The sequence below is a fragment of the Carcharodon carcharias genome, chromosome 17 (assembly GCF_017639515.1).
Source record: "Carcharodon carcharias isolate sCarCar2 chromosome 17, sCarCar2.pri, whole genome shotgun sequence".
NCBI classification, from domain to species: Eukaryota; Metazoa; Chordata; class Chondrichthyes; order Lamniformes; family Lamnidae; genus Carcharodon; species Carcharodon carcharias.
The window spans coordinates 25,354,384-25,426,177 of NC_054483.1; the positions used below are offsets into that span (position 1 = coordinate 25,354,384).

At 44.5% G+C, this 71,794-nt stretch overlaps 2 protein-coding genes across 3 annotated transcripts; one reads left to right on the top strand and one right to left on the bottom strand.

The window, feature by feature from the left end:
- Positions 1-30,005: 30,005 nt before the first annotated feature.
- nefma (neurofilament medium chain a) lies at positions 30,006-34,609 on the top strand. Its single transcript, XM_041210422.1, has 3 exons — positions 30,006-31,072; positions 31,555-31,679; positions 32,861-34,609. Exons 1-3 carry the CDS (start codon positions 30,020-30,022, stop codon positions 34,074-34,076), a joined length of 2,394 nt encoding a protein of 797 aa, XP_041066356.1. The 5' UTR covers positions 30,006-30,019; the 3' UTR covers positions 34,077-34,609.
- An 18,231-nt stretch (positions 34,610-52,840) lies between these two features.
- Positions 52,841-57,472, bottom strand: LOC121289824 (neurofilament light polypeptide-like). 2 transcript variants are annotated; one of them, XM_041209702.1, is made up of 4 exons: positions 56,429-57,472; positions 55,941-56,065; positions 54,344-54,603; positions 52,841-53,523 (listed from the first exon to the last, which is right to left on the bottom strand). In XM_041209702.1, the coding sequence occupies exons 1-4, from the start codon at positions 57,470-57,472 to the stop codon at positions 53,240-53,242; spliced, it is 1,713 nt and encodes a 570-aa protein (XP_041065636.1). In that variant the 3' UTR covers positions 52,841-53,239. The 2 variants fall into 2 exon arrangements, with proteins under 2 accessions (XP_041065636.1, XP_041065635.1); XM_041209701.1 differs by having other exon boundaries at positions 52,841-53,529.
- Positions 57,473-71,794: the final 14,322 nt, after the last annotated feature.

Sequence of the window (71,794 nt, forward strand, 5' to 3'; positions counted from 1 at the left end):
TCCTTTGACAGCACATTCCAAACCCACGACTGCTCCCATCTAGAAAAACAAGGGCAGCAAATAGATGGGAACACCACCACCTGCAAGTTCCCCTCCAAGTCACTTACCATCCTGGGTCAAAATACTGGAACTCCCTCCCTAACAGTACTGTGGGTGCACCCACACCACATGGACTGCAGCGGTTCAAGAAGATAGCTCACCACCACCTTCTCAAGGACAATTAGCGATGGGCAATAAATGCTGGCCCAGCCAGCGAAGACCATATCCCGCGGATGAATAAAAAAAAGAGATGTTAATCCATGACACTGTTTGTCCTCTAAAATGGATGGGAAAGATCCCATGGAGCTACTTTGAGGGAGAGCTGGGCGATCTCCCCTGGCGATATTTATTCCACGATCAACAAAACCAAATTACCTGGTTACTTTCACTTGGCTGAGTGTGGGATCTTGCTGTGCACAAATTGGTTGCTGAGTTTGCTACATTACAACAGCAAGCACACTTCAGAAGTAATTCATCGACTGTAAAGCATTTTGGGATGTCCTGAGATCAGAAATGCAAGTTATTCTTTCTCGTTAGGAAGGCAAGTGTGATGCTGCCTCTACCCGATGGCAAGCTGGGTAGTTTGGATAGCAGAAAGGCAGGCACAAGGGCCACCAGTAAGGAGTGGCATTGTCAAGGAACAAGTGAGTAATATAAGGGGATCCTGATACATACTGGTGTCATCCACATGTATTTTTCTTAACGTTTGTCAAATTAACAAATTAACATTTGTCCGGCAGACAGGAACAGAAGCAGGCCATTCAGCCCCTTGAGTCTGTTGAGACTTTCAATTAGATCATGGCTGATCTGTAGTTCAAGCCCATCTACCCAGACAATGTTTTGAAGTGATTTAGGACCATGCTGCTTCTGTTTGAAAGTCAGGATTGATGGTGCTGGAATTGAAATTGACTGACAGTGACACTTAAGAGAGGGATGATGGTACAGGCGTGGGAGAGGGATGATAGTATAGGTGTGAGAGGGATAATGGTATAAGCGTAGAGAGGGATGATGGTATAGGCGTGGGAGAGGGATGATAGTACAGGCGTGAGAGAGGGATAATGGTATAAGCGTAGAGAGGGATGATGGTATAGGCGTGAGAGAGAGATGATGATACAGACTTGAGAGAGGGATAATGGTACAGTCATTATATTGACTCATTGCAAACACACACACATGTAGCAAAAGATAGATGCATCTACCTAAACTGCAGACATTTCTCTGCTTTGTTCCTTTGGCCCCTCCCATCTTGCTGCCTGATGTGTCCTTGAGCATTTATTGGATTTAGAGATGAGTTTGAAATGCTGACTCAGCATTTCTGCTGGTACCAGACTGTCTGCTTTCATGCTTCACAGTCACTGTGTGCAGCGAGCGGAGTCCTGATTTCTCCCCACCCCCACCTCAATTTGTACACAGATCAGCCCTAAGAGAGGCAGACAGGGGTGATGATGGGGGAGGGGCCCATGCAGAGAGGGCAAGATTAACTGACAGAGAACAGGAACAAAGAGATTGAATTCCCCTGATTAATGACTCCAGCATAACTGGACTGGCTGTCTGAGCAGAAGTCTGCAATAATATACAGACATACCAGCCCTACTAGCTCATAAATCAAGAGACAAACTCTTAAAAATCAGGAGATTTAGTATGAAAATAATGAGTTGTTCATTTTTTCAAGCAGTAACCAATATAGATTGACAGTTCGTTTATAAACTTCATTGATAGTATCTTGAACAGGTCAGAGGTCTTTACAAGAAATTATATCAATGTAACTGAAAATGCTTCACAAAAATCTTTCTTTTAAAAATCACACCTGTTATCAACACCTCACCATGCATCCGGTTAAGGTGATGAAGACAGTGATTGGGAGTAAGGGTGAAGAGCTTGTTTTTAAGTGGTGAGGTTGGTCCTGTTTAATGGTTCACTTCTTGAGCTACTTATCTGTTTTTTTTTTAAAAAGTACACCTTTGTTTTACAGGGAGACACTGTGCCACCTTTCTTGTTGGTTTGAGAAAGCAACCAAAACAGTTTTATGAAATAAAAACAGAAAATGCTGGAAAACCTCAGCTGGTCTGGCAGCATCTGTAGAGAGAGAAGCAGATTCACATTTCTAGTCTGTATGACTCTTCTTCAGAGCTGAAGAGAGGTCGAAATGTGATGGATTTTATATTGTTGAAGAGGGCATGGAGCAGATAGAGCAAAAATAGGAGGTCAGGTAGGTGGGAGCTCGGGAGAGATTTGAAAAAGGTATCATGGATATAAGACATAGGGAGTGGTAATGATAACATTAAAGGCTAAAGAAGGTGCTAATAGTGGCATAAAGGTTGGATAGCAGAATGTGTTAATAGCAGAACAAGGGTCAGTGCTCAGGCCCCTTGTAACTTGTTCCAGGTTACTATTAGCACTGTTAGGAGGAATACAGTAAAAATTTATTGAGAGGGAATTTCTTAGGATCTCCAGGCAGACAGTGCCATCAAGTACATTAAAAGCTAAGGGTTACCAAATGAACTTTTCACACCCTTAGAGGCTTCAATCAGTATAAAGACCATGGGAACTAGACTGGAGATGGAGGATGGAAATAAGATAGATTAAGTGTGCTCATCAACAGATAAGGAAAGATAAGAATGGTCCCAGCTTAGATAGGGGGAGAAGGCTCTGCCTGGGTGAAGGCTGAATGTTCTTGTCAGTGAAATATAAATAAGCTGTACGCTTGTAATTTGGTAGAGTTCCACCTCAAGCTGTTTTGCAGTGGCTCTCTCCTCGCAATTGTTCGAATAAATGATCAGAACCTGTACCTGAGCCTCCTGTGGTTCGTTTGTCGAAGATAGCACAACAGAACCTTTAACACGACCATTAACACTTTGTCTTGTGTCCATGTCTCTCTCTCATGAGAAATTCATGTTTAAGTGCAAGCAGCTGGCATTTTAACCCCAAAAAATAAATGCAGCCAGAACATGCCTTGTCGGGACAGCGTACACCAGTTCTCCTTGATGAGAAGGGAGACTTCCGCTGTGGTGTTCCATTGTTCTGGTGTTCGATTATATGAGCCTTTTAACTGATCTATGCTAACTGTGCTTGATTGTTTAAGCCTGGATATGGATTCAGAGCAAAGTGAACAGACAGCACATATACATACTTAGAGTTGGGATAAGCATGGATGCAGACATTTTGTGATTTCAGAGCTATTTTAAAGCACTGTAAATAAACCTGTTGTAGACTTATAAACTAGTGTCATCTTTGCATTGCTCTGAAGCAAATTAAACATAAAAAATAAATGGCAAACCACCGAATACACAACATTCCCCTTTTATTCCCTCCCCCCCGGTGTCTGCTGTGTCTTGCCACAGCATGAAAGATGGTGGATCTCAGCATGTCATGTCAGGGGTCATGGGATGGAGTCAGTTTATCACAGAGACAATCCTCGCAGTGCACTCTGAGAGATAGACTCATTAACTGATGAGTTGGTGTTTTTGTTTCAGGAAATTAAATGTTGTTCTCACCTTTTCTGGAGGGCAGGTTTTCTAATGTCCTGTTATCCGAGGTCTGAGCTCACCCTGGTCAATGCGTTCCTGTGTGTTTTGGACATTTGGGTTGGGGTGGGGTAGGGGCGCTCGCAACTCTGGGGTCTCCGGTTTTTTCGGTCTAGAAAAGGAGCAAATTTTGGATCTGTCTCCATGGCAACTGAGCAGTCCATATTTTCCATCCACATTTCATTGCATTTTACCATCCTCTGGGTTAAGTGTCACTGTGACTGATGTGTGGCCCTGCACAATCTAACCCTTGTGACCTAGGATCCTGCAGGATTTAACCCTTGTGACCTGTGACCTTTCACAATCTAACCCTTACGATCTCGGATTCTGCAGCGTCTGACTCCTGTGATCTTGCATCATCTAATCTTTGTGACCCATGATTCTGTGCAATCTAGCAACAATGACCTGTGACCCTGAAGGATCAGAAAATCATGACCTGCGACCCTGCAGGTTCTAATTATCATGACCTGTGAGCCCTGTGTGATATAAGGCTGATAAGTTTTATTAGGCGATTATAAGTGAGACATTTGCTTTCCTCCACATTGTCAGGACTCAGTGCCCTCCAGCCAGGATTCTGCCCAAAAATCCTGAACCTATTTGGGTTTCACAATGGGGCCTGGGGTAATTCCCAGATAAAAGATTGCTCATGAAAGGAACTCATGTTGCTGGTAGTGGCTAATAGGGCTGTAATCTCAGTCTCTGACCAACCTTCCTTCATGAATACATTTCCAAGCTGGTGCTGGAGTTAATATTCATCAATAATTGGCCAGTCACTTCTCCTGTCACAAAATTAGACCAATCTCAGGTGTCAATGCAAAAGCAAATGTATGTTGTTATGATATGGCAGGTGTTGTTATGACTTAGCCATGCGATCACAAAGATTTTGCAATTTGGATTTATTACGAGGAGGTTTGTGCACTGAAGTCAGAAGTAATGAGTCCACTACCACTTTTTGAGATTTTGAAGATTAAATTAAAACATTTATTAACAAAATAAAACTTAAACACACAAAACTACGGTTATATTTAGTTTTATAACAGTTATCATAGCATCTATATTTAACTAGAATCCCAAATACACAACGCTTTCAAGCAACAGTCCAAATAGATGCTTAATCAAAAAAACATCCAGCAATATTACCACAAGTACCCACTACTGCTATAAGGGAGGTATTTCACGGCTTCTTTCTCCCTCTCGCTCAACAATGGAACTCCAAAGCCTTCAAACCAAACCTTGGTTACTGGAACAGCAATCTTCTCCAGGGTGGCTTGAGGCTGTTTTCCACAGGTCTGTTTCATACAGGGCACCTTTCAAGATCTCAAATGGCCACTCCCCACATAGCCTTCCATTTTTCTTTAAATATATTTCCTCCCCTTTGATCTGTAAATCTCATTGTTTCAACCTGTCATTTGAAGTTACTTTTTCCAAAACATAAAAATCTTTCAAGTTGTCATTATGGCCAGCATTTTGGGGAAAAATAAATTTAATAACTTTGCCTTATTTATCTTGCCAGATGTAAACATCTTATCATGACCCTTTGAAAATCAAACAACCTCTCAATGTATCTAAAAATGCAAATCCCATTCACACTATTTCTACTGAGACTCCATCCTATCTTACCCATTTCCATTTTAAATGCCTGTTTTACATCTAATCCCTTTTGAGGATTCAAACCTTGCAGTCCGACTGTCTACAATTTAATTAAACAATGTGCGCGCACACACACACAGGCACGTACACACAGTCACAGACATGTACATGCACACACACACACACACAAATATACACACACATACATACAGTCCCCATAAGCCTGCTTTAAAGTATTCCACAGTAATATTAGGGGAAAAAAATCTTTCCTTCACAATGTCTCCACACTCAAAGTACAGACTGAGAAAGTTCTGTGACTGATAATTTTTTAACTATCAAGCCTCAACAAAGAACACTGTAACAAAATTCTATCCTTTTGTTTATTATTGTAGAGTATTTATGCAGTTAAATTCATTCACACTCACTGAATTTACTGAATCTCCTCACATTTCATTTCTCCATCTCTGAAAATCTATTGAAATGGCATCTGTCACACATCAAGTGTCAGGAAATATATAAAGGAAAAGAAAAAATAAGACAATCATTTCATTCTAACCCAGAATTGTAAATCTGTGAGTGCCTGTAGATTTGTAAAATGTCCTGGCCAATAGCATTTAACCTCAGATCGGCAGTAACTAGAATAGGCTCCTGCAAAACCTAACACTTGTGGCCTGGGATCCTGCAGGGTCTCACACTTGTGACCTTGACATCTTAAAGGGGAAGCCACCTTAAGCACAGCTCTGCCTCTGTAAAGATTATGCTGGGGTAAAAGGGAAAGAGCGAGTTTGAACCATTTGTTCTCTTGGTGTCTCTATTGAAAATGTACCTGTTAGTTATCGAGTGTAATATAATTAATGTTTCTTGGTGAATAAATGTTTTATCCTTTTGTTAAAAAATCAACAGCAGACTCCTGTGAATCTGTTCAGTAAATACTCTCCAAGGTAAAAAAAACAATAAAATTCTGATTCATCAAGCCAGGCTCTGTTCTGGGACAAAAATAAAAATACCTGGAAAAACTCAGCAGGTCTGGCAGCATCTGCGGAGAGGAACACAGTTAACGTTTTGAATTTGAATGACTCTTCAGCAGGACTAAGTAAAAATAGAAAAGTGGTGAAATATAAGCTGGTTTAAGGGGGGTGGGGGGGGGGAGGTGGTAGAGCTGGATAGAGGTCCAGTGATAGGTGGAGATAGCCAAAAGATGTCATAGACAAAAGGACAAAGAGGTGTTGAAGGTGGTGATATTATCTAAGGAATGTGCTAATTAAGGGTAGAAAGCAGGACCAGCGAGGTACAGATAGCCCTCGTGGGGGTGGGGTGGGGTGAAGGGAAGGGATTGAAATAGGCTAAAAGGGAGAGATAAAACAATGGATGGAAATACATTTAAAAATAATGGAAATAGGTGGGAAAAGAAAAATCTATATAAATTATTGGGAAAAAAAGGGGGGGGGGATCGGAAAGGGGGTGGGGATGGAAGAGAGAGTTCATGATCTAAAATTGTTGATCTCCATTCTGGGATCTGACTTGTCCAGTAATAACACCAGCTGGAATTGTAATATTCATGAGTTTACCTTGTAGAATACTCCAGCTGATCGTCCAACTGCTTGCAAATAATGCCTCAAGACCTTAGTGTTTGTATGTGTGTTTATGTGTTTATAAGTTTAAAATACATTTTAGATACATGCGTGAATTAAGATTTTGAGAGGAACAGGTCACACTTTGAATGTGTTGGTAGCAGAAAGAAAAACCTACCAATCTTTAATGATTGGCTGAATGGTTCCTTGGAACAAATCAAAAATCACATCCCTGTGTCTGAGCTTAATCAAATCCTACGTACCTTTACTTATAAGCTGTTTGCATCTTGCATGGAACCTATCTCTGTCTCACACCTAGGAGCTGTGCATGTGAGGTTACTGCGATTGATTTCCCAGCCCTTCCAATAGTTTTCTGGCAATCTGAAATCTCATCTCGTGAACTCAATGTTCCAGCCAAGTGTGTGAATTTATTCAACATTTCCCCATACAGTGTTTAGCTAATCCTGGACCCCGTGTCACCTGACAGAAAATAGAGAGTTGGTGCAGCAGATATTAGATTAATTGTGAATTGTCTTTTGGGTTGTATCCAGGGTCAAACTGAAAGATACCACGGTCAAGCAGAATCATACTGGAGTTAGAAGGATTAAATTATGAGAACATGGACAAGGCTTGAATTCCCTTGGACTAGGCTTGAAGAAGATCTGATTGAAGTGCTTAAGGTGATTAAAGAGAGAGAGAGAGGGAGTAAATTTCCTCTGATGAGGAAGTCAAGAACAAGGGGTATAACTTGAAAATTAGATCTCAGCCATTCATAATGACATCAGGAAGCATTTCTTCACAAACAGCAGAGAGGAAATCTGGAACTGTCTCTCCTGCAAAAAGCTGTTAAAGCTGGAGGGGGGGGGTCTATTGTAAATTTCAGAACTGAGGTTGATCAGAGTTTTGGTGCGAAAGACTATGTACCCAAGGCAGGTTGTTGGAATGAGGATGTAGATCAGCCATGTTCTAATTAAATGGCAATAAAAGCTTGAGGGGCTGAATAGCCTCCTCTTGCTCCCAAGCCCCTGTTAGATAGCAAATTCATGAAATGCAATTTCTCAGAAACACCATGTTGTGTGTGGATTGTGTAGAACTAGATCACCTTGGTGCACTTTCAAACATGTAAACAAAACTCACGGAACAAGCCCTTAATCCTCTGAATTCAGCAAGTGTTTGACAGTGAAGCAGGAGAGCATGTCTCTCAAATAAATTTTCCTCTCTTTAACTAATGGCATGCTGCCAGATTTGCATGGCTTCGTAACGTGCTATTCTGGAGGACATCACTTTAATTACTAATTACAGCGAAGTTGTTCTTTTTCTGGCTGAGAGAGGAATTTCAATCTCATTGCCTCAAAATCCAACCTTATTTCTCATGGGAATTGAGTCATTCAGCACTATAGAGTTCAACTCTGGCGTTTGGCAGTCCGACCATGCTACTGTGCAAGTGTTGCCAATCATCCAGCAATGTCCTGGTGCCTCCAGGAATGGAAAGTCAATTTCCAGGACACTGCACGTGGGAGGTCAGGGGTCAGCCTTCCACTCCTCTTGGACTCCCCCGGTGGCCAGCTTCAGAACAGCACTGACAGATGAGGCCCAAGCTCAGGCTTCTGTTACTGCCCTTTTGGCCCAGACCATAGGCCACACAGGCAGGAGGTTTAAATAAAAAAAAAAACAACTCTGGGAGAAAAATAATAGGGCCTTCAAATAAAATAATGATGTGTTTTAGCAATTTTCTTAGAACAACTGCCTTTGTTGATTCTGAAAGTTTTGGGAAACGGCAAAAAAATTGTTTGACTTGGCAAGATAGTTAGAAGGAGGGTGTGAGATGAAGCCCTCAGAAATATATCCAATCAGCGTTCATGACCCTGCACTCTCTGCACGTGGGAGGCCAGGGGTCAGCCTTCCGCTCCTCTTGGACTCCCCCGGTGGCCAGCTTCAGAACAGCACTGACAGATGAGGCCCAGGCTCAGGCTTCTGTTACTGCCTTTTTGGCCCAGACCATAGGCCACACAGGCAGGAGGTTTAAATAAAAAAAAACAAATTGGGCAGAGTGTAATGTATCCAAATTTGCTGATGATACAAAAATAGGTGGGAGGGCATGTTGTAATGAGGACATAAGGAATCTGCAAGGGGATATAGGCAGGTTGAATGAGTGGGCAAAAACTTGGCAGATGGAGTTTAATGTAGGAAAGTCTGAGGCCATGAACTTTGGTAGGAAGAGTCAAATGGTGGCTATTATTTAAATGGAGAAAGACTCCAAAAAAGTGCACCACAGAGGAGTCTGGGTGTTCTTGTGCATGAACCACAACAAGTTAGCATGCAGGTGCTGCAAGTTATAAAGAAGGCAAGTGGAATTTTGGCCTGTATTGTTAGGGTGTTGTATTTTAAAAATAGTGAAGTCTTGTTACAACTGTACAGGGTGTTGGTGAGGGAAGATTTCAATGCAGATACCACAAAATGATACAAGCTCATGCTATTTCCTTTCTCCCAGCAACCCTGACTTACACAAAACCCCAGTGAAGATTTACCCCTTTCTCAACACCAAGCTTTCTTGCTTGGGTTAGCTCAGTTTCTCTTTCCACAGATGCTGCCAGGCCTGCTGAGTTTTTCCAGCATTTTCTGTTTTTATCACCCAGGGGTTAGTAGTTTTGTGAAGTTAAAAAAAACAAAGTAGAACATAGTTAACATTTCAAGTCCATATGACTCTTCTTCAGTGATGAAGAGAGGTAGAAGTGTGATAGATTTTATACTGTTGAAGAGAAAGGGGGATGGAGCAGGTGGACTAAAATGGAAGGTCAGGGATAGGTGCGAGCTCAGGAGATAGTTGACAAAAATGTCATGGACACAAGACAAAGGGATTGCTAAAGCTCATGTTAAAGACTCAAGAAGATGTTAACAATGCCAAAAGGTAAGATAGCAGAATGTGTTAAAAGCAGAACAAAGTCAGTGCTCTGTGAAAACAAAACATAAGAAAAAGTGACAGATGGACTGTGGGGGGAGACGGTTAGGAAAATAAATTTTAAAAAGATCAAAATGGAGGGCAGAGTTCATGGTCTGAAGTTGTTGAACATGGATGTTAAGTCCAGAAGGCTGTAAAGCGCCTAATCGGAAGATGCGGTGTTGTTACTCCAGTTTGCAAAGGGCTTCACTGGAACAGTGCAGCAGGCCAAGGATGGACATGATGGGTGTGAGAACTAGATGGTGTGTTGAAATGGTAAGCGACAGGAAGGTCTGGGTCATGCTTGCAGACAGACCAAAGGTGGTCCAGAAAGCAGTCAGCCAGTCTGTGTTTGATCTCCCCAATGTATAAGAGACCGCATTGGGAGCAGCGAATATGGTAAACTAAACTGAATGAGGTGCAAGTGGAGTGCTGCTTCACCTGAAAGGAGTGTTTGGGGCCTTGGACAGTGAGGAGGGAGGAGGTAAAGGGGCAAGTGTTACACCTTCTGCGATTGCAATGGGAATTGCCATGGGAAGGGGATGAGACATTGGGGGCGATGGAAGAGTGGACCAGGATGTTACAGAGGAAATGGTTCATACAGAATGCTGACAGGGGGGATCTTGAGGGGAAGATGTGTTTGGTGGTGGCATCATGCTGGAGTTGGCAGAAGTGGTGGAGAATGATCCTTTGAACGCAGAGGTTGGTCGGGTGAAAAGTGAAGACAAGGGGGCCCTATCATGGTTCTGGAAGGGTGGTGAAGGGGTGAGGGCAGAGGTGCGGCAGATGGGTCAGACATAGTTCAGGGCCTTGTCAACCACAGTCAGCCGATGGGAAACATCGGCTCAGATAAAGGAAGACATGTCAGAAGCGCCTTTTGGAAGGTAGCATGATCAGAACAGATGCAATGGAGATGGAGAAACTGTGAGAGTGGGGTGGAGTCCTTACAGGGAGCAGGGTGTGTGGAGCTGTCGGCGAGGTAGCTGTGGGAGTCGGTAGCCTTGTAATGAATATTGGTGGACATTTTATCACCAAGGAAGGGAAGGGAAGTGTCAGAGATGGACCATTTGAAAATGATGGAGGGGTGGGAATTGGAAGCAAAATTAATAAATTTTTCCAGATCCAGACAAGAGCATGAAACGGCACCAAAGCAGTCATCGATGTAACAGAGAAAAGAGTTGTAGGAGGGGCCTAAGTAGGACTGGAACAAGGAATTTTCCACATATCCAACAAAAAGACAGGCATGGCTGGGGTCCATGTGGATATCCATAGCCACACTTTTTTTGGAGGAGTTGAGACAAGTTAAAGGAAAATTTGTCCAGTGAGAGAACAAGTTCAGCCAGATGGAGGAGAGTGGTGGATGGGGATTGTTTGGGCCTCTGTTCGAGGAAGAATTGGAGAGCCCACAGACCATCCTGGCAGGGGATGGAGGTGTAGAGAGATTGGAGGTCCAGCGTGAAGAGGAGGCACTTAGCGCCAGGAAACTGGAAATTGGTGATATGACATAGGGCATCAGAGGAATCACGAATGTAGGTGGGAAGGGACTGGACAAGGGGAGACAGAATAAAGTCAAGATAGGAAGGAATGAGTTTCATGGGGCAGGAACAGGCTGATACATTGGGTCTACCAGGACAATCCTGTGTGTGGATTTTGGGAAGGAGGTAGAAGTGGGCTGTGCGGGGTTGGAAGCTGTGGAGGGAATATCTCCAGAGGAGGTGAGGTCAGTGACAGTCCTGGAAACAATGGATTGATGTTCAGTGGTAGGGTCATGGTCCAGAGGAAGGTAGGAAGAAGTGTCCGAGAGTTGGCGCTCAGCCTCTGCGAGGAAGAGGTCAATACGCTAAACAACAGCACCAACCTTGCTGGCAAGTTTGATAACAAAGTCAGGGCTAGACCTAAGAGAATGGAGTACAGTAAGTTCTGAAGGAGACAGGTTGGAGCGGGTGAGGGGAGCAGAGAAATTAAGGCAGCCGATGAAAACTGTTGGGTGTGAAAATGAAAAGATGGAGAATGGGTAAGAGATCAGAGGGAGGGTCCAAGTAAAGGGAGAAAATCTGGAGGCGGATGAAAGGATCCATTGAATGGGGGAGGTCTCCTGCCCAAAGAAGTGAGCACAGAGACGAAGGGGGCAGAAGAAGAGTTCAGCATTGTGCCGAGCCCCAGAATTCATTCAGCTGAGGGTGTAAGGGTATGGAACTGAGTCTTTTGCTGAGCACAGACCATTCAGCATCAGAGAGGGGAAGGTAAGAGGATATAGGACATGGCAAGACCCGAATTAGAAGAAGGGATGGGGGTCAGAGGAATGGGGTGAAGGGTCGTGGATGGGCATTGGTATCAATAAGTTGTTGGAGCTTGTGTTCTTTAACACCTGAAAGGAAGAGAAAAAGTTTCTTCTTAAAGCGTCAGATGATACGAGGAATGAAATGGAACTGGGGACAAGGACAGCTTTGAGATTGGGTGAGTCGGTGCTGCTGGAGAGAGAAGTTGAGTGCGTACTTACAGCGGTGCATGGCACTGGGTGTGGATCTCAGGATGCGGTGAGAACAGCAGTCCGAGGAACATTGTATGTCCTGGAGAATGTCTGTAGCCCTGGGTGGATTCGAAACATGAAGCATGGAATTTCAGTTGGAATCCACATGGGACAAGTCAGAGATTGAGACCATCACTAAGGAAGCAAATATAGTTGTGAAATCGAGTAACCCCCTGGTAATTCATCTCTTCATTTCAAGAATTGTAAAACCTCATTAAAAATGTATGTGTACTATCAGGGCCCCAGACTTCCCAGCACCCAGCTCACAAAAGCCAGGTTTCACCTTCCTTAACACCTAACTTGAAGAATATAAATTCAACTTAAAGCTCTACATTGTTCCTAACAGTAGGAGTATGAATATAGTGGAAAAAGACTTGGGGAGAGATGTCGAGTAAATTATTAATATCAGGAGCACCTTACAGTGATGTAACTATGATGTCATGTCACATCACTAAGAGATTGATCTGGTGAGAAGCAGAAGTACATCCTTGTGTCGAGTACTGAGATGTATATAAATCTGTAAATAAACAAAAATGCTTTTTACGAATAACAGTCTGTGGCAGTATTCTTAGGGTAACAGGCAAACCCTAAAGAAACCCCATCTAGACCCCGAACTCAAGACAAAAGAGCGGTGACATCTGAAAAATGGCACCTCTGACAGTGCAGCCCTCCCTCAGTTCTGAAATGTCCAGAGGTGTGCTCAAGTCCCTGCAGTGGGAGTTCAACTCACAACCTTCCAACTTGAAGGCACTCGAACACCTGTAAAGTGATGCAGCAGGTTCTCCACAGCATTGCCAACTCACCATGATCATCACGAGCTCCCACATGAGCGGCATTTACAGGCACATGGCAGGTGTAGTTTCCCCCACCCAACATCCCACCTCACCATAATCCCAATCCCCCACCCACCAGAACAGACACTCACCATCAGGCAACTCCATGACGAGCTGAAAGAGAAAGGAAGGTTAATGTCTCCTCCGTACACATTTATGTTGCATTCAAGGTGTTGATCACTGTTGAAGAGCAAAAAGATTTGAAAAACCATCTCAACAAATGGCTAAAATGTCGTGCTCAGGCCAATCTGTCAATCAAAAAGGCTATTGGGACATTGGCCTTTACCTCCTGTGAACTGGAGGACAAAGGGGTGTAGTTCAGCTGTGTGGAGTTTTGGTCAAATTCCATCCGGGCACTGCATTGTATCAAGGACATACTGGCCTTGGCAAGGGTGGGCAAGCCAGGTTGATCCCAAAACAAGAAAGATTAAATGATGAGGGCAAGTTGCAGGAATTTGCCTTACATTCCTTTGACTTCAGATGATTACGAGGTGACTTGATGGAGGTGTCAACAATAATGAAAGGAATTGATAGAGTACGTGAAGAGAAAGAATTTCCTCTGGCCCAGGAATCCAGAGTGAAGGGGCACAATTTGAAAGAAGATTAATGTTTTCTCTGGGACAATCCTATTACACAGGTACACTGACTTCTCCTATATTGAAGGAGTAATCATCAGTTTAAGACCAGGAGCTTAATTTGGGTGACAACCCAGGTCTTACTTCCTTTACACCTAGAAGGATGAGGGCAGCAGACATATGGGGACACTGCCACCTGTAAGCCCCCTTAAAGCCACACACCATCCTGACTTGCAACTATATCACTATTCCTCACTGTCGCTGGGTCAAAATCCAGGAACTAACAGCACTGTGGGAATAGCTACACCACATGGACCACAGGAGTTGAAGAATATGGCTCACTACCACCTTCTCCAGGGTAATTAGGGATGAGCAATAAATGCTGGCCTTGTCAGTGATGAAAGAATAACAAAACTAAAAACACTGGAACTGCACTTGTCCACAGAGGGGTGTTCTGAGAGACACCCGAGAACCTCTGATGCAAAGACAAAGGTACAATAAATAGTCTGACATGAAAAATGATTTCCACCTTAACTGCATTCCATTAAGTGCAGTCATTCAATATTTAAAGAAAAGAATTAGTCCAGTTAATTTGGTTGGTGCTTTGTTTTATCAGAATGATATAGAGACAGGTGTCAAGTTTACAAATGGGCTGAGTCACCTTGCCAGCTGATCTAAACCTTTCAAGGAAGGACTATCAGTCAGCATTCTCTGTCAAACTATCCCAATCTCTGACCAGTCATTTCAGACAAAGGGCCAATCAATATTTTATGATTTATTGTGGCCCATACAAATATTTCAACATGAATTTTCCTCTCCTGGTGCCTGTAATTTCCAAAGTGATTTAGCCAGGCTGAAATGTCAAGCAATTATTTTTAAAAGCTTTAGTCAGATTGCACAATCTGTGGGCTGGGACATCAATCTAAAATATCAGCTTCATTAAAGGATCCAAAGCTGATGCGGCTGTGAAATTCATTGCCAAGATTTAGCAATCAAATTTGGACTCTCATGACAGTGATCAAAAGTGAATCAGCAAGCAATGCTTTTACAAGTTTCACTTCCTTCGATTTAGGAACTTGATTTTGAGGAATAAAAGATCTTTCTGGTTGGTCCAATTTCAAAAGCTCCTTTGGAACACAAAATTCCTGCTTGCAAAATTTATTATAGCCAAAAAATTATCAGCTGGGTTGGGGGGGTTGGTGGTGCTGGTGATGGTGGTCAGAACCTGCTGAAATCCTAATCTGATCAGTTCTGGAATAAGAAACTCTGTATATTCTTCCAATCTCTGTCATCTTGCACGAGAAGACTAGAAACGTGTCCAAGTCAGACATCCAAGGTTAACTCTTCGCTGGGGACTTGTGTCCAATTCCGAGCTTCCAAAACGGACCTTGAAGAGGGTGCAGAGGAGATGAAGCAGAACATTACTGTACCACCGATGAGGGACTTTGGTTCTGCAGATGGTCTCGAGAAACTGGGATTGTTCTTCTTAGAGCAGAGGTTAGCGGGGGGGATTTTAATAGAGGCATCCAACTTCATGAAAGGGTTTTGATCGAGTCAATAGGGAGAAACGGTTTGCACTAACAGGAAGGTCAGTCACAAAAGGACACAGGTTTGAGATAATTACAAAAGAAAAAGCTGGGGGAAATGAGAACTTTTTAACAGAGTTATTATGATCTGGAATGTGCTGTCTGATAGGGTGGTGGAAGCAGATTAAATACTGATTTTCAAAAGAGAATTAGATATGCTTCAGAAGAAACCATTTGCAGGGCTGTAGGGAGAAAAGCGGCAGTGTGAGACTTAATTGGAGAACTCTTTCAATAAACTGACACAGGCATGATGGGCTGAATGGCCTCCTTCAGTTTTGAGAGATTTGACAAAAGTCCATCAAGGATTAGTCTTTCACCTGAACCCTCTTGGGTGTTGAAAACTGTGCTTTGCTGAGTGTGATCTCTGATTAAATGTGCCTGTTAGCAAGAGCTGATCTCCTGGGTTCAGAGACATATCATTGACCTGAATCCTGAGTTACATTGCTGCTTTCACACTGATGGCAATCCAAAGGCAGCTTGCATCAACACAGAAGTTGTCACTGATAACCTGAACCGGAGATCAATATAGATGGTGATTCCCAAGAAACTGCACCCGACAGTTTTTATCCTCACCAGTGTTGCATACCGGCCTCTTCAACTGCTGCCATATTGCATAGCAACCAACAGGTCCTGGAAATAATAGCACATTTTGGGGGAGGGGTGATGCTTTACAACCCACCTTCTGTAGCCCTCAGAATAGCAGAATTGTTACAGCACAGAAGGAGGCCATTCAGCCCATTGTGCCTGCACCAGCTCTCTGGATGAGCAATTCACCTTGTGCCGTTCCCCCACCTTCTCCCTGTAACCCTGCACATTCTTCCTTTTCAGATAACAGTCTAATTCCCTTTTGAATGCTTCGAATGAACCTGCCTCCACCAAACTCTCAGGCACAGACCTTAACCACTTGCTGTGTGAGAATGTTTTTTCTCACATTGCTTTTGCTTCTTTTGCCAATTACTTTAAATCAGTGCCCTCACGTTCTCAATCCTTTCACAAGTCGGAACATTTTCCCCTGTCTACTCTGTCCAGACCTCTCATGATTTTGAATACCTCTATCAAATCTCCTCTCAGAACTTCAGTTCTCCAAGGAAAACAGTCCCAACTTCTCCAGTCGATCTTCATAACTGAAGTTCCTCATCCCTGGGAACATTCTGGTGAATCTTTCTTGCACTCTCTCTGGCTTCCCTTTAACTGCATCAGTATGATTCTCTTCAACCACTCTCTGTGGTAGTGAGTTCCATATTCTCACCATTCTCTGGGGATAGCATCTTTCACAAGCTCAATCTGTGCCAAAGTGCTTCACAGCTGATGAAGTGCTTTCGAAGCCTTGCCACTGTTGTAACGTCAGGAACTATTTTGCATGATTAAAAGCACTCAGCAAGATATTTAAAAGCATGCCAATTCAGTTCAAGCTCTCTTAGCTGTGGGTCAGACTGTGAAGGAGGTTGAAGCCCAGTGTGTTTGAGTACTTGGGCCCAATTCCTTGCTCACCAGGCACATACACAGGACTTCACATTTGACCGAGATCCTGCATTCGAGACTCTGGTGAGCCCTGCATTGTCAGAGGTGCAAGCTTCTGAGTGACACACTGTCTATCCATTGGTGCCATGGTGGCATTTGAAGCAGAGTAGGGTGGGGTCTCCAAATAGCTGGGTCCCTGCACTGTGAAGCCTTTCATTGGGCAACTGGATGGGCTAATTGGCTGGCAGGGAAGAGTTGCATTGTTGTACTGTTAATTCTTTCCTTTATACACAAAATAGCCCTTCTCATCATTTATGATTCCTACTCTAATATTCAACTTTCACTTTCCCCCCTGTCCTGTTGAGAGCAGACAGCATTTGAATAACACCTCAGAGAGACACGAACTCAGGCGTGCACTGGGGGAATGGTCAACTCGGAGGTTCAATGAGACAGGGAAACTCGTAGCAAAGTCATCTTGATCAGCTAGATGGGCCGAGTGCTTATTTTCCCCGATTTCTGTTCTCTCACAAGCCTTTCAGCCTTACTTATCAAATGGACATGTTGATGTAATATTGCCAATGCACCATTTTAATCAATAGTTCTGAAGTAAATCTCTTATTGCAAATTGCTGATGTTCTATCAATTTGAAAAGTTTAAAGTAAACATATAACATTCATAGAGTGGAGACTGGTTGATGTGCAGAATTACCTCTGGAACTGGGGTTTAAACCTAATCCAGACTGCTGGATTGAAGTCTCCACAACTGAAAAATGGAAGGATTCTTGACTGACTGAGCATACAGCAGGTCTGTCAAGCTAATTTCTCCAAAGTGCAGCCCACAGTGCAAACTGCACATAATATGGCGTGAAACGCAATCGAAAGGTACCTTTTGCATCTATATCTCAAGGGCGCTGGGACACAAGGGGGTCTGGTGATATCACTTTAAGAGAATATGCAAATTATTAAGGACCCAGGATGTAAAGCAGCATGTGACCAGCAGCCAGTTTGGAGTGTGGGAGTGATAGCTGTTGCTAAATGCCAGGAGCGGACCTGTCTGCTGAGCTTTCCTGTCATGTGTGTACATATCAGTTGGACTCTTCAAATAAATCAGAGCCACTTCTCGTTTACCAATCCAGTGGGTATGTGACTGCTGAGTTTGTGTAAAGGACCCAAGGAATGAAATGAGAAGCAGGAGCTAATATTTCAGTTGCAGAGAGCCTTGGTCTGATCTAGTCTGCAATATTGCATTCTGTTTTGGGCACTCCATCTCGGCAAGGATGTATTAGTCTAGCAGGGGGTGCACAGATTATTTTTTAAGTGTAGCCACTTGTTAGGTGGGAGAATTCAGCGGCCAATCCATGCACAGCAAGATTCCACCAACAGCAGACAAGATGAATGGTGAGGGGCCCAAATGAGTTTCAGCGACCAAACTGAACTCATATGTTCTGTGGTGTGATTTAAAGGGTTAAATCACAATGATAAGTTGCATGGACTTGGTTTGTATTCCCTTGAGTTTAAGTGATTGAGGTGCGATCTAATTAAGTTCTTTAAAATAATAAATGGATCTGACAGGCTAGTTCAAAACTTATCTTAAAATTAATCTTAAAATTAGAACCAGGCCTTTTGGTGAAACCATTAAATCCTTCTTCACACAAAGTAAAGTTTAAATCTGGAATTCTCTCTTCCTCTGAAGACTGTGGATTGAAATTTTCAAGGCCTGAGTTTGATAGTTTTTTTGTGAGGAAAGGATATGAATGGATACAAAACTATGGCGGGGAAACGGAGTGAAGATACAAATCCACCTTGAACTAACTGAATGGATGCACAGGCTCGATGCGTTGAATGGCTTCCTTCTTCTGTTCGTAGATGTTAGACCTGAATTGAGAGATTGATGCTCACACAAGGAACAGGGATTGCAATCTGGTTATTTCTCCAAGCATTGGCATCCCTCACCCTGCTATTCTGATGAAGGATACACTGCAGAAACAGCACAATCTGTCTTACTTTTTGGATGCTGACTGGCCTGCTGTGTATTTGCAGAATTTTTGATTTTCACAATTGTTAGTGATGCTACCTCATTGATTGCAAGGTCAAGTCATGTGCTTATCTGGCTTCCCCTGAACTGCATCAAAACAATGGGAGTGAGTTCCACATTCTCACCATTCTCTGGGGAAGGAAGTTTCTCCTGAATTCCCGATTGGTTTCCAGGTATAGCGCTCTTCACAAACTCATCAGGTACCAAAGTGCTTCATAGTTGATTAAGTGCTTTCAAAGCCTTACCACTGTTGTAATGTAAGGAATTGTTTTGCAATGATTAAAACACTGAGCAAGATATTTAAAAGCATGCCAATTTGGCTCAGTTCTCTTAGATCTGGGTCATAATGTGAAGGAGGTTGAAGCCCCATTTGTGCACATTGGGAAATTTCCCTACTCACTGGGCACAGTTACACAAGGATCATTGCATTCAAGGAAGGCTAAATAGTCAGTGGTGTGTGCATGTGTGTCTATGTTGTCATCTTTTGATTGAACGTGTCGGAAATTTTTCTGCAAAGTGTAATCAATGACAGGTTTACTCCTGGCCAAAATCACTGCAATTGTCATGAAGTATTTACTGTGCCAAAATATAATTAAATGAGAGATCGTTGGACTTTGATCCTGCAGGCATAACCAATAAACCAGGTTGTAAAATGGAGAAGGTACTTCTTGACTGGGATCCAACTTGTCCACATTCTTATTACAAGCAATTGGCTGAAGATCTGTGCTGTTACAATATTGGTAAGTGTGAGGCGTAACATTTTAGTAGGCGGAATAAGCAGATCACATACTCCTTAATATAAGAAAAGAGAAGGTGGAGGGGTAACCTGACAGAGGTCTCAAAGATTATGAAAGTCTTTGATAGGGCAGACAAAGATGTTTCCACTTTGGAACGAGACCAGAACTGATGGCCATAAATGTATAATAAATGATGATATCCAAGCATCTCAAGAGACAATGGATTGCGCCCAGGAAGGACAGGAGGATGTGTGGAGCATAAACATCAGCATGGAGCTGTTGGGATGATTGGCCTGTTCTGGTGCTGGAAATGCGATGAAATATTTTTATCATGTAATGTGAGTAATTGAAATCTCCTATAATTATGATTTAAGTTTGTCAATCAAAATAAAATAATTGGTGACTGAAACAAAAGATTTATATCTCCCATAATTCATAACCTATTCCATCATTCATAGTAAGGCTCAACTTAGGTTGCAAATAAATTATTACTTCTATCGTATAATTGACATCACAATTAGTTGGTGATTATAGTTACTGTCCCTTTTGATTGTTTGGCATCATTTCTGAAGAATAAATTCTTATTTTCTTAGCCTGCAATTATTTTGTCCACTGAATAAGTACTTTCTAATTCTCTTGTTGTATCTTTCCCTTGAGTCAGTTTGCCTTGGAGAAAAGTAGATGAAGAGGAGATTTAATACAAGTGTTTAAAATCATGAAGGATTTTGGTCGAGTAACTCAGGGGAAACTGGCAGGGGAATTGATCACCAGAACATACAGCCAAGCCCATGGAGAAAGAGAGGAGAAATTTTGACATAGCCAGTTATTATGATCTGAAATGCACTGCCTGAATGGGTGGTGGAAGCAGATTCAATATTAACTTTGAAAGGGGAATTGGATATTCACTAAAAGTGGAAAAAAATTGGAGCTACAGGGAAAGAGCAGGAGGAGTGGGAGGAATTGGATAGCACAGGGACAATAAGCCAAATGGCCCCCTTCTATGCTGTACCATTCTATGATTTCCTTTGCTAGCTCCCTCCCCAGTTAAATCCATTCCAGCCCTGCTCTCCCACATTCCCTTCTTTCTATCCTTTTCCTCATCCCTCTGGAAACCTTCCGAAAGTCAGCGTTCCAATTCACAATCCCACTATTCCAGGTTTTCCAGCTGACTGACTTTTAGCCAATGGTGACCGATAAGCACAATGCTTTATAAGGTCCAGACAGCAGTGATCCAAGGAATCATTTCCCTAAAGCAGCCAGCACTTTCTGCAGCTGGATGTGACCATGGGCTGATTCGAGCTGAGGCAAGCCCCTCACAGTGTTCCTCAGCAAGGATCATTTAATCTGCAATGCAGCAATAATCTGCACTGTGCCGTGACCTGGAAAAGCTGGTCAATTTTAAGCAACTCATTAAAAAATATATAAGGAACAGAGGGAAAGATGGGAATTAGAAGAGTGGGATTGAACAGTGGGCTAAGCACATCACTGATTCTTAATATTATCATTTTTAAATAGAATTCAGGTATCTGTTGTTGGTTCCTAAACTGCAGATAGTTTTCCTCATGCATATAACCATTTGTCTTGCTAAACCCAGCAACAGCTTGCATTCTGTAGCACCCTGAGGGTGCTTTGAGACAATGAAACATTAGAGCATTTCAGGAGTGCTCTCAGACACGATGCAGCACTGAGCCAGCCAGAAGGGCACTGAGACATAAGGGCAGTTGGCCAAAAGCCTGATCAAAGAGGTTGATTTTCAGGGAGCATCTTAAACAGGCAGAGGTTTTGGGAGGGAATTTCACAGTTTAGGACTGAGGCAATTGTCGGACGAAGAAGGTCAGGGATGCAAAAGAGGCCACAATTTGAAGACCTTGGCGTGACCTTGGAAACTTGTCAAGCTGAAGAAGATGACAGATATGGAGAGGGGGGAGAGGGGATCAGGTGATGAAGATATTGAATAGGATAGCCAACCTTACCTTGACTCTGCTTGTGAGGTAGACAAGTCCCCTGCTAGGAGGGAAGGGGCTCCTTTTGCCATTTTCAGTTGAGCAGTGCCCATTGGAAGCCACTTCCTTCTGCAAAAAACAGTCAAGTGCTTTGTGAGGGGTGGAATCATAGAAATCATAGCAAGATTACAGCACAGAAAGAGGCCACTTGGCCCATCGCGTCTGAAAAAATGAGTCACCCAGCCTAATCCCACAGTCCAGCATTTGGTCCATGGCCCTGCAGGTTACAGCACTTGAGGTGCAGATCCAGACACCTTTTAAATGAGTTGAGGGTTTCTGTCTCTACCCTTTCAGACAGTGAGTCCCAGACCCCTACCACCCTATAGGTGAAAAAGTTGTTCTCATCTCCCCTCTCACCCTTTTACCTGTCACTTTAAACCTGTGCCCCTGTGTTACTGAGCTCTCTGCTAAAGTAAATAGGCCCTTCCCATCCACTCTGTCCAGGCCCCTCAATTTTGTACATCTCAATCGAATCTCCCCTCAGCCTCCACTGTTCCTAGGAAAACAACCCCAGCCCATCCAATCTTTCCCCATAGCTGCAGCTTTTCAGTCCTGACAACATCCTCATGAATCTCCTCTGTACCCTCTCTAGTGCAGTTACATCCTTTCTGTAATGAGGTGACCAGAACAGCACACAGTATACAAGTTGTGGCCTAACTAATGTTTTATATTGTTCCAGCATTGCCTCCCCTGCTCTTATATTCTGTTTCTCAGCTAATAAATGAAAGGATTCCATCCACCTTCTTACCCACCTTATCAACCTGTCTTGCAGCCTTCAGGGATCTGTGGACATTAACCCCAACGTCCCTCACTTCCTCTTCACTTCTCACTATCCTCCCAATTACTGTGTGTTCCTTTACTTTGTTTGACCTCCCCAAATGCATCACCTCACATTTCTCTGGGTTGAATTCCATTTGCTGCTTTTCTGGCCACCTGACCAGTCCATTGATATTTTCCTGCAGTCTACAGCAATCCTTCTCACGATCAACTGCGTGGCCAATTTTTGAGTCATCTGCAAACTTCTTGATCATGCCCCCAACACTTCTTTCCAAATCGTTAATACATCCCCACAAAAAGCAGGGGATCTTAGTACTAAGGCCTGCGGAACCCCACTGGAAACAGTCTTACAGTCACAAAAACACGCATCAACAATTACCCTCTGTTTTCTGCTACTGAGCCAATTTTGTATCCAACTTGTTACATTCCCCTGGATCCCATGGGCTTTTATTTTTTTAACCAGTCTGCCATGTGGGACCTTGTCAAAACCCTTGCTAAAATCCATGTAGACAACATCAACTACACTACCCTCATCAATCCTCTTTGTTACTTCCTCAAAAGATTAAATTACACAATCTTCCCCTTAACAAAACCATGCTGACTATTGGTGATTAATCCCTGCTTTTCTAAGTGACAGTTTATCCTGTCTCTCAGAATTAATTCCAATAATTTGCCCGTTCCTGAAGTTAGACTGACTGGCCTGTAATAATTTGGTCTATCCCTTGCTCCCTTTTTAAACAAAGGTGCAACATTAGCAGTCCCCCTCCCCTTTGGCACAAAACCTGTATCGAGTGAGGATTGGAAAATGAAGGTCAGACCTTCTGCTATTTCCTCCTGGGTTTAATATTGTGCAATAAATTTCATCCAGCCCCGCTGATTTATCCAGTTACAACGATGCTCATCCCATTCATAGTTGCCCTCTCCTTATGTTTATCACATCCAATACTTCACACTGCTCCTCCTGTGCTACAATATCTGCATCACCTGACTCTTTTGTGAAGACAGGCACAAAATATCCATTAAGAACTATATCAACTTCTTCCACCTCCACACCTAGGTTGTCTTTTAGGGGCCCTGCTCTTGCCTCAGTTATCCTCTTTTTTATAATTCATTCACGGGATGTGGGCTTCGCTGGCTGGGTCAGCATTTATTGCCCATCCCTAGTTGCCCTTGAGAAGGTGGTGGTGAGCTGCCTTCTTGAACCGCTGCAGTCCATGTGGTGTAGGTACACCCACAGTGCTGTTAGGGAGGGAGTTCCAGGATTTTGACCCAGTGACAGTGCAGAAACGGCCAATATATTTCCAAGTCAGGATGGTGACTTGGAGGGGAACTTCCAAGTGGTGGTATTCCCATAAATCTGCTGCCCTTGTCCTCTAGATGGTAGTAGTCATGGGTTTGGAAGGTGCTGTCGAAGGGGCCTTGGTGAGTTCCTGCAGTGCCTCTTGTAGATGGTACACACTGCTGCTACTGTGCATCAGTGGTGGACAGAGTGAATGTTTGTGGATGTGGTGCCAATCAAGTGGGCTGCTTTGTCCTGGATGGTATCCAGCTTCTTCAGTGTTGTGGGAGCCGCACTCACCCAGGCAAGTGCAGAGTATTCCATCAAACTCTGACTTGTGCCTTGTGGATGGTGGACAGGCTTTGGGGAGTCAGGAGGTGAGTTACTCGGCATAGGATTCCTAGCCTCTGACCTGCTCTTGTAGCCATAGTATTTATATGGCTAGTCCAGTTCAGTTTCTGGTCAATGGTGACCCCCAGGAAGTTGATTGTGGGGGATTCAGTGATGGTAATGCCATTGAACATCAAGGGGTGATGGTTGGCTTCTCTCTTGTTGGAGATGGTCATTGCCTGGCACTTGTGTGGTGCAAATGTTACTTGCCACTTGTCAGCCCAAACCTGGATATTGTCTGGGTTTTGCTGCATTTGGACATGGATTGCTTCACTATCTGAGTTACGAATGGAGCTGAACATTGTGCAATCATCAGCGAACATCCCCACTTCTGACCTTGAGATGGAAGGAAGGTCATTGATGAAGCAGCTGAAGATGGTTGGCTGAGGACACTACCCTGAGCAACTCCTGCAATGATATCCTGGAACTGAGATGATTGACCTCCAACAGCCACAATCATCTTCCTTTGTGCTAATTATGACTCTAACTAGCGGAGAGTTTTCCCCCTGATTTCCATTGACTCCAGTTTTGCTAGGGCCCCTTGATGCCACACTCAGTCAAATGCTGCCTTGATGTCAAGGGCAGTCACTCTCACCTCACATCAGGAGTTCAGCTCTTTTGTCCACGTTTGAACCAAGGCTGTAATGAGGTCAGGAGCTGAGTGATCCTGGCAGAACCCAATCTAAGCATCAGTGAGCAGGTTATTGCTAAGCAAGTGCCACTTTTTAGCACTGTTGATGACCCCTTCCATCACTTTACTCATGATCAAGAGTAGAATGAAGGGGCGGTAATTGACTGGGTTGGATTTGTCCTGCTTTTTGTGGACAGAATAAACCTGGTAAATTTTCCACATAGCCAGATAGATGCCAGTGATGTAGGTGTACTGGAACAGCTTGGGTAGGGGTACAGCAAGTTCTGGAGCACAAGGCTTCAGTATTATTGCCGGAATACTGTCAGGGCCCATAGCCTTTGTAGTATCCATTGCCTTCAGCTGTTTCTTGATATCACGTGGAGTGAATCAAATTGGCTGAACGTTGGCATCCATGATGCTGGAGACCTCTGGAGGAGGCTGAGATGGATCATCCATTTGGTACTTCTGGCTGAAAATTGTAGCAAATGCTTCAGCCTTACCTGTTTGGCACTGAAGTAGTCCTGTGTGGTAGCTTCACCAGTTTGACACCTCATTTTTGGGTATGCCTGGTGCTGCTCCTGGCATGCCCTCCTCCACTCTTCATTGAACCAGGGCTGATCCCCTGGCTTGATGGTAATGGTAGAGTGGGGCATATGCCGGGCCATGAGGTTACAGATTGTGTTCGAGCACAGTTCTGCTGCTGCTGATGGCCCACAGCGCCTCATGGATGTCCAGTCTTGACTTGCTAGATCTGTTCAAAATCTATCCCGCTTATCACGGTGGTAGTACCACACAACACGATGGAGGGTATCTTCAATGTGAAGACAGGACATCGTCTCCACAATGATTGTGCAGTGGTCACTCCTACCAATACTGTCATGGACAGATGCATCTGTGGCAAACTGGTTGGTGAGGAAACGGTAAAGTATGTTTTTCCCTCTTGTTGGTTCCCTCACCACCTGCCGCAGACCCAGTCTAGCAACTCTGTCTTTTAGGACTCAGTCAGCTCGGTCACTAGTGGTGCTACCGAGCCACTCTTGGTGATGGACATTGAAGTCCCCAACCCAGAGTATGTTCCGCACTCTTGCCACCCTCATTGCTTCCTCCAAGTGGTGTTCAACATGGAGGAGCACGAATTGATCTGTCCTTTGGGGAAATATTTCCAGTAAGATGTGAATCACACTGAGTTACATCTGCAATTGCAATTAATTCAAGCCAATGAATGTTTTGTTGCTGTTTCAAGATCATTCCTCTGCAGGTGTCTTCTGGGTTCATTATTAAAACAAAAATTATAGTTCACAGCCAAGAGAGGTTCAAAAGAAAAAGTGAAATTGTTCTTGTTAAAATTAATGATTTAGGTTAAAATCTTGCCTGATATTCCTGGTCAAATAGATGGTATTATTGCGCTTTCACTAATCTCTAAGAAACAAATCATTCATTGTGTCAGGTTTTCTTCCATTTTCACTCTGCTGCCTGACACCTTGTTGATGTTAGGCACTCACAAGTGTGCCAAGGCATCTATAAATGTCAGCTGTAGCTCAGTCCTATCACTCTGGCCTGTTGGAGTTGGATTTACCCCAAAGAGCCTTCTGACTCGGGGACTTGAGCAGTTAGTGCCTTTCATGATCTCGGGGTGTCCCAAAGCACTTCACAAGCCAGTGAAGTAGTTTGGAACTGTTGTCACTGTTGTTATGTAGGAAATGGAGCAGCCAGTTTGTGCACAGCAAGCTCCCACAAACAGCAATGTGACAATGACCAGATCTTCTGTTTTAGTGATTTTGATTGTGGGGTAACTATTGGCCCAGGGCACAGGGGAAATCTCCCCTGCTCTTCTTCAAAATAGGGCCATGGGATTTTTTTACATCGACACCAGATGCCAGTTTCGCACCTCTTCTGATTAACACGTCAGCTGACACTCGAGGGCAGTACTGAGGGAGTGCTGAACTGTCAGACGTGCTTTTACTTTTGTTAGATGAGATGTTAATCGAGGCCCTGTCTGCTCCCTCGGGCAGATGTTAAAGATCCCAAGTCTTTATTTTGGCACAGCTCAGGTTAGTCCAGGAGACACGAGCAGAGGAAGCCAGTGGGCTGTTTCATGTGCTTGCTACTATTGTGTCTTGCCTGCTCTACCACCAGCTGGGGTCTCAGTGGAGCTGGCCAGCTACACATGCCACTCACCTTCCCTCCCATACAGGGGGCATTAGAAAGTCCTAGCAAAGACTGACGGGCAATAGGGAAGGTTGCTTGTTCTCAGCATATTAAATAATTACAAGTTATTCCTAATGGCCCGTTAATGATTTTGACTGCTGTTCATCTGCTGAAATTTAAATAGCAATTGCTGGGAGATGGAGTGGCGAGGGGGTTACTTTCTCAAACTCTCAGCAAGCTGCTGCAGTGACACAAAGAAAGAAAGGGGGATTGTAGGTGAAAGCTTCTCCCCAAAGTCACCCCGCACTCTGCTATCTAAGGATGAATGGAAATGGGAGCTAGACGACCAGCAGTCTCTACCTTGTGATTATGTTAACAGTGATGAGGTGTAGAGGGGGTGAGAGGAGGCTCATGTGGGCTATAAACACCGGTATGGAGCAGCAGGATCAAATGTAAATTCTGGGTGACTCATAAACTGGCCCACCCTCAATTAAATATACTCTGAAACCAGCCAATCGGTACTAAAAATATTGAGGGGAATTTCAAAACCCTTTTCTCCTCTGCTTGGAAAGTGGGTTTTGTGGGGGTGATGGTTGATCATTAAAGGAGTCTTACAAAAGTTACAAATGGCATTCCTCTCAGCTGTGAGTTGATCTTATGATTAAATCATTGATTTATTTTTTTCTTTCGTATTCATTCTTTTGAAGAGAGATAATAACATTTCACGAGTGAGAGATGTCTCTCCAATAAGTTCAAATTCAGGCCCACAGGCCTGACTCAGCAAAATGCTGGAGAACAAGTCACAAACACAAAAGGAGAGTGGCCAGGAATTCAGCATGAATTTCTCCTGTTCCAACACACTGTATCAGTCACATTCTTGCCAGTTTCTTAACAAACCTGCAGTCTTTTAAGCAGGGAAAAAAATGGACTGGCATGTTCCCTTTAAGTGGATGCCTCCTGCTGTAGGTGAGCTCCGATTAGTTCTTTTGTGCCTTGTTGCTGGGCATCGGGGTGATTTCTGCTCTTGTAACTTAAAGGAGGGGTTTGTTTGACTGCAGTGTGTGTGCAGCGAGGTTTTTTGTCCCTCTCCCCCTCCAGCCCCTGCATTGCATCATGAATCGCTTTCCTCCCCTTCACCACACCCTGGAATAGGAACAAATGCTTAAGTTAAGTAACCCAGGGCAGCCGGGAGAAAACGCACTGAAGTGGAAAAGAGAAATCTTTGTCAGATTGTCAGACCAGCTCTCACTATCAGCTGAGCAGGCAGGGAAGTAGTACATACACACACATGCTTATCAATGAGAAAGATTGGCAATGCTGTACACCACTTAGTATACCTTTCAACCTGGTCCTTAGTGGTTCAGAGACAAAGATGAAGAAAAATCTTGCATGTCTGAACCATTTCTTTTCATAGGAACAGATCGCACAAACACACACAAACACATAGACCCAGAAACAAACACACACACACATGGACACAGAAACACACAGACACACACACACACACACACAGACCCAGAAACACACACGCATAGACCCAGAAACACACACACACACACATGGACACAGAAACACACACACACACACAGACACACAAACACACACAGACATTGACACAGAAACACACACACACACACATACACACAGACTGACACACACAGACAGAGACACAGACACACACATAGACAGACAGACACATAGACACAGACAGACACACACAGAGACACACACAGACAGGCAGACACAGACACAGATAAACAAACAGAGACAAACACATAGACAGACAGACACAGACACAGACAGATACACACACGACACACACAGACAGGCAGACACATAGACACAGATAAACACAGAGAGCGACAAACACACAGACAGAGAGACACAGACACACACAGACACACACACACAGACAGACAGACATACATAGGCACACACACAGACAGACAGACACAAACCCAGTGATAGTAAAACACAGGCTGATCCCGATTTAAAATGAGACCAGAAGCTTAATTGATTTGAATTTTACAGTACCTCATTGCTGATGTCCTAGACAATTTGACTCTCTCTTTCCCTGTTAATTGATCTAAATATTCCATGCACACTCTCAGACACACATACAGACACACTCTCTCTTTCGCACACACACAGACATACAAACACACACACACACACACACACAGATAGACTCCTCCGCACAGTCTGCAGTCCAGGCCCTCCTTTCCTTTGACCTTTCGGCCCTGTTTGAAGCAATGGCGCGCTACCTGGCGCAGAGGGGTGGGGACTGCTTTCTGTTCTGTGCAGCCCGCTTTCCTCCACTCAGACAGGGTCTGTTCACGGACCCTGCCGCCCAGGGACAGCCGCCTGCTCTGGAAGACACGGTCAGGGGGCGCCACTGGGGTCCTCGGCCGCTTTTTCATTCTCTTTCCCAACAAAAACCCAATGTGGCATTTTTCCAAAAGCAGATCCCTGATACCTGTTCAATAAAGGGAATGTGGCCGAGTCAATCCTGCTCCAAATAATCCGACCAGCACTCCCACCCACCCCACAGCTTTTTAAACATCGGTACCCCGAAACCCCCTTAACTCAGCAGCAAAGATTGTAATGAGGCGAGCTCCGGATCATCTCTCACCTGAAATGTCCCTGAAGACAGGGTGGGGATATCAGCCTACTAACCCAACTACCACTGCAGCTTTCAGCAGCCATGTGTCCTGACATTATTCCTGCTCGGGCCGAATAGATTCTCTTTAACCGTGAGATACACAGCCATGTGACCCCCGCCCCCCCCCATGTCCCCTTGAATTTACAGCACAGAATTCAATCCGGCTAATGACCAGCCTCCACCCCCCTCTACATTATCTGACCCTATCTGCACACCAAATGACATGAATATAAATGACATGAATCCCGCTCCACCACCTGGATATCAGTGCCCCCTTGCGATCTGCGGGTTTTGAGGTGGGGTCTCTGATCCCCCAGGTGATGGTTTCACTGCTTACCGTCCACAAGAGATCTCTTGATGCAGTCAAACTGAAGGGAAAGCTCCTCTGTCCAGGTGAATGGTGATTTTTTTTCCCCCCAATGTTACACCTCTCTCTCTCTCTCTGCCCCTCCCTTCTGAAGTGTGCTTGGTGGGCTGGGGTGGGGTGGGGGATGTTGTCACCTGCTGTACTGGAGAACTGGAACCCTTTGGCGCACGCCCAAAGCATCAGCCGCCGTAGAGGAGCCTGCCCCTCCTCCTGGAGCTGAACAGATCAATGAGGAAGCGAGCAAGGCTATTCTTGCCATGTTAGCGAATCTGCAGCGGCTATATAAAGGAGGAGCCGCCGACTGAAAGCCTTCACTGTGAACATCTCCCACAGTCTCCGCCAAGATGAGCTACATCCTGGAAACAGTGAGTAACCCTTCCCCGTACAGGAGGGTCGAGACTAGGAGCTACAGCAGCCGAGCAAGTGCCTCTCCTTCCAGCGGCTTCCGGTCTCAGTCTTGGTCCCGGGGAGGTCCGGGCACCATCGCAACCTCTTCGTCCTCCTCCTACCGCCGCCTGGCCAGTGTCCAGGCTCCCCGAGCTTACAGCTCATCCGACAGCCTGGACTTCAGTCAGTCCAGTGCCCTGAACGGAGATTACAAAGTGATCCGCAGCAATGAGAAGGAGTTATTGCAGGGATTGAATGATCGCTTCGCTGGTTACATCGACAAGGTGCATTACCTGGAACAGCACAACAAGGAGCTGGAAGCCGAGATCCAGGCACATCGACAGAAGCAGGTAAGCCACGGGCAGCTGGGCGATGCCTATGACCAAGAGCTGAGAGAGTTGAGGTCTCTGATCGAGCAAGTGAACCATGAGAAAGCTCAGATCCAGCTGGACACTGACCACCTGGACGAGGACATCCAGCGCCTGAAGGATCGCTTTGAGGAAGAGGCTCGCCTTCGGGACGAGACGGAGGCCACCATCAGGGGCTTGAAGAAGGAGATGGACGATGCCGGTTTGCTGAAGGTGGAGATGGAGAAGAAGGCTCAGTCCCTGCAGGATGAGGTGGCGTTCCTCAGGAACAACCACGAGGAAGAGGTGACCGACCTGTTCGCCCAGATCCAAGCCTCTCAGATCACCGTGGAAAGGAAGGACTTCCTCAAGACCGACCTCACCTCTGCCCTGAAGGAGATCCGCTCCCAGCTCGAAGGTCACTCGGCGAAGAATCTGCAGCAGACCGAAGAGTGGTTCAAATGCCGCTATGCCAAGCTCAACGAGGCGGCCGAGATGAACAAGGACGCCATCCGCTCGGCCAGGGAGGAGATCAACGAGTACAGGCGCCAGCTGCAGTCCAAGAGCATCGAGCTGGAGTCGGTGAGGGGAACCAAGGAGTCCCTGGAAAGACAGCTCAATGACATCGAGGACCGGCACAACGCCGATGTGTCAAACTACCAGGTAGGAATGCGGGCCAACCTGCGAGACTCTCTCACCCGTTCTCATTCCACCCCTGTCCACACCAATCCCCTGCTTTCAGTTCATATCTCACCTGGATTGTGTTCCACATGGTGGAAGATGTGCCCCCTTTCTCTCTCTCCCTCTCCCTGGCTAACCCCCAACTCTCTGCTCTTTCGGTCGGTGCCGGGAAGGGGGGAGTTAAAGTGCAGAGATCCGCAGTCCCAGCTGCAGAGGGTCAACGCTGAAATGTCGCCCCTGGTTCACCCACCAAACTTCCGAATGGGCAGATCCCGGCACCAGGTTATCGGGGGCAAGCGCTTGGCTGAGTTGTTGGGCTCTGCCCTGCCCTCCAGGTTGCACAGCCCCAATCGGCTTGCCCTCTTTAAGGGGGGTATTGCCCTTTTAATGCTCTGCGGCGCTTCCCATCGAGCGCGTGTGGGGGAACGAGTTTGAGTGTTTGTGTTTCTTTTTTGAACATTCAGGAAACAGTCCAGCAACTGGAGAATGAGCTCCGCAGTACAAAATGGGAAATGGCCCGTCACTTGAGGGAATATCAGGATCTGCTGAATGTGAAAATGGCCCTGGATATCGAGATTGCTGCCTACAGGTAAATGGAGGACACAGCAGGGCGTTCCCTGGCGCAGTGAAGGGCGGAGGCTGGGGCGGGCTGAATGTGGGACAAAAGGAAAGTCGCTTAATGGGATAAAGGAGACTGAATCTTGCCGTGTGGGTCCCAATTCCAATTGAATACGTAAAGTGAGAACAGGGAAGCTCCCGGTGTGCAGTCTTTAACTGGGTTGAAGGGGAGGGGGGGTGGTGGGGGGTGGGGGTCACAATTATGACAGTTAGTCTTGAGATACGAAAAGGAAGCACTTGCAGCAGAAGCTTGCAGCGGTGGGGGAAAGGGGGGAGGGGAGGGGGAGACGGGTAAGGGACACAGTGAAAGAGTCAAATTCATATCAACTCCAGAGAGACCGTGTGCTCCTTCCTGAGCTGCTCTCACATTTATAAACGTGTTCAATGGATCTTCAGATCAGACCCAATCTCATTATATCAGTGGGAAGCAGTGAAAATGGGCTGGTTTCAGTCTCCACCTGACCGGGGGGCGGGGGAGAGGGGGGTGAAAAGATTCCAAAAGCTCACCCCTCTTTTGCACCTTTGGCAGCTGAGGGTGCAGTGAGCTCACTGTGGGATTAAACCCCAGTTTGCGTTTCAGAGACAAATGACTGCGTTGTTTTTGAAGTTTGGGCCAGCAGCCTGAAATAGTTAATTCTGCTCACTCAACATCTGCGAGTGGAACCTTCAGGAGGAGGTGGACTAACAAAGGGAGCCCCACACCAGCGGGTGAACTGACCTACTCTCTCTTAAAATGCTGAAGCGTCCACTCGGTGTTTTCCAGCTTTTTCAGGTGTTTTCTGTTTTTGCTGCAATTGCCTCTTTATTTTGATCACTGCAAAGGTTTGTATGTCGCTAGAATACTGCACGCTCCTAAAGGTTCCGCGGTGGAACCCAGTCCATTGCGTGACCATTCAGTCTGTTTCATATGAAGAGAAGCAGTTATTGCCTAACAACAAGCCGTGGTGTCATAGAATTGCATAGACTTTAACAGCAGGAACAGGCCATTCGGCCCAACTGCCCTGTGGTGGTACTTCACAGGAATGATTTCATGAGCAGCGTGTTTGTTGAAATGAGTTGTCCTCTCAGAGAACTCTCAGTTGGTCACAGTTTGTGCTGCCAGTGTGTCTTCCCCACCTGATTCTAACACATCTTCTACCTCTCTCTCTGCAGAAAACTCCTTGAAGGTGAAGAATCAAGGTACACCTTCTCTGGAAGTATCACTGGCCCTTCCTTCCCGTATAGACCTCCAAGCACACCCACTGCCCCTACCAAAGTACAGAAAACTAAAGAAGCACCAAAGCTAAAAGTCCAGCACAAATTCGTCGAAGAGATAATTGAAGAAACGAAAGTGGAGAATGAGAAAGCAGAGCTGGATGAGCTTGACCTGGCTGTGGCAGTGGAAGAGATTGCAGCTGAACGCAGTGCAGAAGAACAGGAGGAAGAGGAGGGGGAGGAGGTGGTTGAAGAAGTGATTGTGGCTGAAGTCAAGGCTGGAGTTCAGGCAGAGCCAGAGGAAAAGGGCAAGGAAGAGGAGGAGGAAAAGGAAGAAGGTAAGAAGGAGGAAGAGGAGGAAGGCGAACAAGAAGGTGATGGTGAACAGCAAGAAGAGGAGAAGGGTGAGGAGGAAGAGGAAGGTAAGGCTGAGGGAGTAGAAGAAAGTGAAGAAGTAGAGGAGAAGATTGAAAGTGTGAAGGTGGAGAAAGCAAAAGCTCAGCCAGATGAAGCAAAGGATCAGGGTAAGGAAGAAAGCGAGGAGGAGGAGGAGGATAGAGCCAGCAAGGAGGAAGAGGCTGGCAAAGAGTCTGGAAAGGAAAGTGCAGAAGATGGAGAGGATGAAGCTCAGGAAGAGATGAAGAAGGATGAGGAAGTGGTAGAAGAGAAGGTGGTTTTTGAGAAAAAGGTCGAGACAGTTGGAGAAGGAAAAGAATCAGCAACTGAAGTCAAATCACCAGAGAAAGAGGAAGTCAAAGCTGAAACTGAAGACAAAACAAAGAAAGAAGAGAAAGCAGAAGCTGAGGATAAGAAAGACGAAGCAAAGGCCAAAGATGAAGGCACGGCCATCAATGGAGAGATTGAAGAGAAAGCAGAAGACACCGAGAAAAAGGAGGAAGAGACACAACTCCTTTCCAATGGTGTAGATCAAAGCCCCACAAAGGAGGAAGAGTCTGACATTATTTCCCACACAAAGACCGCAACAAAGACAATCCACAAAGTGGTGGATGAAGATGAGGGGACCACAAAACACATCAAAGAGATAACCAAATCTGTTACGGTAACTCAGACAGTCGAAGAGATGGAAGAGGTGGTCCAGGAGACGATAGTGTCTACTAAGACAATTGAGAAGACCTCACACTCGGTGCTAAAGAAAGAGGAGGATAATGAGTGAACCAAACCTCATGAAGCAACGGGGATGGCACTTGACAGCAAAAGATGCATGGGTGTGACAGCTTTACGGCCTTGAGCAGAATGGGTTCTGCCTTGAGGAGCTCCAGACTTCCCGTCTTTTCCTTTTGTGCAATAGAAGAAACTGCATGCAAGTTAACAATGTGCCCTCCACAGTGCTGAAATTACAAGGAACCACTGAAAGAATAAAATCCAATACAACTGAAAGCCAAAATGCATGGAAGAATATGCACTGAGTCGTGACAAACAACAAAATGTCCAAGAGAAGATCTCTCAACTGTTGGAGGGGCACTTTTGAGAAAGTCAAAAGATGTATTATGCAAAGAATAAACTGAGCCAAAAAGTTTAAAAAAAACTAAAAAAAAATCCTTAGCCTTAAACAGCTCATTGATTAATCTATGTTTACCTCACGAGTGCTATTACAATGGACTTCCATTGGTGGGAGGGAGGGTCTACTGATCATTCACCAACATGCCACAGTTTATCACCCCATGTGAAACTTCACTGCAGTACTTGCTGAATAAAAGTCATATTCCAAATCTCATTGTCTGGTTTATTGGCTCAAATAATTGTGGAGGGTGTGGTTGGGGGTGGTGGGGCCTTATTGACTTATAAAAATGTATTTCCCTTCAGTTGTGTTTCAATGACACACGGCCAGTGAAGAGAGAGGGAGGAATTAAATTGTGCAGGCAATCTGAACAATCTTGTTCCCTGGAATACCCTGAACCTCCAATGTTGTCAATGGAGGAAACACTTTAACAGGTCTAAACACGGACAGTGCTATTGCTGACTTTTAAGAAAGGCCAGGCAAGATTCAGGTCATTGGGGAAAATAACAAAACATGGTGGTTTTCAAGTATTTCAAAACAGTTGCCAGATAAAATGAAATTGCTGTTGTTTGAAATGAGTTGATTGCAAGGCCAGAATTTCTATCTCTAATACTTGATTAAATTCAGACTTTTGGACCCAGTTCTGGTTGCATGGCCTGTATGTATGTGCTTTGAGCATGTGCTTTCTTAACCATGGGTTAAAGAGAACCAATCTAATGCCACTGAATATAGCAATACAGTGCCCAGGCCAGGAGATAAGATTGGAATCTCATTCCAGCTCCAAATTCTAGTCCCTTACCTCAGATTTAGCCATGACCATTGTTCAGCTATAGTTCTTGGTACCATAAACCAAATTTCACACAGTCAACTCAATTTATTAAAATTACATCCCCACCGCCACCCACCCCCTGTCTGGGTTTTCATTGTTCTTCTCAATGTTGTCAACCACTTGAGTACCAGTGAGTGTCATCACTTTGCCAACCTTATTTTTTATTGGAATTGTAATCATTAAATTAGATTTAAGTGTCTTTTTGAGCACCAAACACTACCCCAAACACAATTCCTTCTTGCTGGACTGGGCTGCTGATCCAATTACATTTAATGTGAAACTAGTCGTATTTTCTAAAAGGGATCAAAAAAGGTTTTTTTTTTAATTAATTAACGGGATATAGGCGTCGCTGGCTGGGCCAGCATTTATTGCCCATCCCTAGTTGCCCTTGAGAAGGTGGTGGTGAGCTGCCTTCTTCAACCGCTGAATGCTGAAGTCCTGATCCCCTTGTAGTGGAATTGGATATTTTGGATGTCGATATAAATACATCAGACCGGATTCTACTTAAAAATCCTGTCCTGTTCGGTTTCAAATACAATGCAGCAAAAAAATGAAACATCCCAGAATTAACTGTTTCGGGGTCACAGAGCTTGAAGCGGTGAGGGTGGGGGAATTGGGCATTTAGTCATTATTTGCCCCAGGAAATCGGAAATCTTGCAGACTCGTTATCCCATCTCGTATAAGTCTGAAAGCAAAGTGTCAGAGGGTTAAATTTGACTGCGGGACCAGCGCATTAGTGTTGCAAATACACAGACAAAATGCGTCATTCTCTGATAGAGAGAAATTAAAACTTTCGGTTTGGGCCGTTCCCGAGTTGTCAGGAGGATCGCCCACTCATATCCACCGATTTGTCAGGAGGTTCGCCCACTCACATCCAACCAAAAGCGCCTGAGAGAGACAGAGAGAGAGAGAGAGAGAGACTTCAGTTTCAGCACTGCCCGCCACGGACAGCGCAGCGGTAAAGTTTCAGCACCGCGCTCCTGTGGACAGCTCCTCGTCAAACGACCTTCAAAACTTCTGGCAGCGTCTGTGGACAGAGTAACTGAGTGAACGTTTCCAGTCCGATATGACTTCTTCAGAACTGCTGGGAGGAATGGTGGGGGCAGGGAGAGGGGATGGGGGGTGGGTGTGTGGGATGGGGGGGGGAGAGCGGAGTAACAATGGGGTCGCTTTACTGTCCTCGTCATCCATTAAAACCACACGCAACGGTGCAGCAGGGTTAGAGAACCGCAGTGTAGGCGCATTGCTCAGCTGGTCCCAAAACAGATCAGTGCGGGGGAAAAAAATTCAACCATTTGAGTTAATACCCAGAGGAAAACCTACTGTACAGGAAAAGCTAGGAGAACCCTCTCAGTCATATCTTAACATGCTGCATAAAAGCAATCCGGCAATGCACCAGGATTAGCGGCTGCAGTGCTAACAGGGACAAGGAGTCCCCAATGACGAAGCCTGAAAGCTAATGGAGAGAGCTGAGAGCTTTGCAGTCGCTTTTAGTTAATATTACATACTGATGCTGTCGGAGGCACTCTGCTACCTTCGGGACCGAAGCTCCAAGAATGATTTTTCACCCACCCAGCCCCTCCCATCCCCCGCGTCTTTGAAACATTCTCCGAAAGTTAATATGCAGCCCTCGATACGCGCCTTCAGGCACTCAGGCCTCCCGCCGGTCAACGCCCACCATATAAAAAAGCGCACGGCACATCATACATCAAACACCCCAGCGGGTCCGCCTATTGGTTTCGGTTTCGTTTCATCCAACTGCGGGTCGAAGAGGAACCAGTCTGGGATTAAAGCACTATGCGCTCTTGAAATTTAATAAAAGTCTGCACAAATGAGAGATAAACTCGAATTGTTCAGAACTGTAACAAAACACACAAACACACACACACACACACAATTAGACACATTGTCATTCTGCGAAAACTCCCGAAGATAAATGCTTTCAAACTCGTAGTTTGGTCTGAACTGGCCGATTTCAGCTCTCTGCTCTCTTCTTAATGCAAGATTTAGAATCTGGTCTGAAATATTAAGTTAATTGATTTTTTATTGCTGTGATTAAACTTGCTTTCCCTCTCTTCCCCATTCTGCACATCAGTCCGCCGAAATCCCTAAAGTGCAAGATTAAAGGCTGAGTCAGACCTTTAAGGAGATGGAGCTGCTGCTGTGGATTTTTACAGCATTGCAGGCTTTTAATAATTAAGCAGTCGAAAGTTGCACAAGTGAAAGTTTGTTTCCCTTCTCTCCTGCATTTTAAACCGGGTTTCAGAGGTTACTAGGAGCCACCAGCAAGCTCCTGTGTTTTATGTTCCACCGGTTTATATTTTAATGGATCCCTGAATTTATTAAAACTGTTATTGCAGCATATCTCTGGATCACCCCACAAGCAAAGGGAGCTCGCCCATTGGCTGGCGGGGGTCGAGGAAATTGCCGTGAAATTGACAAGGCGAATGCAAATGGCGCCACAGCAAATCCTGCAAGCGCATGTCCTTCGTGTCTCCCTGTGCCTGCGGCTCAGTTTTCCAGCCACAGCGTTGGAAACTGGTGCAAGGTGTAAATAATAAAGTTCAGGCTTGTGATTGATATTTGTTTGCAGTTGGGGAAGTAGGCTGCCTCTCACTTATCTCGGCTCGGGCGGGGTGATGTGATGATCAGGGTCTGGTGAAGTTTTAAACAATAGATATGGAACGTGAGGACAAATAACCAGAGTTCTGCTGTGCTTGAACTGGCTATCTTTTTTTATTTGCTTATTTCAGTAAAAGACTTAATCGTTGTCCTGCAACTTTCAATCGTTTCTGGCGGCCTGGCGAGTTTTTTTTTCAGAAGCGGCAATGCGGAACGTTGGTCTCGAAAGGCAAGAACAGAGTGAGATCATCAGAGTGCCTGGAGAATTTCCCCACCCCCACTTTACCCTCCCCCCCTTCTCAAAAACAAATCAAACCACAGAGGGGTTGGACACGTGGGGAGGGGGAGGGTGAGAGCAGCCTGGCTCCAGCGGCCTGTCGATGTTGGCGGATTCCGCTGTGTGCTGGAGAGGGAGAAAGCTGAATCATTTCAATGCAGGGTTGCAGCAGAGTGCTGCAGTCCTGATGTGTGACGCCATGGGGTATCCCGGGGATCCGCAGCATTTCAAGGGGCCGCGCCCTCTTTTTGATGCGCAGGCTGGCACCCCGAACTCCAAATTGTAGCCAGAACATTTCTTCCTTGAAGGGGTTTAGATACGTTCTGAACAGGCTTGCTGCGCCCAGCCACTACTTCCTGTCTCTGTTTCTCTAATTTCGAAGGGCGAATCAGCCCAAGAGCACTTCACTTTTAAACTTGGGAGAACAATAGTTGTCCCGTACATTAACGAGCTGAAAGCAGTTGGGGAGGGCGTGGAGGGGAAAGAAGGCGCAGCCAACGAGGCAAGTTATGGAGGGGACTTAAAGGGTGCGAATGAAAAGAGGTTTAAAAAAAACAATTCCAGCTTGCATGTGTTTAAGAATAACATGGTCTTATATAGCGAATTTAACCCCATAACACTTCCGGAGGCATTTCGCAGGGCACACAACTGGACAGCAAGCCACCTCGGTTGACAGTGGGACAGGTAACCGAAAACTTAGTTGAAGCGGTCGCCTTTAAGGAGCATCTTAAAGGGAGGGAGGGTGAGTGGTTTAGAGAGGCAATTCCAGCGTTTGGGACGCAGACCATGGTGCGAGGGAGGGAGGGAGGAGGAGATGAGCTCCTGCCCAGAACTGGGAGAATGCAGAGACAGTGAAGGAGTTAAACGTCTACAAAACCAGCATCCGCAGTTTTTTTGCTTTTAGCTTCAAATCAGACCGGGAGCCAATGTAGCTGAGGGATCACAGGAATGATGGGTGAGCAGAGTTTGGTTCGAGTTCTAATGTGGGCAGCAGAGTTTTGCAGTTGATGCAGGGTGAGGAGAACAAAGTAAGTGAGGGCTTTCCAGAGTGATGGGCGTGTGCTTAGAGGGCAGAGCTGGAGAAGATTACAAAGGCCAAGCAATATGACACCACGAAGGCCCACTTTACCGTCAGCAGCTCCCCATGTCATCCCATCAATGCCATAAATATTCTGAAGGTCTGATGCTTACGTGGGGTGGGGGGGGTTACCCGCTGCAGTAAAGCATGAGTGATTTCCTGGACAGGATATGCCAAAGCAGCCGCTTTCATTCATGTTTAGTTAGAGCTTATTTTCAATCTATTTTATCGACATCCGCACCCCCACCACCCCACCCACTCCCCATCCCCCCTCATCAGAGCAAGGGCTCCCAATATTAGAAATTAGACTCCTTTAAACCGCTGCGGTGCTGTATTGAAACCAGAATAACGAAAGGGTTAATCCGTCCTACATTTAACATTGAAGCTTGTTCAGCGTTTTGATGCAATTCCATTTGAACATGTTCAAGTAAACCAGATTAAGCACGAGGGTAAAAGCATTGCAAGATTGTTTTTTTTTAAAAAGCGGCTTGCACATTTATTGATCTTCCCGGCCAATGCAATAATTACAGTCCCATTCAACCCGAGCATCAGAAAAGAAAATCAATTGATACATTGGATCACTGCGCACACCGCAATATGAAAGCGGTGAGAATTGCTATTTTATCCTAAAAGTTTATGAAGCCCCTGCATTTTTTCATCAAGTTTACAAGGTTCTGTGGGAATTGTAAATTGCCTAACTTTGAAAATCTGCGGCAGGCTCAGCACCCTACGCTTCAAAGGGGCGTGTTGTTTTGTAGAAAACTGCAGCAATGTCAAAATGTGCCCTTTGTATAATTAATGTATGGCCTTATCATCGTTTCATTTAATTGTTGTTCCCTTTGCATTTGGTATCCTTGCACATTGTCCTGCTGAGTGCAGAACGAAAAACTTCAATAACATGTCACTTTTCAGATTCTATATAAGGAAGAACACACACCCAAGATGTTTCTTTAAAAAATCCTGATCCTGCCATTAATTAAGGCCAGTGAAAGTGAATTTTCAGATCCTGTTGCCATCAAGGAATTAAAATTTTGTTCATGATAACTTCTTGAGATTGTGCCTTTCGGGTACAGACAACAAAAAAATCAGCAAAGTCAATGACCAAATAAGTCAGAGATCGATTTGATGGGAAAAGCGATCGATTCATTGCAGAATGACTGGAATAACATAGGTGCTTTTGGGTGACAGGGAGAGAGGAGTACAAGTGCTCAGAGAACTGGACTGATCTGAGAAAATTCAAGCAAGGAATTGCTTACAGATCAAGGCTTCAAAGATCCGAAAGGATTAAGAGTGGGCTTTCAAAATTTAAGATGTCTGGCCAGATTTTAACAAAATTTAACGTGTGGTTTGATAGTGTCGATGTACAGAATGTTTTTTTTTACGTGTGGAGAAACCAAAACGAGGAGTTAGAAATATAAGATAGTCATTAATACATACAGTAGGTACTTTAGGAGAAACTCTTTTACTCAGAGAATGGTTAGAATGTGGAACTCGCTACCACAGGGAGTAGCTGCAATGATTATCATAAACTTATTTCAGGGGAAGCGAGATAAAGGTACAAGGGAGAAAGGATGAAAAGGGCATATTGAGGGAGTTAGTTGATGACAGGTCAGAGCAGCCTTCTGTGGAGAGTCAATAGGCTAGTTGGGCCAAATGGCCTGTTTCTGTACTGTATCCACTCTGCGATTTTATGTATGATTTATTTGCTGAGTTCTGTTTCTTCCATGCAGAAGGGAGCAGCTGGCAGAATAATGAAGAGGTTGAGGCTACAGATGGTTATTCACCATGTAGATGCCCTTGAGCTGAATACAAGTGATTGTGGGAGGTGCATCAGTAATGTCAACTGCTTGGGAGGAGAAGGTGACAAGTGATTAAGGAATAATATTGTTAGAGTTTATCAGCAATACCCTGAACTAGATGTTAACATACCAGCTAAACTTGTTAATCAAAGCTGTTAACCTGCCTGCTATATGAGGAGCCAAGCTAAATGAATTATGGTGAGTTCAGGTCACCCTGGGACATTGAGCATTACTTGGATTAAGTTGGTCCAGTTGGTGTTGGCCTTTGGTGATGCAATGAAGGTGATCAGTTCTGTGCATTGATAGCAATTGCTCAAATACCTCATAATGCTTTCATATTTAGTCCTAAAATGCAATCAGTCATCTTATTGGAAATGTTTAAATAATAGGAAAGAAACCTGTCCCTAGTCATGTTGTCAGAGTTCTTCTCTGAGTTAAGCCCTTCTTACAAGAAAACTGGTCACAGCATTTTCACACCATTACACAAAACCACTGTTTGAAGCATCAGCATGACAATTTCCCTGTTTGCACACAATAGCTGGCTGAATCTTTCAGGCTGTATTTAATCACACTCTAATTATCACTGTCTTTAAAATACACAACTTAGGTTTATGATGCACTTTTAATGTGGTGAAATGTCCCCAGATACTTCACAGCAGCATTGTCAACCAAAGGTTGACACTGAGTCACATAAATGAAACATTTGGACAGATTCCAAGAAGCTTGGCCAGAGAGTAAGTTTTATCAAATTCCTTTCAGGAGGGGGGAAAAGTGGAGAGATGGGCTTAGGGAGGACATTTCATTAATAAGGGCCGAAAGAGCTGATGGCATGGCCTTCAATGGCGGTGAAATGGAAACTGGGCATGTACAAGAGGCCAGAATTGAGAAATGTAGAGTTCCCAGATAGTAATAGGACGAAAAGAGATGACAGAGATAGGGATGGGGTGAGACAATGAAGGGATTTTAGAACAAAGAAATGAATTTTAAATCAAAGTATTGCTGGACCTGGGATCGATGTAGGTCAGTGAGCAGAGGCATGGTGTTCAAAGTGAAATCTGGTAGACAACCATATATCAAATATCAAACTTTATTAATAATTCAGTTTTGTTGATAATTGCTTTGAGGTCAGAGTTTGCAGTGCATGGTTTGACTTGTGTTAGAGATCATGGAAAAATGACAATAGCATGACTAAAATTGTAGAATTGCTGACCATGGTGTCAAACCGAAGGAGCTCAGTTATCATTGCACCACCCTTTCTTTTTTCTGCTTTGCCCTGTTTGACTGAGCAAGAGAAAACAAGCAGATGATAAATGGATATGCAATAGTCAGAAAAAGGAGCAGAAGAGATTGAAATAAGTGAGCAGAGAGATGATGTTTCTTCAACTTCTAAGATGAGTTCAATGGCTTCCCAGACTGTAGATCCTGAGTATCCTTCAGAAACTGGTCCACTGTTGTAGGCATCGTGATTTGCTACCATTCCAAATCTTCAAAAGGTACTTCATACTTCCTTGTTTTAAAAATTTATATTTTCAGTCCAATCTTCCAACTTTATTGTTAATTCTGGCATCACTAGAGCAGACCATATTCTCAAACAACCTCTGCAGCCAGGGAGGCAGTGGCATGGTAGTATTGTCACTGGACTCATTATCCAATAACCAAGCAGGAATTTTGAGAGGACCCGGGTTCAAATCCAGCCATGGCAGACAGTGGAATTTCAAATCTGGAATTAAAAGTCTAATGATGACCATGAAACCATTGTCGATTGTTGTAAAAACCCATCTGGTTCGCTAATGTCCTTTAGGGAAGGAAATCTGCCGTCCTTACCTGGTCTGGGCCTATATATGACTTCAGACCCACAGCAATCTGGTTGACTCTGAAATGCCTTCTGAAATGGCCTAGCAAGCCAATCAATTGTATCAAACCACTAAAAAAAGTTAAAAAGGAATGAATCCGGATGGACCACCTGGCATCAACCTCAGTACCGGAAACAACAATGGCAATCTCAGCTCTGTCAATCCTGCAAAGTCCTCCTTTCTAACGTTTGGGGGCTAGTGCCAAAATTGGGAGAGCTGTCTCACAAGCTAGTCAAGCAACAGCCTGATATAGTCATCCTCACAGAATCATACCTTACAGATGATGTCCCAGACTCCACCATCACTATCCTTGGGTATGTCCTGTCCCACTGACAGGGCAGTGGTGGCAGCACAGTAGTATACCGTCAGGAGTGAGTTTCCCATGAGAGTCCTCAACATCCACTCCAAACCCAATTAAGTCTTATGGCATCAGGTCAAACATGGGCAAGGAAACCTCCTGCTGATTACCATGTACCGTCCCCCCTCAGCTAATGAATCAGTGCTCCTCCACATTGAGCATCACTTGGAGGAAGCACTGAGGGGGACAAGGGCACAGAATGTACTGTGGGTGGGTGACTTCAATGTCCATCACCAAGAGTGGCTCAGTAGCACCACCACAGACTGAGCTGGCCAAGTCCTAAATGACATAGCTGCTAGATTGGGTCTGCAGCAGGTGGTGAGGGAACCAACAAGAGGGAAAAACATACTTGACCTCATTCTCACAAACCTGCCTGCCGCAGAGGCATCTGTCCATGACAGTATCGGTAGGAGTGACCACCGCACAGTCATTGTGGAGACAAAGTCCCAGCTTCACATTGAGGATACCCTCCATCGTGTTGTGTGGCACCACCACCGTGCTAAATGGGATAGGTTGCAAACAGATCTAGCAACTCAAGACTGGGTATCCATGAGGCGCTGTGGGCCATCAGCAGCAGCAGAATTGTACTCGAACACAATCTGTAACCTCATGGCCTGGCACATCTCCCACTCTGCTATTATCATCTATCCAGGGGTTCAATGAAGAGTGCAGGAGGGCATGCCAGGAGCAGCAGCAGGCATACCTAAAAATGAGGTGTCAATCTGGTAAAGCTACAACACAGGACTACTTATGTGCCAAACAGCATAACCAGCAACTGATAGACAGAGCTAAGCAATCCTACAACCAACAGATCAGATCTAAGCTCTGCAGTCCTGCGACATCCTGTCGTGAATGGTGGTGGACAATTAAACAACTCACATGAGCAGGAGGCTCCACAAATATCCCCATCCTCAATGATGGGGGAGCCCAGCACAGCAGTGCAAAAGACAAGGCTGAAGCATTTGCGGCAATCTTCAGCCAGAAGTGCCAAGTGGATTATTCACCTCGGCCTCCTCCGGAGGTCCCCAGCATCACAGATGCCAGTCTTCAGCCAATGCGATTCATTACTCATGATATCAAGAAATGGCTGAAGGCACTGGATACTGCAATGGCTATGGGGCCTGACAATATTCTGGCAATAGTACTGAAGTTTAGTGCTCCAGAACTTACCGCGCCCCTAGCCAAGCTGCTCCAGTACAGCTACAACACTGGCATCTACCCGGCTATGTGGAAAATTGCCCATGTATGTCCTGTACACAAAAAAAGCAGCACAAATCTAAACCAGCCAGTTAGCATCCCTACATTCTACTCTTCATCATGAGTAAAGTAATGGAAGGGGTCATGAACAGTGCTATCAAGTGACACTTGTTTAGCAGTAACCTGCTCACTGACGCCCAGTTTGGATTCTGCCAGGGCCTCTCGACTCCTGTCCTCATTCCAGCCTTGTTTCAAACATGGACAAAAGAGCTGAACTCCCGAGTTGAGGTGAGAGTGACTGCCCTTGACATCAAGGCGGCATTTGACAGAGTGTGGCATCAAGGAGCCCTAGCAAAATTGGAGTCAATGGGAATCAAGGGGAAAAATCTCCACTGGTTGGAGTCATACCTAGCACAAAGGAAGATGGTTGTGCATGCTGGAGGTTAATCATCTCAGTTCCAGGACATTACTGCAGGAGTTCCTTAGGGTAGTGTCCTTGGCCCAACCATCTTCAACTGCTTCATCAATGACCTCTCTTCCATCTTAAGGTCAGAAGTCGGGATGTTGGCTGATGATTACACAATGTTCAGCACCATTGGTGATTCCTCAGATACCAAAGCAGTCCAAGTCCAAATGCAGCAAGACTTCAACAATATCCAGACTTGGGCTGACAAATAGAAAGTAACATTTGTGCCACACAAGTGCCAGGCAATGACTATCTCCAACAAGAGAGAATCTAGCCATCGCCCCTTGACATTCAATGGCATTACCATCACTGAATCCCCCATTATCAACATCCTGGGGGCTGCCATTGACCAGAAACTGAACGGGACTAGCCATATAAATACAGTGGCTACAAGGGCAAGTCAGAGGCTAGGAATTCTGCAGTGGGTAACTCACCTCCTGACTCTCCAAAGCCTGTCACTCATCTACAAGGCACAAGTCAGGAGTGTCATGGAATACTCTGCACTTGACTGGATGAGTGCATCTCCAGCAACACTCAAGAAGCTTGACATCGTCCAGTACAAAGCAGCCCATTTGATTGGCACCACATCCAGAAACGTTCACTCCCTCCACCACCGAAGCACAGTAGCAGCAGTGTGTATCATCTACAAGATGCACTGCAGCAACTCACTAAGCCTCCTTTGACAGCACTTTCCAAACCCATGACCACTATCATCTAGAAAGACAAGGGCAGCAGATAGATGAGAACACCACCCCCTCCAAGTCACTCACCATCCTGACTTGGAACTATATCACCGTTCCTTCACTGCTGCTGGGTCAAAATCCTGGAACTCCCTCCCTAACAGCACTGTGAATGTACCTACACCACATGGACTGCAGCGGTTCAAGAAGGCAGCTCACCACCACCTTCTCAAGGGCAACTAGGGATGGGCAATAAATGCTGGCCCAGCCAGCAAAGCCCACATACCATGGATGAACATTAGGAGAACAATTCACAATCCCAGAATAGGTCCCTGAATAGCCATGGCTATCAGCAACTCTGACCCCAGTTTTCAATGTGCAGTGGGGTTAACAAGGGCTAATGGTAGAGCAACAGCAAAAGGGAGTAAATATCTGGTAGGCACAGGAAAGGGTTAAAATAAAGCAAGGGGTGAGGCAGCAGGTGAACCAAAGTGAAACAATTCACTGGATCAATAAGACTGGAGTTGTTATATTTAAAGAAAACCGATATGAACAGAAGGCATTCAGTTGGACAAGAACAAGCCACTTTCCAGGAAGATTTTTGCTTCACTATTCAAGTACAACTACTGAAAAGGCTTTAGTGCTGACTTGGAGCAGTATTTTTGAAACCCTTTCTGAGTTTGTGTGTGTCCAGTTGACATTCAAATGCTTTTTTTTTTCAGTTTAATATTGTTTGATTGCTTCAAAGTTTGACTGATGCAGATCGGTCCCACAAAAATACCCAAAAAGTCAATACAATTTTGAGACTTCAAGAGGCCAAAGCACTTAAATTGGGTTGACTGGGCTGTGAAGTTCGGGTTCACTAATACAAATGAAAAATGGAACACCTTCAAAATTATTCTAATTGAAAAGGAAACTAGTATTACCTTTTAAAAAAAATCAGGTCACATGCTAAAACCAAGATGGCTGACTGATCACGCGTGAAAACATCAAGAACTTAAGCAGAAATACCTCTACAGTTTCAAAAGAAATAACTCGTAGATTGGACATTGTGCTCATTTTAAGGGAATGTAAGTTGCTATCAGGAAGGTCAAAGGTTAGTGCCGAGGAATGTTATGGATAACTGTGGGGTTGATATTAATTGTTTTTTCATTATTGTGCTTAGAGTCAGCCAGCAATAAATCACAGGGCAACCAAAGGGTTGCTCAGCATAGATTCAGGTGAGCTCTGAGAGTATGGTAAGTATTTTGAATGGCTTCTTTGCACCAGTCTTTACCCCTGTGAACTGTGCTTAGTTACTGTTTATGTTGTGTGTAGCAAACATTAAAGTCAATCATAAAGTAGATGAAGAATTGATTTTGAAGGGAATAAAGGTTCTCACAGCTACCTGTGATTTCAAGAAATGGAAGCTCCTTACTCTGATGTTCAACCATTTACTGGGTATTGGGGTTGTTTCCTGGTGATTGAAGGGATTGTGAACTTGGCCTGGTATTAAAAATGAGTGCCAAGTCACAACCAGGAAATTACAGGCTTATAAGTTTAGCATCCATTGTAGGAATATTACTCAGAGGTATGATGAGGTGTGCCCTATATGATCATCATGAAAGGAAATTAGTCATTATTTCCACAAAGATGCCTTTTAGAAAAGCTCATGTCTCAACAATCTGTTTGTATTCTTTTGACAAGATTCCCCAGTCAATGTTAAATGAAGGCTAGTTGATGTTCAGAATGTTTTTTGATAAGATATCTCAATATTCTCCTTTCTAAGATAGTCCTTTGGGATTGGAGCTGGATTAGATAGGGAATTGGCTGTATTGATGTCAGTGACCCCTCCTGGAGATTGATTGCTAGTGGAGTCCTTCAGGGATCGATGCTTTGCAAATTACAGTGATGATCTGGCTGATGGTCTCCGAGTTTGTAAGATGAAAGAAACATGAGAACTATTGACAAAATTGTAATAAGATCTAGATGTGATGGGACTGGCTCTGCATCTGGCAGATGACATACCATGTTGGTAGGATGAATTCTAATCTTGTTTGTACTGTGGTGAAATATGAATTGAAGCCCGCTGAAAGGGCTTAGGTGTTATGCATGATTTTGAAAAGATCTACGAACAGTGTTAAAACTTTCATACAAGCAATAGGGTGTTGGGACCTATAGCTTGGATGACATGAAACCAGGAGCAACATACTGTCCACATATAATATCTTGGCTGAGCAACATCTGGAGTCATGTGTCCATTTGGGTCACTTCATTGGGGAAAATGTGACATCCTTAGAAAAACTTCAGAGGAGAACCACAAGATGAATACCCAGTCTGAACACCCTTGGCTATCATGATAACTAACAGAGATGGATCACTTGTCTTGAGAAGAACATGGGTTTCAGGGACACTTGATTGAAGTAGCTCACATAAAGACTGTGTGTTGAAGTAGACAGGTTATTTCTATTAGAAAGTGGGGTAGAATGGACGATACATGCATATAATTTACATAAGCAAAGAACTAGCTTGAAAATTGCATTTGTCCTTTCCCTAAATCTTATTGCCTGTTGGGAAAGGTTGTTGGCTCACACAGGAAATGCAGATTGATGATAAATGATGACAAGGGAGCTGATATCCCTGTGTACAGAGGTAGGTAAGATGTACCTCAGAAACATTGTTCTCTTCCAGAATTGATTTTTGATCAACTCAAGGGAAATTTTCAAGAATCCTTTTCCCTGAGTTGGCTAATGACTATATTGTTTCTTCAAGGAGATCATAGAGGCTTTGGTGGGTCGGGACGGGGTGTGGGGGAGACTGTTGTTCAATTGCTGCATGGACAAACTCAATGGATCCAATGGTTTTTTACACTTATCTTTTTTCATTTGGTTTTCTTTTTTTTTTGGCCAGGAGAAGGACAGGAAATGAAACCAACCAGAATTGCTTATGTGTAGTGGAGATGGTTTGGTAACATTTACTCTTGGAATAATCTGTGCCTGAGTATAATGATTAAATACAAAACCACCTGTGAAAATTAGTTATAAATCTCAGCAGAAAAAATGAAAAGATGATGGCTTTAATCTGTTGTTCCTGACCCAAGAGTGGCTGGTGCTGGAAATGGGGGTCGAAAGTGTTTAGATACTTACCTCAGAGTAAAGGCACCCCTAGAGCACCCCTAGATAGCAGAGCGGCCATAATATGATTGAATTTTACATCCAGTTTGAAAGGGAGAAGAATGAGCCTAAGACTGGTGCCTTAAACTAAAACAAGGGAAATTATGTGGGGATGAAAGCTGAGCTAGCTGAAGGGAACTGGGAAACTAGGCTGGAGGATAGTTTAACAGAGAAGCAGTGGCAGACATTTAAGGGGATATTTCAGAGTATTTGTACATTCCTACTATAATTAAAAATCCTAAGGGGAGGACCCACCATCCATGGTTAACTAAAGATGTTAAGGAAAGCATTAAACTTAAGGAAAAAGCATACAACTCCACAAAGATGAGTGGCAGGACAGAAGACTGGACAGAATATAAAGAACTGCAGAGAATGACTAAAAGGTTAATCAGGAGAAAGAAATTACAGTATGAGAGGAAGCTTGCTCGAAATGTAAAAATGGGCAGCAAGAGTTTCTACAGGTATCTAAAAAGGAAAAGAGTAAGTTAAGTGAGTGATGTTGCTCTAGAGAGTGACAATGGGGAGTTAATGGTGGATAATAAGGAAATGGCAGAAGAAATGAACAAATATTTTGCTTTTGTGTTCACTATAGAGGATACAAAAAAAATTCTAGTAATATCTTCAAATCAGGAGGTGTACAGGAGAAAAGAACTTGGTGAAATTGAAATCACAAGGGAAATGGTACAAAGCAAGTTGATGGAGCTGCAGGCTGGCAAGTCTCCAGGTTCCGATGGATGACTTCCTAGGCTCCTAAAAGAGGTGGCTAATGAAGTAATCGATGTGCTGGTGTTAATTTTCCAAAATTTGCTAGATTCTGTAAAGGTTCCATCAGAATGGAAAGTAGAAAATATAACCCTTATGTTCAAGAAGGGAGGAAGTTAGCAAACAGGAAACTATAGGCCAGTTAGCTTGATGTCTGTCATGGGGAAGTTCTTAGAATTGATCATTGAGGAGGTTATAACTGGGCACTTAGAAGAGCTCAAAGCAATTGGGAAGAGTCAGCATGGTTTCGTGAAAAGAAAATCATGTTTAACCAATTTATTGGAGTTTTTTGAAGGAGCAACATCTGCAGTGGATAAAGGGGAGCCTGTAGACATTCTGTACTTGGATTTCCATAAAGCATTTGATGAGGTGCCACATCAAAGATTATTACGGAAAGTAAAAGCACTTGGTATAGTGGGTAACATATTAGCTTGGATAGAAGATTGGCTGACTGGCAGAAAGCAGACAGTATCCATAAATGGGTCTTCTTCAGATTGGCAGGACATGACAAGCGGAGTCCCACAGGAGCCTGTACTGGGCCTCAACTTTTTGCAATATACAACAATGACTTAGATAAGGAGAGTGAAGAAATGGTAGCTAAATTTTCAGATGACACAAAGGTAGGTAAGAAAGTATGTTGTGAAGAGGACATGAGGAGGTTGCAGATGGATAAAAATAGACTGAGTGAGTGGGCAAAGATCTGGCAAATGGGGTTTAATGTGGGAAAATGTGAAGTTGTTCACTTTGGCATGAAGAACAAAACAGCAGAATATTACTTAAATAGAGAACGGCTGCATAATCCTGAGGTGCAGAGGGATCTAGGTGTTCTAATACCTGAGTCACAAAAAGTTAGTATGCAAGTACATCAAGTAATAAAGAAGGCTAATGGAATGCTACCCTTTATTACGAGAGGGATTGAACATGAAAGTAAGTGTGTGTGCTTCAGTTATACAGGGCATTGTAAGGAAGCACCTCGAGTAGTGTGTGCAGCTTTGGTCTCCTTATTTAAGAAAGGATGTAAATGCATTGGAGGTGGTTCAAAGGAGGTTTACTAGATTGACACCTGGAATGAATGTGTTGTCTTATGAGGAAAGGTTGGACAGACTGGGCTTGTTTCCATTGGAGTTTAGAAGAATGAGGGATGATTTGATTGAAGTATACAAGATCCTGAACGGTCTTGACAAGGTGGACATTGCAAAGATGTTTCCCCTTGTAGGTGAGTCCAGGACTAGGGGGAATTATTTTAAAATGAGGGGCACCCTTTTAGGACAAAGATGAGGAGAATTTTTTTCTCTGAGGGTTGTGTGACTTTGGAACTCTCTGCCTCAGAAGGTGGTGGAGACGGGATTAGTGAATATTTTTAGGGCAGAGGTAGATAGATTCTTGTTAGGCAAGGGAATCAAAGGTTAGATGGGAATGTAGAAATTGAAACACAAGAAGATCAGCCATGATCTTATTGAATGGCAGAGCAGACACGAGGGGCTGAATGGTCTACTCCTGTTCCTATTTCTTATGTTATGTTCTTAACTTATTACCTCAGGAGTAGAAATCTGAGTCAGATATCTTATGAATACAAAAGCTGACAAAATGATATGCTGAATTGAAAGACTTGGGTTAAACCATCTCTTCATGTTATCTTTTTAAGTTGTGTATTAGTGCTGACGTATGGAGCCCGGGGTCTTAAATCAAGTGTTATGTAACCTGAGAGATGGAGAAGCTGGGATATGGAGTCTGACAAGAATTTGGAGAAGGAGTCAGCCATTTGGACCCCCAAGCCTGCTCCACCATTTGAGAAGATCACAGCTGATCTGCTAGTGGCCTCAACTCCACATTCCTGCCTGTCCCCATAAACCCTGACTCCCTTGTAGATCAAAAATCTGTCTAACTCAGCCTTGAATGTATTCAATGACCCAGCCTCCATTGCTCACTAGGAAGAGAATTCCACAGACTAACGACCCTCTGAGGAAAAAAAAATCTTCTCATCTCAGTCTTAACTGGGAGATCTCTAATTTTTAAACTGTGTCTCCTAGTTCTAGACTTCCCCACAAAAGGAAACTTCCTCTTAGCACCCACCCTGTCGAGTCCCATCAGGATCTTATGTTTCAATAAGATCACCCCTCATTCTGCTAAACTCCAATGGGTATAGGCCCAACCTGTCCAACCTTTGCTCATATGGTAACCCCTTCATCCCAGAAATCAGTCACGCGAACCTTCTCTGAACTGCTTCAAATGCAATTATATCCTTTCTTTGATAAGGAGACTAAAATTGTACGCAGGCTCCAGATGCAGTCTTGCATAGGCCCTATACCGTTGTAGCAACACTCCCCTACTTTTATATTCCATTCCCCTTACAAGAAATGACCACATTCCATTTGTTTTCTGAATCACTTGCTGTATTTACATGCTAACTTTTTGTGATTCATATGCCAGGTCATCCAGAACCTCCTGTACTGGAGAGCTCTGCAATTTCTCTTCAATTAAATAATATGCTGTTTTCCTATTCTTCCTGCCAAAGTGAACAAATTATACTCTACCTGCCAATTTTTGCCCATACACTTAACCTATCTGTAGACTCTACATGTCCTGCTGACAGCTTATATTCCTAGCTATCTTGGAGCCATCAGCAAATTTAGTTACCATACATTCAGTACATTCACCCATGTCATTGAAATAGATTGTAATTAGTTGAGGACTCAATACTGATTCCTCTGGCACTCCAGTAATTACAGCTTGCCAGGACCAAGATAAATCTCGCATCCAAGACAATTGTTGTACAATCAGCTGAAGTGACATAATGGACTCATCAACCTCCGAATCTCCTTTCCTGAGTCAGTGCTTCACTCCGCACATGATTCTGGTTTTTGAGTAGGCCAATTCATGCAAACCAAATCTGCAAGGACTGGCTAGATTTCTCAGCTAGTGTGTTTGATACTAAAGCCTTAGTATTAGCACACAAGCAGTTTCCAGGATAGATCTAACGTAGATTAAAATCAATTTTGAAAATACAACACAAACAAGCAATTGGACTCAACCAGTCCAGGTTCGTGATTATTTCTTACGTGTGGAACAATCTTAATCTCATGGACCAATGGCCCTGTTCCCTTATTCATCTTTCCTTCAATCCATCTAACTTATTGTTCAATGTTGACATTGCTACTGTTTTAGTCACTGGTAATGCATTGCCGCAGCCCAGCTTTATTATGAAAACTTTCTCCCGCCCATTCAATCTCTAATTTATCAAATGTTTCTCAGGTGATTGTCACTGGTGTAATTTCAAACTCCCAAGGTGTTGTGAAACAGTATGGCTGTGATTGTGTAATGAACCACACTTTTTGTATTTGCTGAGAGTTGTGTTTATTGTTGATTGCACCATCCATTGTAAGCGACCCTATCACAAACTTGCATCATATTGTCCTGTTACTTTTCTAGATAATTGCACATTGACCTTTGTTTAACAATTACTGCGAAATGACAAGAAAGTGTTACCAAGTACTTAAGAATTTCTATTCATCACATGGCTTGCATTCCTCAAAATTAACCATGCCCTACGCGTCATTTAAGTTGGCAATCTGCACAAGCATTTCATTTTTTTACATTATGTATTGGGTCACTCTTAGAACAAAAAGCATAGACTTTCATTGGATCATTTTTGCATTGCATCTTTGGCTCAGATTTGATTGGATGGCTGAAGTTAGTTTGCCCACTTTTTCAACTCAGTACCTTGTTCATCATTTTGATTGGCTGCTTACTTCTTCACTTCCTCCTTCCCTGCTCTCTGTTCATCAGCATCACCTCCTTTCTCTTCACTTTCTTCCTGTTTGTCACTCTCTCCTCCTTCTTTTTCCTTCTCTCCTTGGGACTCATCCTCTTCCTTCTCTCCACCTTCCTTCTCCTCATCTTCTTCCTTCTCTCCATTTTCCTTTTCCTCATCGTCCTCCTTCTCCTCCTCCTCCTTTTCTTCATCTTCCTCCTTCTCTCCATTCTCCTTTACTTCTGCCTCTTCAGCATCTTCTTCTCCTCCTTCCTCCTCTTCACCTCCAAAAAACAAAAATAAATGTAAAATTTTAGTGTTTTGTTAAAAGCTTTCACCTTCTGGTGCAAGGTTGCATTGCAAACACAAGGATGATAAGCACATGGAAATATATATTGACACCCAGCAATTTCAGCCATGTCTGACAATGTAAGGTATAAAGCGAAGGAATGCTTATGTCCGAATGTAGCTAACACTTCAATGTGGCCTATGCTTTGTTGTTTGACAGATTTTTAGCATGCTCAACAAACTGATTATTTGTTCAAAGTGATCTTATTACCTGAAAAAAAGCATTCTGTTTCAAGGAGTGAGAATCCTCTAGACGATTGGGATAACCTTTCATGACCACTGGACATTCACAAGTACTTAATGAGCAGTCAAGCACTTTTTGAGTTGCAGTCATTATTGTCATGTAGGAAATGCAGCAAGCAATTTACACAGAGCAAACTCCCTTAAAAAGCAATTTGATAAAAGGGCAGATATCTGTTTTTGATTTTGGCTGAGGGATAAAATCTGGCCCAGGAACTTGGGAGGCCTGCTCTGCTTTTTTACCAAGAGTTTTTTTTGACATCCACCTGTGAGAGCAGAAGGCTTCTCAGTTTTCCTACCTCCACTGAAAGATGGCACTTTGAACAGTTCAGCACTTCCTTAGTACTGCACTGGGAGTGCAACCCAAGATTTTTGTGCTCCAGTCTCTGGAGTATCAATTAACTTTCTGACTTAGTGGTGAGAGTGCAACCACCTAAGCCATGGTTGAAACATAGTTGTTGATGATGGAAAATTCATACCCTGAAACTCCCACTAATTCAAAGTTCTTACCTTCTGCCTCCTCAGCCTTGTCTGCTGGAGGTTCCAGCTGTTCTGCCAATGCACGAGTTTGCTGGAGGACCTCTTCTTCAATCTGGCTGCTGCCATAGGAGCTGAAGATGATGGGTCTGCTGGACAGCCCATAGGCACTGCTTTGCAGAGAATAGCTAGGCCTACTGTAAATGGAGGTGCTCTGGGTCTGGGAGTAGCCACTGATCATACTACCCACATTGGCATAGTTGATGCGTGTTTCCTCTCCTTCCAGCAGTTTCCTGTGAACAGAACAGGGATGAGGTGAGAACGTTTCAAACACTTCAGTGTGGGAGAAAATTTGGATAGATAGAATATTTGACAGTGTTCACTTTTAATGCTCCAGTAGCCAAGTTTCAACCCAGTTAGAACAACAGGGCATGAAAGGAGGCCATTTGGCCCATTGGATCTTTGAAAGAGTTTGTCAATTAATCCCAGATCCTTACTCTTTCCCGATAGCCCTGCAATATTTTGTTCTTTTCTCAGTCTCTATGTATTTTTTCTACTTTCACGGGATATGGGCATTGCTGGCCAGGCCAGCATTTATTGCCTATCCCTAATTGCCCTTGAGAAGGTGGTGGTGAGCTGCTGCCTTGAACCGCTGCAGCACATGTGGTGTAGATACACCCACAATGCTGTATGTATACATATCAAATTACCTTTTTAAAGTTACATTGAATCTTCTTCCACTACTCATTCAGGCATATGATAAACAACTCTGCATTGTTTCTTAAAAATCTCCTCATCTCCTCTCTGGTACTTCCAGTGATTATCTCAAGCCTGTTTGACTCACTCGTCAATGTTAATAGTTTTTTTTCCCCCTATCTTCTACTTCAAACCCGTTTATAATTGTCACCACCTCTTTTAACTCACATACATGCTATTCAGAGGAAGTCAGGTGAGGGAGGGATGTGTTGGGAATTAGAGGTGCTCGAGGTATAGTCTGGCACCACTGCCGGGAGAGCAGGTAACATTGGAATTAACTTTGTCCTGTTCTTCAGTGCTGACAGTCATGCACAGATCTCTGCTCCTTACCCATCCTTTAGAATTGAAGTGATTAGAGACCTGCAGGTCTACACTTTAATGAAACATTAAACAGAAAGCGTCATTGTTGGCCAGATTTTCCAACATGTATAATCCGAGAACACTGGAAAGCCAGCACCAGGTCGGAGTTACTCCACCCTGTGCCACGCCCAAATGGTGCAATGCAGCCTCGTCCATGAGGGAACTTGGCACCATTCTGTCCGCCAGAGTCAGTCTGGGAGCTCCCTCATCACTACATTCTGTGGGATAGTATCTGTTACCCCCTCGGAAGACGGTGCTCGATGGAGCTAAGGGAGAGACCGGCTATGGTCTGACTGACTCGAGGGGCTGAATGGCCCTCTACTGTTGCTAACTTTGCAGTTTTACTGGGACACAGCAATAAGCGTGACAGTTAATGAGCCTGTGAAGGAAAATAGTAAAATCTAACGCCAAAGAACTGCGATGAGGGGCGGGGTCTCCAGCTAATCTTGTTTCGTGTCCTAGTTTGAATGCTTGGGTTAGCAGCTGTTTGTGGCGAGGGGTCACCTCATTTTACCTGTAGGCTGCGATTTCAATGTCCAGAGCCATTTTCACATTCAGCAGGTCCTGGTATTCCTTCAGGTAGCGGCCCATCTCGTTTTTCGTGGTTCGGAGTTCGTTCTCCAGTTGGTTGATAGCATCCTGATTCGAGGAGAAACGGAGTTGTTAGTGAGTGGCCTGTCTCTAGCATTCCCTTCTGTACGACACTGCTACCTTTTACATCCGTTGTCATTCTGTCTTCTCAAGTTCTGCAGTTAGCTGTTTCGTTGCTTCCGTGTCTGTCTATGTCCAGATCAGTCTCCCCATTTTCTTCCCTGTCTATCTCCTTCCCTGTTTCTCGCTGTCGCTCTCCTTTCCTTGCCTTCTCTCGCTATTTCTCGCTCTTCGCCCTCCCCTCCTCCTCTCCTCTTATTGTTTCCTCTTTCCTTATCCCTAGCTGTTGGGACTCTCTCTCGCTCTGCCTTTCCCCTCTTTTTGCAGCCATGCCTCCCAGCCTTTCCTTACCTGCAACGCACTGATTTCGCCGCCTTGTTTCTCGTCCAGCTCCTGCAGTTGTCTCTCCAGAGCCTCGTTTATTCCCCTCACCCCGTCGATCTCCAGGGTCTTGGCTTTGACCTGACGCCGGTACTCGACCACCTCGTCCCTGGCTTGCTTGGTGGCGTCGTTGTCTTTGGACGCGTTCTCGGCCATCAGAGCGAAGCGGCTCTTGTACCAGTCTTCGGCCGATTGCATGTTCTTGGCCGCCACCTTCTCGTACTGGCACCTGATCTCCCGCAGGGCAGAGGACAGGTCTGGTTTGCCCACGTCCACCTCCACCGACACCTGTGCATACTGGATCTGCGCCTGCAGTTCTGCAATCTCTTCCTCGTGAATCTTCTTGAGGAAGGCGATCTCATCCATCAGGCTGTCAATCCTCTTCTCCACCTCGGCTCTGGCCAGAGCTGCTTCATCCGAGCCCTTCCTGGCTTCCATCAGCCGGCCCTCAGCGTCCTCCCGGTTCAGCACCTCTTCTTCATAGCGGGCCTGCAGGTTCTTCAGGGTTTCCTCGAGGTGCGCCCTCTCGCTCTGGGCTGCCTGCCTCTCGTGTTTGGCATCGTCCAGGGCCACCCGGAGATCCCTCAGCTCCTGCTCGAAGATGCCCTTGAGCCTGGAGGGCCCGCCGTGTTTCTGACGGAGCAGGGAGAGCTCTGCTTCCAGCACCTTGTTCTGCTGTTCCAGCTCATGGACCTTCTCGATGAAGTTGGCGAAGCGGTCATTGAGGTCTTGCAGCTGGGCTTTCTCCTGGGTCCTGACCGCCTTGAACTCGCTGCTCACGGCACTCGCTTGGCTGATGTCGAAGCTGTCCAGCGAGCTCACCAGAGCGGACGAGGTGCTGTGCGCTTTCCTGACCGAGAAGGAAGGAGACGAGTAGGTGCTGAAGACAGGCTTCAGGGTGGATCCATAGTTGCTCCTGAAATGCTGGACAGTTCCATAGGTTCTGGGGGCCAGGCTGTCGCCATAGCGCCTCCTGTGGGTGTGAAAGAAGGACTCGTAGCTTGCGGTGCTCATGATGCTGCGAGAATGCCGAGACTGCTCTGCGGTCCTCTATTTATACCAGAGTCAGTCCACAGAAAACTGACGCAACCTTTCCCCCTCCCCCCTTCATACTAATGCTCGACAGCAAAATCAATGCCGCTTCAAGCTGCCCAGCCCCACTTGCAGGAAGCTTGCCATCAGCCAGAAAAATGCAGAGCAAAGAGGATCGGCTCTTAACTCCCAAACCGCTCCATTCTCACAGCAAGTCACGTACTGAAACTTCAAGCAAGTTAAAATGCACGGACACTGCTTCTTTTAGCACAGTTTTCGATATCAGTGCCCGCTCGCCAGAACATCCCCATGCTATTTTCTCGCCCATTTCTTTAGGTAAAATAACAGATCGGATTTCTCTAGCCCTCCCTGGAACTTAAAGCTTAGGATAAATGTTGCTCGCGGTCCTTTTCGAGCCTTTTCTCTCCCCGTGGGGAGAGTTAAACTCTCCAGGGGAGAGTTTAAAGGCGCTGGTCGGAGAAGATGCTCTCGGTTGCTGTGCTATAGATTAAGGGAAAATCTCACTAAATTGAAAAAAAATGCTGGGGGAGAGAGAGAATCTACATCCTCTGGTCGTGGTCTCAAGAATAATGGGGTTTAATCTTAAAACTAAAGGCAGTAGGATCACTTTTTTCACACACATGGGAGTGGAAATCTGGAACTAGTCCCCCTTCAAAAGGCTGAGGAACCAATTGGAGTTTTCTAAGCTGAGTTTTAAGTTGGGGACTGGAGTGAAATACTGGCGGTGGAGCTGAGGGACAGGCCATCCCTGGTCTAACGGTTGAACAGAGTCCATGGGCTCCTCTCCCACCATTGCAGCTTAGCTTGTGTTTTGTATTAAATATATACAGTTTGAGCTCCCAGTTTAGCAGCTCTGCTTTGCCAAACAAATGCCCCCCACGTTAGGAATTGGAAGGCATCAGTGCCTCTTGAGAACCATGTGCCAAAAATTGGGTTTGACTGCTTTATAATGGTCAAGTTGCCCCAGGCCTGATGAAAAAGACAATAAAACCTGGCCCATGTACTTTATCCAGAGAGAAAAAATGCTGTAAGAGATTTGAGAAAGAAATGAGAGCAGATTGGAAACCTTTTGCCCTAAGTGTAAGTCTGATGCGATAGGTACTGTAAGGTTGGAGCTTGCAATGAGTAAGAAGCAGGAATGAGTGACCTGTTTTAATGAACAGACAGTGTGGATAATACTAGTACAAGCTTCCAGTCACTTTAGGTTGTCCATCACAATCCACAATAGGTGGTTTATCCCTTTTTTTGATGTGACCAGTTCTCAAGAATAAAATGGAACTCAGAACATTTAAGTATTTGAATATACATAGGGAATTCTGGTGACTAGTCACAACAGTGAAATCAGTGTCATTTATAATCCAATCAGACAACTGGCCATTTCCAATTGTCATCAAGATTAGTCCTGGGGGTACCCAAAAGTATGCTACTGAACTTGGAATGGTTTATTTCTGAGGTTATCCCTATTGTAAGGTGAGTGATTTCTGTGAGTGAGAGTGGCCAGCGGTTCATTGCTGTTTGTTTTGTTTCAATTGCTGGGCACGATGCTGTTTAACTTGGGAAACTCTAAAGCATTGAATAGCTTCTATAGGATGACTCTCCTGAAGCCGGCCTGCCCAGTACACCCCGGGTTTGCTACAACATCTGGGATACCAGTGAGGGAAATGGTGTAGAGCACAGTAAGAAGGCCAATGGTTCTTGTTGTGGAGTGGGTGTTCAGAGAGGTGGTCAGATTGTCAGACGGTGAACTATAATTGACAAGATTGGTCCCTGACTCATTCAAATTGTGACACATCTAGATGGAAGAATGAGCATATGAAAAGATACAAGCTGACAGACATGGAGAAGAGGATACAGATGGGAAGGACAGGATTTGGAGAGTTATAGGTGTACACAGGGTCACCACAGCTCTATGAGCCTGACAAGATAGCTGGATAACTCCAGGACATTGAAGAGATAAAAAGAAGGCCAGTGTTGTGATGAGGCAATAGCTCATTCACTCCAGAATGCAACCAGAAGGCCTCCAATGTCCAAATGTACCCAGTGTCACCAGGGTAGAGTTGATTGAATATCACCAAATACAAACACGGCACTCGGTCACCAGCATCAACACTGCTGACAATGCAGCTAGAGTGCCAGAGTGGAACAATGATCCTTTTATAGGGAGACTTTAAAGCACTAAATCTGCTCAATCCAGTGGGTTGTGGAGTACAGCTTTGAGGGAAATGGAAATAGAATAATTACTGTGGATGTTTGAAGGGAGTGACATGCTGAAGAGATCCTGGTACTGATCCTCTGCACTTTATTCTTTCATCACAACTAATGTCCTCGAAAACCATCTTCACCCACCCTCCAACCCCTCTCCATATCCTCGGAGTACAAAACCAATTCTTCTTCATCTCCTACTGTCACCTTCACCTCCTCAAAACCATCGGCCTTACCTCCACAAACTTCTGTTGCAATTTTCAAACTCCAGCAATCCCAATTTGGCTTTGCCTCATTTCTTGGGGCTGTGTCTGTTCTATCTCTGCCCGTCTGTTCTGGTGCTCTCCTGCAATGTAGGTCACAGCTCTCAGGTATCATGCTATTCCCCGGAGGCAGTAGTAAAGCGTTATTTAACACAGGTCATAGTGTGTGGAAAGTCTGTTTCAAACAGAGCGCTTCTATTTGACAGATTGGCACTGTGATCATATCTCATCAGCTCTGTCCTCTGATTGTCTGGCACTGAAAAAATTAACAAATCTCTAAAGGTGAATTCCTCTTAATTCCTTAACTCTGCTCAAAATAACATTCTCAGCTTGTCCAGAGTGTTAAGTCTTGGCTCAGTGATGAATTCAAGGATAAAGAGCTATCATTTCTTGCTAATACTGTCTCTTCCCCTTCCTCATGGCTCCATGTTGAAATGCAGGCACATTTTGTCCAACTCACACTTGTTCTGAGTGTGACATTCCTGCCTCCTCCTGCTCTTCCATGTTATTTTTGAGAGTAAACTTTTTTTTAACTGAAACGTACATGGCAAGAAGGAAAGCTGTTGGTCACTGTCTCCAAGTTGAAGTTAAGGGCACTTAAACTGGTAGAAGCTCAGGTCTATAAAGGGGCAAGAGTTTGCTTGAGAATGCTGTTATTGATGGATTCAGTGCCAAGTCAAGGGATGAGAGCCATGGACAATGGGAGCAAAACTCAATGTATTTATACTTCATTGGAACAGAAGTAAGAAACTGCAGCTTAATCAAAATTCTGTCCAGATCTGAATTCACACCAAGTCCTGTTCAACATCATCCCTCCGTTCTCTCACCTACATTTGCCCCTGATCCAGCAATGTCTTCATTTTTCAAATTCTTAATCTTGTTTCCAAATTCCTCCATGACCCCTGCTCCACCTCATCTGTATGACCTCTGAGATGTCTACACTCCTCCAATTCTGATCTCTTGCACATCCCCGATTTTTAGCATTTAGCCATTCCCCTCCCAACTGCCCAGAACCTAAACTTGGGAATTCCCTCCCTAAACATCTCCGCCTCTCTATCTCTCCTCCTTCAAGATGCTCTTTAAAATTCAGCTCTTGGACCAAACTGTTTTGTCGCCTGACTTAATATCTCTTTTGTGGCTCTCTGCCAACATCTATCTGTTAATGCACCTGTGAACTGCCCTGTGCCAGTTCACATAAATATAAATGCCAGTTGTTATGCCATTCAGAAAGATCGGTACCTAGGCTCCATTTTCTCACCTTTGCTGAGAGGTAAGCATTAGCCATTTTGGACTGTATGAAATGTATGTAGGAGTAGTCTGGCTCATGTAAACCCTGTCAAGATGCCATGTCAAGAGTCCAAGTGCTATTAGTTCACTGCAGCATGTTCTATTGGAAGCCGAGCCAAATCTGTCTTTGCTTCAGCAGGGCAAAATTCTGCATTCGTGTTTGACTCAGAATAATGAGGGCAGCCTAGTTCCACTGGGGGTGGAATTAAAATAGAGAGAAGTGGGTAGAAGGCCAAGCTTTTTCTGCGTGAGAGTTCAGAAGATTCAAGATGAATGCGAAGTAAACCACCAGCTGGGGGCCAGAAGGAAGACTCAGTGCCTTGGAGAAGTGGCTGGTTCCTTTAAATAACCTGTTCTTAATCAGCCTGTCCCTTCAGCCATGTCACTGGCTCACTGAGTGAATGTAGCTTGCTTTCCAGATACAACTAGACAATTTCCGTGATATTACAGCCAGGAAAATTTAACTTGACTGTCTCAATCCAGGAGCGCTATGTGATTCTGGACTGGGTTTATCACCAAATGATTTTGCACTGGAGTCTTTGTTTAATCAGTGTCAGTGTTAATCTGGAGCCCAGTGCTAGGTGGAAAGCAGGAAATTTGTATCTCTGAGAGGCCTTATTGAACTAACTGAATTAAGTGAAATATGACCATGTGTGGCATATCACACATCTCGGAAAACCTCAGCAAATGTCGTTGAAGAGCCCCCAATTCAAAGGTATGTCTTTTTCAGAAGCTGTTAAGCCATTCTTATGTTTTTATATAAACAGCGTGAGTTTGGCAAACCGAATATTTTCTTCCCTCAAGTTTCCACTCAAACTCTTCTGCAAGTGGCCGAACACAGCATTTTAAATGAACCAGTCTATTGGAGCAATACTTCAGAAGGACATTTTTTTAAAAACGGGCATTCAGATTTCCCTTGATATATTTCAGAGTGGTAACCAGTTTTATTAATAAAGCTGCAAATGGGTTTATCACACCTAAGAAACATTCTTAAGCAGTGTAGAGTTCACTACTTGTGCTTAATTGCTTTAAAGTAACTAAGAAAAACATTTCGTAGATGCATTTATGTAAATGAGCCAGTTTCTTTGTTAAATTTTTCACAAGATATTGAAAAGGTGCGTATAAAATTGTGTCATTGTCAGAGCCCCTTCCAAGGCCTCCATATGGGAGAAATGAACAGATATTTGCTATGGTGATTGATCCAATTGAAGATGTGGTGAGTTTTGTGTGTGGGACTAGCATGTCATAAAGGGAGAGAGTGGCGTAGTGGTAATGTCACTATACTAGTAATTGAGGGGTTCTGGCTAATTCTCTGGGGACAGAGATTCAAATCCCACCATAGCAGCTGGTGGAATTTGAATTCAATGAGTAAATGTGGGACATGAATCTAGTCTTGGTGATCCATGAAAGTATCACCCATTGTCACAAAGACCCACCTAGTTCACTTTTGGGAAGGAAGTCCTTACTGGTCTGCCCTCCATGTGACTCCAGGTCTGTGGCAATGTGGTTGATTCTTAAATGCCCTCTGAAATGGCTGAGTAAGGGCAATTAGAGATGAGAAACAAATGCTTGCCTGTGACACCCACGTCCCATGTAAGGATGAAAATAAATTGGGTTTTTTTTTTAGCTAATGCAAAAGATCGCAGAAACTGGATTTACGCTGGGTGTAATTTGCTTCTGAAATTGTGGGAACTCCGTGATAGCTGGGAATGCTGCACTCAACCGAGGAGAAACTTCAGACCCCTGTCATTTGAATGAAACACTTTAAGGGCATAAGTTATTCCACTGCAACATTTCAAAGAGGAATTGAGGAGATTTCCCCGCCGTTCTGGCCATTATTTATCCCACAATCCACATCTCTGTAAACAGGCTGTCTTGTTTTAGTCCTCTTTGGAGCTGACAGCTGCATTCTTTCATTGCAGCTGTGACGACAAAAACACTTGCTTGTTTGTAAAGCGCTCCTGAGGTTGTGAAAGTTGTTTTTCTTTTCATTTATTCAAGCTGATTCAAGAATTCCTGGACGGGCAGAAAATTGAATTCAACTTCTTGGACCCTAAACCCCATTCTCTCTGACTCCCACTAGCTATGAGGCAGAAATTGCACTGAACGCTCGGGTGGGATGTTAGACATTTTGAAATGATCCCTTAGATCATGGGATCTCTGCAATTTCACGTCTGGCTGTTGGAAAATCATTGCTGCACGCTCTCGTGTGTGTTTAAAAAGGTATAAACTGCATCTCGTACAGAGTTACTGGGACGGTGTTGGCAATGGGAAGCACAGCAAAGGGTCTGACTAACGCTGCACTTGGAATAATTGATGGCCCCGTCAGTCTGTTGCACTGCAGCAAAATTATTTAAAGGCAGACTTCCACCATATAGATTTAAACATTGCAAACTCCGCACTGTCAATTATAGGTGACAATAGTCCTAGGAAGGCTTGCCTTGTCTTTTTTGATGATTAAAATTTCCAAGCCATTTACTGATTAGTTCCTTGACTTTTACCTGCCCTTTTAAATTGTCAGCTGCGGCTCAGTCGGCAGCAGGGTCGCCGCACAGCCAGCAGTGGGTTCAAGTCCCAGGAGGTATTGAACTGAAGCCCCGATGGATATTGAAGATGCCACTGCACCTAATTAGAAGGGCAGGCCCCGGTGCCCTGGCCAAATATTCTTCTAATATGCCTTTTTTTAAAAAAAAAAAGCCATTGCAGCATTGCAATTTGTGGGATCTTGCTGTGCGCAAATGGGCTGCCATGTTTCCTACATTAAAACAGTGACTGCGCGTCAATAGTACGCTTTTGGGAAGTCATGGAAGGTGCTATGTAAATGCAACTCTTTTTTAATATTAAGTCCTGTCTGTAACCTTGATGAGTTTATCCTGGGGGAGCGGTTTGAAACGTGGCCTTAAAGGGCTAGTCCAGTCAGGTGACAAACTCTTATTAAATCAAATAAAGGACACTTCAACTATGAGCCTGGAGCAGCAGGTGGGGGAGGTGGGATGCTGGTGGCCATGAGAGCGGAATCGAGGGTCCCTCACTGTGCGAACAGGGTGGGAGTGGTAAGGAAGCTTCAACATGAAACTGAGTAGGGCTGGGCGGGGTGGCGCTAAAAGCAACCAAAATTTCCAACTCTATGGCTGGCCCATTCATATAGACTTGCGGTCCCGCTTGAATCACTCAAATTCACCCTGGAGATGCCCAGGGTCAGTCTGCCATGGGCTGTCTCAGAAATGCAGGGCACAGGACAAGCAGTCAAAATTCGGGACAACCCCTTAACATTCAGGACAGTCGGTCACCTGGAGTCCAGTTAGCAGGCGTGTGTCACAACTCTCGTCTCGGTTGCCTGTCCGCAATGCTGTGGTGGATTTGTGAGTCTTAGCCAATTTGGTTGAGACAAGTAACTTTCGGCTTAGTGAAAGATAACTGATAAATGGAGTGAGCTTGACCATGAAGTGAAAGATGGCTTCATCTTTTTCTAATCCAGTTGGTTGTGTGCACCTGAGGAATGTGACAACAGCCACTGCCGTCCTGAACAGAATGAGATATTTGCAATCCTTTTGAGGGGTACATTCCTTTTCTATACAAAGTTTTGTTTGTTTCTTGTGGAGGTTTGGCTCCACATGTGTCTGTTGTCCATAGTTACCTTGTGTCTGCCATTCTCCAAGTGTGACCCTGAACAGGGAGACTATTCGATTAGCTAAGTATCCTGGTCAAACCAAATCTGTCCTTACCTATGTGTACATCCTCGTTCCTCCAGTAGGGGGTCGTTGGAGGTTTTTGGGGATGGTGGGGAGCGGGTGTGGGGGATGAGGGTTGTTTTGCCAATTGAAACACATTGCTTCCGCTCCCTCAACCTCCCACCCACTGCCTTGACTCAGAACGGGCCAGATGCTGGGATTTTCCTAATTTCATCAGTTGAAACACATTGGGGAGACCCTTTGTAATGTTTCCAAGTAGCGGATTGTAGAATGCTTACTTGGCTAGTTTTAGAGGATGTGGGAAGACAACAAGATAAAGCCACTGTATTTTTCAGAGAATATTACTCCTCATTTAATCCAATGACATGATAATCTCTGTCGAAACAAGTTGCATCTGTGTAGCACCTTTTGAAGTGATAGAACATCCCAAGGTGGTTTGCTGGTGTTTGAAGTATACAAGATCTTGAATGGCCTTGACAAGGTTGAAGTCGAATGGATGTTTCCTCTTGTGGGTGAGTCCAGAACTAGAGGGCACTGTTTTAAAATTAGGGGTCACCCTTTTAGGACAGAGATAAGGATAAATTTTTCCCTCAGAGGGTTGTGTGACTTTGGAACTCTCTGCCTCAGAAGATGATGGAGGTGGGGTTCGTGAATATTTTTAAGGCAGAGCTAGATAGATTCTTGTTAAGCAAGGGAATCAAAGGTTATCGGGGTTAGATGGGAATGTGGAAATCAAAATACAAGAGGATCAGCCATGGTCTTATTGAATGGTGGAGCAGGCTCAAGGGGCCGAATGGTCTACTCCTGCTCCTGTTTCTTATGCTCTTAAACGTAATCCAGATAAAAATTGACTACACTTGAAAGGAGACAACATCAGGACTTGGATCAAATGCTTGGTCAAAGAGGTCAGTTTTAAGCCATGTGTAAGAGGTGATGAGATTCATGGTGAGCTCGGGTCCTAGATGGCTGAAGGCACAGGAGCCACTGGTGAGGCCGAGATCATCAAGGATATGAGATGCTAGTGCTGGAGGAACAGATTTCCTGGAAGGTAGTAGTGTTAGATGACAGTAAAGACAGAACAACACTGACCAAACAAATGCTTGTTGCAGGTGGAATGCTCCAAGGGAGCTTTTCCTTTGTGTCTCTTTCACAAAAAGAATGTTTAAATCCCCTGATTATCCAGTAAATGAAATTCATCTGTAACTCTCAAACTGTGGGCTTTTCCATAATGCTATCAGACATGATAAAACAGAGAGCTTTCATGTGTTGCGGTTGTATTTGGAGCATGCTCAGTCTGCAGAAGGGAGACTGTGCAGTCCCACAAGTGACAGCTCAGGTCCACCTACCAAATCCCATATCTACAACAGGCCTCCTCATTTCTAAAATTTTCCTCCTCCTTTTCAAATCCATCCATGGCCTCATCCCTTCCCATCTTGTAACCTGCCCTCCCTATTTCTGTAATCTCTCCCAGTCCCACAACCTTCTGAGACATCTATGCTCCTTCAATTCTGGCCTCTCTCAGATCCCCAATATTAATTGCTTCACCATGGGAAGCCATGCTTTCACCTGATGAAGGCCCTCCCTAAACTTCTCCACCTCCCTCCCTTGACAAGAAGAAACCTCGTTAATGTTGAATATGCAAATATATAGTCTATACCATCAATGATATAAACTCACATGATAACAGAGCATGGAGAGAGTTCTATGTAGAGCCTCGTGCAGAGTCTATCTTGTAAATAGCATACTGTGCAATAAAAGATAGTTTGCTAGCAATATCACCTGCAGTCTTACATGTAAGTCTAGATCCATGACTACCATATACAAGGCCAAAACAACAATAACATACTCTGCCAACTGCTTACTTTTCTTGGGAAACACAGCACAATTTCTGCCATATAATTGTGCTGTCACATGAATAGAAGTGAGGGCAGTAGTGAGAGCAGGTACCCACTTGCATTAAAAGGAGCTATTTTCACCTGACATTGCTGATTGGGAACCCAGCGGGTTCAGGTGGATAACCCATTTAACATCGCCACAACTTCACTGTCATAACTTCAATGGAGAATGAAATCAGACAGAGTGTAAAACCAGCATTGTACACAGCTTAATTAGTTTGCCAACAGGCAAAAAAGGTTGAAATTTCTCTCCAAATCTCTTTACCCCAGCTCCCCACCAGGGTTCTGCATTTTGAGAGCCTGTCACCTCAGCAGTGTGTGTGTGAGTATATCGTTTCACTTGGTTTAGATTTCAGGTTCAAGTAACAGTTAAGGTTAGCAAAGAAATGAAAAATCTGTTCTAAGCCATGTGCTGCTGTGAGGCATTCAAAATACTGACAGAGATATTTCTTCTGGCAAGGCTCCTAGCAATGTTTTCACACAGACAATGCTTCAAGGGCAGTCACAAGTATCTGCAGTGCAGTGCTGACTGCAGTCACCTCTGTAAGGGCTCTGGGGAGCTTGGCAGGCTGAGGACAGCTTTGTGCTGAGCCTGTGGGAAGTGGAAACCCAAGAAGTCACTGACACTATCATTCAAGGGATACACCCTCTAAAACCCCCACTCCCCACATAGTAGATCATTCACACGCCATGCAGGGAGGTGGCTAATGCATCTTTATTTTAATGTATAATTATGCTGAACACAACAATTGTACAGACATCCACATGATCTCACACAATGCCTCGAGCCTAAATACAAATATTCTTGTGAGATTAGTAATCAAAAGATTGGGACCAGTAATCTGGATCAAATCCCATCACAGCGGTTTGTTATTTCAATTTATATGTTTTAATAAAGCTAGCCTCAAAGTGACCCTGAAACTGTCAGATTAGCGTCAAACCCAACTGGTTCACTGCTGTCTTTTTGGGAAGGAGACGTGTTGTCCTTACTTGGTCTGGGCCTACTTGTCAGTCCAGTCCCACACCAATGTGTCTGACTCTGCATAGCCTGGTAAATCATTCAGTGAGAAAGCAGCTCATCACCACCTCCCCAGGGCAATTGGAAATGGACAACAAATGCTGACCTTGTCAACCATGCTCATGTCCTTGGAGTGAATGTTTTTTAAAGTCACAACCTGTAGTAAGGTTGCACCTGTCCATCATGTCCTAAACGTGGTTTGTGCACTGCCAAACCTGCCTGCAGTAAACACCAGGCAAACTTCAAATGTACTTCATAAATGAAAAATGACACAACCTGTTAATCACATGGAGCAGAAATGGAAGATGTTGGAAACACACAGTAACTGAAAGAGACATCAATTAATTTGAGCCATTAGATCTTTGGTTGAATCCATACAAAACAACCATGTGTTGACAGGGTGGCACTGAGCTTTGTGCTTGAGATGGTACAGTGGCTTACTGCAGAATGGCACCTTGGAAAGATTGCATTCCTGGCAGTGCCATTTAGGAGCTGGACAGGCCATTTGGCCCATCGAGCCTAACGTGCCATTTGTGACATCTTGCTGTCTTAAGAATAGGAATAGGTGAGATTGTCTCCCAGAGAGGGATTGAGTCACTGGAACATATCATTGACTGGGATGGTGAGTGCTGACTCATAGCCAACATGAGAGACCCAGACTGGTTACTGGCTGGAACAGCGATCATTCCAAATCAAAGAGAGCAAGTTGATGTGCGCATGATAAATATGATCTTCTGCTCCGATTTCTACCAACTGAAGGGATCAGAGAGTCATTCTCCACATGATTATTTTCCCTTATTGATCCTGGCATTTTCACTCACTTGCCTCTCTGAGAAGATAAAATATGCTGTGAGCAGACTGGGGCTGGGAAGGTGGATTTCTTTCTTCATGGTATGTGGGCATCGCTGGCTGAGCCAGCATTTATTGCCCATGAGAAGGTTGTGGTGAGCTGCCTTCTTGAACCGCTGCAGGCCATGTGGTGTAGGTGCACCCACAGTGCTGTAAGGGAGGGAGTTCCAGGATTTTGACCCAGTGACAGTGAAGGAATGGTGATATATTTGCAAGTCAGGATGGTGAGTGACTTGGGAGGGATCTTCCAGGAGGTCATGTTCGATGTATCTTCTGCCCTTGTCCTTCAAGATGGTAGTGGTTGTGAGTTTGGCAGGTGCTGTCTAAGGAGCCTTGGTGAATTCCTGCAGTGCATCTTGTAGTTGGTACACACTGCTGCCACTGTGTGTTGGTGGTGGAGGGAGTGAATGTTTGCGGATGTGGTGCCAATCAAGCGGGGCTGCTTTGTCCTGGATGGTGTCAAGCTTCTAGATTGTTGTTGGAGCTGCACTCATCCAGGCAAGTGGGGAGTATTCCATCAGACCCTTGACTTGTGCCTTGTAGATGGTGGACAGGCTTTGGGGAGTCAGGTGAATTAAACATAGGGAATATTTGGAATGAGTGTTACTGGACTGAATGAGGTCAGGTGACTGAGTTACACAACACAAAAAGCACCCCTCAAAGTGAATGCTGATTTGCTTCAGCCAGCCTGGTAGTGGGAAATAGGAATGTCATGCTATCATATGGCTGAGGGGAGATCCAGGCAAGCTGGAGGTGCTCCTGTATGTTTAAGGTTGGAATATCTTATCGGGGTGGGTGTTTGATTCTGCATCCAACGCATGTTGATGCTGAGGCCAGGGGTTTTTGACATGGCGGCAGCAGTAAAAAAAATGGAAACAAAACCTTGCCTGCAGATGTAAAACTGACCAACCACCAGGAATACTTAGTCATGTGCTGGTCTACAGGAGTCATCCTCGATTGACAAACTCTTCCATTCAGCACTGTGATACGTCCAAACACTTGAAACTGTGCAAGGCAGAGGTCACCGGGGTGATTGCTGGTACTGTGAGGCTGTTGGGAGGAAAGGGTGATTCAGCCTGCCTCCGAGACTGAAGTGGGTCACTGAGGAGATGGGAGGTCATCTTGGAACTTGAGTAGAGGAGACCAGCCGAATCCTGCATACCGTTTTTCAATTTGAAATGAGACCAGAGTGGAACAGGTTACAAACACCAATTAGGAAAAACATGATTTAGAACCTGTGTCAGAATGTTTGTCAGGGTCAGCAGTCAAGAGGTCAAAACTTTTGGAATTGTTGAAGAATCAGTGGTGAATCAGTACCCAACCATAGCTAACACTGGAAAACTGAACAATACTGTGGGTTGTACCAACACCACATGGACTGCAGCAGTTCAAGAAGGCAGCTCACCACTACCTTCTCAAGGGCAATTAGGGATGGGCAATAAATGTTGCCCTGGCCAGCGCCTCCCACACCCAATGAATAAATAAAAACAAAAAAGGTTTCAATAGGAGATTGAATTAACAGATCCTGGTATCAATATTTGGTGTAGCTGAATAGTTTTTTTAAAAATTTTATTTCCCAGCTTTGTGTTACTTTCTGAAAAATTGTGGAAATTACGAGATGAATCTCTTTTTTTTCCCCATATGAAGTTAGATTTGTTAGGGGGAATTGATGGCTTCTGTGTTCCAACGAGGGAGAGGGAAAGATTGGATTGATGCAGCACTTTGCTGCAAATCCCTTCTGCAAGACTCAAAAGTGCTTTCTGTGTAGCTTTTGCTGAATAAAGAACAGTCAATCTTCTAATTGTCAAGGGCTCGGGAGAGCTGAGCTGCAGCTAGTCCCCACCCATTGTTTTTGCAGCAAACTGCAGGAGTTCAGATCAGTAAAACACAGGTTAACGCCCAATAGCCTTGCTGCCGTCCTGAGATGTGAACCTTACTTTCCAAGGTTTTAACAGACTCCAAGTCATTCATATCGCCTCCAATGCTCTTCCTCCCCAGCCCATTATCCGCTTTCCCCCACCCCCACCCTCCCGATCACCCCCACCAGCCCAAAGTACTAACCTTGGGAGTGGGGATTGAGAAACGGACTGAAAAAGCTTCTTATAGTATGTGAGTGGTGAGCAGTCATCCAGCTTTGACATGGTGAGAAGAAGTTAATTCCTTGGATCTGGTCAACCTCTTTGACCTGATTCCACCCATCCCATCTGCCCAGTGTTGGTGACTTTAGATATAGGTGAAGAGGGGGAAGCTTCCTCTTTTTTTTCATCGAAGCATGTTTGCCTCACACTCAAACAGCAACTAAACTGCCACTGGCCATCAATTAATCTAACTGGGATCAATATTTCTGGGATATGGAGCTAATGATTTTAAACCTGCTGTTGAGACTTGAAAAATACCCAGCAGTGTTCACTCCCTTCCCGGACGTTTATACAAGACCTGATCCTCTTGGACGGCTCCTCTTCCTCAACCTTTCTCTCTTCCTCGCTCGCTCACTCCCTCTCTCTCTCCCAACATCACCACAACACCACCACCCCCACCCCCTCTCCCCGGCCACCCTACTAATCCCAGTGTCTTTCTCCCTCTCCTTCAGAGCAAGAATCAGATGATACAGAAATGGGGCAAGAGCATATACCAGAATCTATTGCAGGGTTTACTAAACTGAATGGCATCACAAGACCAGATCAGAGAGACCCAGCCTGGCCTGATCAAGCTCCCCGACAGTGAGGTTCAGTTCAATGCCATGTCCTTGGCTATGAGAATGTCCCAATTGATTAAATATTTTAGTCTACACCAGACAGGAGCTGTTTAATTAGCTTGTGCACTTAAGGCCAAAATAGCGCCTTGTTTAATTGACCACTTTTCACATTCAATTAGGGGACTGATCCCATTATGTGGTGATAAAATATTGGGGCCTTTCACTAAAGCTCGAACAAGAGCATTCATATCTGCAAGGCTGACAGAATACTGTGGCTTCCTGACAGCCTGTCAAAAAGCCCAAAGTCATTGTTTTTTCTCTTATGCATTAAGGAAATGAGCTTTAAATGAGGGCACAGCCCTAGGACTTGGCAGCAGAATAT

Excerpts from the sequence above, each read along its gene's own strand:
- nefma (XM_041210422.1), top strand. The coding sequence starts at position 30,020 with ATGAGCTACATCCTGGAAACAGTGAGTAACCCTTCCCCGTACAGGAGG. Across the intron at positions 31,073-31,554 it reads CCGATGTGTCAAACTACCAG|GAAACAGTCCAGCAACTGGA; the intron begins GTAGGAATGCGG and ends TTGAACATTCAG. Across the intron at positions 31,680-32,860 it reads ATCGAGATTGCTGCCTACAG|AAAACTCCTTGAAGGTGAAG; the intron begins GTAAATGGAGGA and ends CTCTCTCTGCAG.
- LOC121289824 (XM_041209701.1), bottom strand. The coding sequence starts at position 57,472 with ATGAGCACCGCAAGCTACGAGTCCTTCTTTCACACCCACAGGAGGCGC. Across the intron at positions 56,066-56,428 it reads GCGAAATCAGTGCGTTGCAG|GATGCTATCAACCAACTGGA; the intron begins GTAAGGAAAGGC and ends TCCTCGAATCAG. Across the intron at positions 54,604-55,940 it reads ATTGAAATCGCAGCCTACAG|GAAACTGCTGGAAGGAGAGG; the intron begins GTAAAATGAGGT and ends TTCTGTTCACAG.